We start from the raw sequence: 72089 nt of genomic DNA on the forward strand, positions 1-72089 counted from the left end.
TCCACATATTTATTATCCCTTTAAAAAATGTAAATTTGTGAGGCAAGACTTTCCTTGGGTAAATCCATGCTGGCTGTGTTTCATTAAACAATGTCTTTCTATATGCTCTGTGATTTTGTTCTTTAGAATAGTTTCCACTATTTTTCCTGGCAATGATGTCAGGCTCACTGGTCTACGGTTTCCCCGAATCACTCTAGTCCTAAAGCCCTTTTTTAAATATCTGGGTTATATTGTCCATCCTCCAGTCTTCAGGTACAATGGATGATTTTGATGATAGGTTACAAATTTTTACTAATATTTATTTATTTTATTTACAAAATCTTCATATTCCATACACTTACCAAAACAATTTTCGAGGTGGATTACAACATCAAAATTAAAACAAATATAATTGAAAACATTCTAAACTTCAAAACATATCACACACTTCAAAATCAAAAGAATAAAATATAAAAATAATAGATATGAAATTTCATTTTTCAGTTCTTTCAGAATTCTGGGGTGTATACCATCTGCTCCAGGTGATTTGCTACTCTTTAGTTTGTCAATCTGGCCTACTACATCTTCCAGGTTCACCATGATTTGGTTTAGTACATCCAAATCATCACCCTTGAAAGCTGTCTCTGGAACCAGTATCTCCCCAACATCCTCATTAGCAAACACAGAAGCAAAGTATTCATTTAGTTTTTTCTGCGATGGCCTTATTTCCCTAAGAGCCCCTTTAACTCCCCGATCATCTAATGGTCCAACCGATTCCCTTGCAGGTTTCCTGCTTCATATCTATTTTAAAAAGTTTTTATTATGAGTTTTTGCCTCTATGGCCAACTTAATTTCAAATTCTCTCTTAGCCTATCTTATCAATGTTTTAAATTTAACTTGACAGTGCTTATGCTTTTTCCTATTTTCTTCATTTGGATCCTTCTTCCAATTATTTTTTGTTTAATCTTTTTATTGAGAATAGAAGCAATGAATTAAAGCATAAACCAATGGCATCTACAACAATGTACTCAACAGTAAACAACCTTAATCTGAGCAAGATTTGTTATATCCATGAAGTGGTCAGTTAACTAGGCTTTCTGGAAATTAGAGGCACAATAACTGAACTCTCTGTGAGGGTCTACCGCTTGCATATTTTGCACCCTAAAAGTTTTTCATAATGAACATGGTCCTCTCTGTATATAAAGAAAGAGAAAGAGGAAAATTGCATGCCTAGTCTATCCCATATGGCCCTTATGATGCCAACTTTGCCTGTGAGGAAAATATTTCCTTGTTTTTTATGATTGTGTGTTTATTTATTTATTTATTGTTTATTACCCTATTCTTCATCCTCCCTCCCTATACCTTCCCATCCCCCCTTCCCCCCTCCATCTATTCTCTTACAGTAAAAAGGTATGAATCGACCTGCTGATAGTTGGTACAGGATCTCTGTGGTTCCAGATTTCATAGGGATTAGCATTCCAGACCTCCACAACTATCCAGAGAGCTAGCGTGTCTATAGCGGAGCTTTAATGGATGGTTGAATAAAAATTTCAAAATTATGCCAGACCTCCTTTCCAGCGAGCTGCTTGCTAGCATTTCCTGATTGTGACTGTGTAATGAGATATTCGTGGGAATAAAGATTCAGCATTTTCTTAAACCAGTGTTCTGAGTCTGGTGGTTTATCCTCAACCCAAGTGATTAAAATAACCTTTTTCACCACTAACGCCGCTTTCTGAATAAAACAGTATCAGGGATGGGCTTGCAGACTGCGGTGGCTGTGGGTGTCCAAAGAGCCATGTCCCTGGACCCCTGAGTAATTTCTTATTCCATATCGGAGAGCAGAGGGTGATTACTTCCATCCAGAATTTTTCTGTAATTGGGCACTCCCAAAAGCAGTGAACATAGGAGCCTTCTGCCTGGCGACATTTGAATTAAATAGATGCTCTAGCTGTGGATATATACCCTCTCCATAAAAATTTGTATTGGGTCTCCTGTAAGATCTCATTAGTAGTGAGGTCATTAATTTGGGAGAATGTCTGCAGGAAGTCCTTATACGATAGTTGAAAAGAAGGCCACCTTGCCCATTTAGAGTAAAGCGGTTTGTAGGGTGTCATTCCTCTTGTCCTTTCCCAGTTCTTTGTAAAAGCAAGTAATATTAGGGCCCTTCTTCCCTTTCGTTTGCATGAGGGTTACTAGAGCTGTCACAGAGTCAGCCCCTTGCCAGCTAGAAGAGTGTGAACTCATAAAATGCCTTAATTGTAAATAGGCGTAGATGTCTGTGTTAGGAATCTTGAAGGGCTGGTGGAGGTAATTAAAGCTATGTAACACCCCAGTACCTAGTTGGACCATTTGATACAAGTATTTCAGACCCTTTATCTTCCAGCTCTGAAACACCGAAGCCCCCTTCTCCGGTTCAAAGAAGGGGTTATCCGTGATACTTAATAAGGGAGTGATACCGCACGGTTGGTTAGCCTTATTGCAAAGCTGTCTCCAGACCCTTCTACACGTCTGCACCAGAAGATGAGATCTAATTTGCCTTGGTATGCTTCCCCTATTTGCATGTAGTAAGAAATTTAAGGAGGGAACGCCATACCATTCCTGGAGGTGCAAATACGGTATGTAGTGAGAGTTGCCAAATAGCCAGTCTTGTAAGAAACGCATGTTGCAGGCCATCTTATATCTATATAAATCAGGGCATCCCAAACCCCCCTCTATAAGGGGTTTACACAATATCCGAAGGGGAATCCAAGCTTTTTTATCCCCCCCCCCAAGAACTTGCTAAAGGCTTTATTAAACATTTGAACATCTTTCGCCCCTAGACATAGAGGAAGCATTTGGAGGGTCTAGAGCCATTTCGGCAATATTACCATCTGATACAAGTGGATACGGCCTTTTAACGATAAAGGAAGTGACTGTCAGTGAACAAAAGTCTCGATCGAAGATTTAACTTTAGGCAGGATATTCAATCTATATAGCAAAGCTAAATCCACTGGAATGTGAATTCCTAAGTATTTTAGTACTCCAGGGGCACATTTCAAGGGGAAATGCTTCTGCCACCATGTCTGTACATTCTGGCTGACATCTAGGGCAAATACCCCAAATTGCTCTTGGGTTTCTAACAGGACCTGGAGGGACTGCTAAGGAGTCAGAAGAAAAACCATAACGTTGTCCACAAACACTACCACTTTTAGTCCCATGCCTGTCCTAGCGAAGCCTTGAATTTTGGGGTGGGAGTCAATCTTTCTCAGCAATGGATCTATGGGCAGTAAATACAGTAATGGAGATAGTGGACAACCCTGTCTCATCCCACATTGAAGATCCAACTGTTTAGAACATAGGCTGTTCACTACAATTCAAGATTTGGGCTGGGCATACATTAGTAGGGATGTGAATCGTTTTTTAACGATTAAAATTATCGTCCGATAATTTTAATATCGTCTTAAATCGTTATAGAACACGATACAATAGAAATTCTAACGATTTATCGTTAAAAATCGTTAAATCGTGTTAGTGCGCACTAACTGAAAATGATACAAATTGACACTTTCCAGGTCAGTAAAGGTCAGTTAGGAATGAATATGTGTTCCTATTGGCTGGCTGCCCTCTTATCTATTGATGTTAACCAGGTTCCCACTGAGGTGATGGTTGGGGGGATGGGAAATGGAAATGGAAACTCAGGAACACTAACAGAAAATGATACAAATTATTGACACTATCCAGGTCAGTAAAGGTCAGTTAGGAATGAATATGTATTCCTATTGGCTGGCTGCCCTCTTATCTATTGATGTTACCAAGGTTCCAACTGAGGTGATGGTTGGGGGGATGGGAAATGAAAACTGTTGGTAGTTGACAAAAAAAGTAATGTGATCAGTCAATATGACTAGAACCTGTGCCCTATTCCTGGTACCAGGGGTGTTGTGATCTTCCTGCACTCAGTGCCCTATCCCTGATACCAGTCTGAGACAGCTCCCTCCCTGCATTACTAGTGAGAGGCTGGCTTCACAGACAGGGGGGAGCTGCCTGACCCTCACTCCTGACTTCCCCCATGTCCCAGCTAGTGAATGGTGTGTGGGTGAGGGGGGGAGGATGGTGAAGTCTGAGACAGCTCCCTCCCTGCATTACTAGTGAGAGGCTGGCTTCACAGACATGGGGGAGCTGCCTGACCCTCACTCCTCCGGGGTATTGTGATCTTCCTGCACACAGTGCCCTATCCCTGATACCAGGGGTGTTGTGATCTTCCTGCATGCAGTGCCCTATCCCTATTAATACCAGGAGTGTTGTGATCTTCCTGCACGCAGTGCCCTATCCCTAATACCAGGGGTGTTGTGATCTTCCTGCACACAGTGCCCTATTCCTGATACCAGGAGTGTTGTGATCTTCCTGCACGCAGTGCCCTATTCCTGATACCGGGATGTGTGCAAGAAGATCCCAACACCCCCAGTATCAGGAATAGGGCACTGTGTGCAGGAAGATCACAACACCCCTGGTATTAGGGATAGGGCACTGTGTGCAGGAAGATCACAACACTCCTGGTATTAATAGGGATAGGGCACTGTGTACATGAAGATCACAACACCCCTGGTGCCAGGGATAGAGCACTGTGTGCAGGAAGATCACAACACTCCTGGTATTAATAGGGATAGGGCACTGTGTGCAGGAAGATCACAACACCCCTGGTGCCAGGGTTAGGGCACTGTGTGCAGGAAGATCACAACACCCCTGGTGTCAGGGTTAGGGCACTGAGCGCAGGAAGATCACAACACTCCTGGTATTAATAGGGATAGGGCACTGTGTGCAGGAAGATCACAACACCCCTGGTGCCAGGGTTAGGGCACTGTGTGCAGGAAGATCACAACACCCCTGGTGCCAGGGTTAGGGCACTGTGTGCAGGAAGATCACAACACTCCTGGTATTAATAGGGATAGGGCACTGTGTGCAGGAAGATCACAATACCCCTGGTATCAGGGTTAGGGCACAAGTTCTAGTCACATTGACTGATCACATTACTTGTTTTGTCAAGCTACCAACTGTTTCCATTTCCCATCCCCCATATACTGTCAGTGGGAAGCTTGGTAACATGAATAAATAAGAGGGCAGCCAATAGGAATACATATTCATTCCTAAACTGACCTTAACTGACCTGAAAAGTGTCAAATTGTATCATTTTCAGTTAGTGCGCACTAACTCCCAGTTAGTGCGCACTAATCGGAAAAAACGATTTTTAACGATTTTTTAACTAAAAAATCGTGCCTAACACGATTTTCTTGCCCTGCCACACGATTTCTATCGTTAAGACGATATGGAAAACGATTCACATCTCTATACATTAGTGATAAGTAGTTCATGAACTCCCCTTTAAAGCCAAACTTACCCAGCATGGAGAAGAGGTAGGCCCATGATACCCTGTCAAAAGCTTTTTCCCGAGTCAAACCCCACCACTAGGGCTCGCCTCTTCTCCCGCTGACACAGGTGCATAGCTGTTAATAGCTTAATAATGTACCCTGTTGCTTTTCTCCCTTTGATGAACCCTACTTGGTAGTCGGAAATCAGTTTAGGTAGTATTATACTCAACCTGTCCACCAACACCTTGGCTAGAATTTTCAAATCGCTATTCAGCAGCGAGATGGGCCTATAGGATGTTGGCGCACTGGGGTCTTTCCCTGGCTTTGGCAGTGCAATGATGTGAGCCCCGTTAAACGACTCTGGGAGCGGGTTTTTTTTTCCAGTCCCTCAGTGTAATACTTTGTTAGAGGAACCGCTATTTGGTCTTTTATGATTTTATAGAAATCATAGGAAATCCCGTCAGGGCCAGGAGACTTTCCCCCCACTACGGCACTAATTGTTTGCAGGACCTCATAAGTTTCAATAGGATGATTGAGAATCTCCCTTTGGTTTTGAAAGCGTTGCGGAAGGTGAATGTCCGCAACGAAAGTCTCTTCCTCCCCCCGCTGGCCCTGTGTTTCCTCTTTATAGAGATTTTCATAAAAGGCGCGAAAAACCTTGCACACCTCTTCTGGGTGAGTAGCCCAGTTTCCTTTTTGGGTTTGCATCCTTTTTATAAATGCGTGCATTCCGGATGTGCGCACCAAATTAGCCAGGGGTTTCCTTCTCTTATTGCCAAATCTGAAAAAATTATGGTTAGCCACTTGTAGTGTCCTAAACGCCTGAGCATGCAGCAGCACATTCAACTGGTAAGGATGTGGTAATGGGCCTGTTTAGTCATAGCTATCGGTGCCCCTATCAAGGCAACCTTGGATTGTTTCAATTGAGCTTCTAGTTGCAGGATGACCTTATTTATCTTTTTGGATCTAGCACTTAGATATGCAATGATCTCTCCCCTTAAAACCACCTTTCCTGCCTCCCAAAATAGTTGTGCTGTGTCTGCATGCTGGGTGTTATGCTCTCTGTATTCAGACCATTTGTCCTTTAAAAAGGATTGAAACTATCTGTTTTGAGAAAGTTAGGAAATCTTCAGATTCTGCTTCTGCTATTCATCTGTCTGAATCGCAGCATTACAGAGACCGGAGCGTGATACGAAATCACTGGGCTTTCTATCGCAGCCTTTTTGACCCTTGGAAAGGATGCTCTGGCCACAAGGATATAATCAATCCTAGAAAGAGAGCTATGAGGGTTAGAAAAAAAAAGTAAAGTCTCTCTCCTCTGGGTGTAAAACTCTCCAGATATCAATTAAATCCAAGTGTTCACACATATATTCCACCCCTCTGAGCTGTCTAGACAATGGCACTTTCCCATAGGAGATTTGTCTAAAAGTGGACCATGTGGCCAATTGAAGTCTTCCACTAGAAGTAAATATCCTGACATAATTGACAATAGGATGTTGCGGATGTTCACAAAGAATGCATGTGCGTATTCATTAGGTGCATATATGTTACAAATTGTCACTACTTGTCCCATCCATTTTCCAGTGACTATCACATACCGGCCCTCCTGATCTAAAACTGATTTTTCCAAAATGAAGTCTGCATTCTTGTGAATGAGTATTGCCGCTCCCACTTTGCACCCCACTGCTTTTGAGAATATGCATTTTCCCAACCACTATCTTCTTAGCTTATTGCATTCAAGAAATATAAAGGATACCAAAGGGAGTGGCACAAAGAAGAATATCTGGTACAAATGAGGGAGACTAAGAAAGTAATCAAGACGGCAAAAAGTCAAGCGGAAGAAAGGATTGCCAAAGAGGTAAAGAGAGGTGACAAAACATTTTTCAGATACGTCAGAGAAATGTTATGCTCAGGCTTGTGAACCCTTGGACCAATGGGAGGATGGTATACCTTAGGAAGTGAATCCGTAGGTTCTCCCATTGGGTGGCGAGGCAGAACAGAAGATGCGACCGGCTGACCCTAGGCACTGGGGACTGAGGTGGCTGTGGAGGCAGACGAGGAGTTGTGACGTCGAGGAGGCAACTGAGCCTTCGCCACTGGAAGCCTGTGGTCCCCCTGGGACTTAGGTGGACCTTTGAGAGGTCAAGGAGTCGTGAGGTCAGTGCAAGGGCTAACTGGAGCTTCACCCCTGGAAGCCTGCGGTCCCCCCGGGAGGAGCCCGTAGGGACCCGGGCTGCTGGGACTTAGGTGGGCCCTTGGAGACGATAGTCCAGAAGAAGTCCAAGGTCAAGTGCCAGAGGGTCGTCGTTTACTAGTCTGAGGTCACACACCAAGGGATCGCCGCTTGCCAGTCCAAAGTCACACACCAGGAATCAACGCTTGCCAGTCCGAAGTCACACACCAGGAATCACCGCTTGCCAATCCGAAGTCAGGAACCAGGAACACCAAGACAAGACGGGAACCAGGAACAAGGATCCAAAGCACTAGAAGACTCACCAAAGCAAGCAAGTCAAGGAATGACTCACCGAAGCAAGCAAGTCAAGGAATGAGCAGAGGAAGCCTTCCTTTATACTTCCTCTACTCTGGCTCATTGGAAACAGCTGTAAGTAGTTAAAGGGGCCAGGCCCCTTTAAATCTAGAGAGGTGTGGCCTCGCGCCTAAAGATGGCAGCAGCCATCTTGGATTTCCTCCGCGGAGGAAAGACTGTCTGACGCCGCGAGGGAGGAGCAGAGACGGCTCCCCACCCGGCAGCCATCCCGGGGGCCCACGCCGGAGCGATGGGCACAGACTCAGCAGCTTCCCTAGAAGCTGTCGCAGTGGGTCGCCGCCACAGGTAAGGTAGGGGGCCACGGCTGTGGCCGGCCACGGCCGCGGAACACAACAGTACCCCCCTCTTTAGGGCGCCCCCCTCCGGAGGCCGGGGCTTAGAAGGATGATCTCTGTGGAATTGCTCAAGCAAGCCCCGGTCCAGTATGTTGGCCAACGGCTCCCAGGTGTTTTCTTCGGGGCCGGACCCCTCCCAGGCTAACAGGTACTCCCATTTCTTTCTATGCTTCCATACGTCCAATTTCTCCCGTACCTGATAGGTGAGGTCGTCTTCGGAGGCAATGGGTTGGAAGGCCAAGATAACTGGAAGGCCAAGATAACACAGGGGCTTCAAGAAGGAAATATGGAACGTGTTGTGTATCTTGAGTGAAGGCGGTAAATGGAGCTGATATGATACTGCACCAACCTGTTGAATGATGGAAAATGGTCCAATAAATCGGGGGGCCAATCGCACTGATGACAGCTTCAGGCGGATGAACTGGGTGCTCAGCCATAACTTTTGACCCGGCCTCAGAGGCGGGTATGTTCTTTGTCGCTGATCGGCATACCTTTTTGCCACCTGACTGGCTTTGATCAATGTACGTCGTGTGGAAATCCACAGGCGGTGCAGCTCGTCTGCAGAGAGTTGGGCTACCGGAGACGTGACTGAAATGGGAACTGGCAGCAGCGGGCACGGCTGCTTCCCATAGACTATCTGGAATGGCGAGGATCCAGTAGCCGTGGAAAGATGAGAATTGAGTGCAAATTCTGCCCATGGCAGCAGACTTGCCCAGTCGTCCTGTTTCTCATTTACATAGATACGGAGAAACTGCTTTAAAGTTTGGTTTGTTCTCTCCGCCAGACCGTTGGCCTGCGGGTGGTAAGCAGAAGTATAGTCCAGAGTGACGTCGAACGTCTGGCAGAGGGCCCTCCAGAATCTGGCAGTGAATTGAGGGCCTTGGTCCAAGAGAATACTCCTTGGTAGGCCATGCAGCCTAAAAATGTGCTGGACGAACAGCTGGGCCAACTGTGGTGCGGACGGCAACCCTGGGAGAGGCACAAAGTGTGCTATTTTGCTAAACCGATCAATGACCACCCATATGACAGTGTTCCCACTGGATGACGGCAGATCGACCACGAAGTCCGTCGCAAGATGGGTCCATGGTTCCGAGGGAGCTGGTAAAGGCTGAAGCAAGCCGGGGGTTGCACCTGAAATCCTCTTGTGATGAGCACATGACTGGCAGGACTCTACACAGGACTGGACATCCCTTTGACCTTAGGCCACCAGTAGTATCGGCAAAGGGTCTGTAGTGTCTGGTATTGTCTCGGATGACCGGAGCAACGGGAGTCATGAGCCCATGCCAGGACTCGTTTCCGCAGGTGCGGCGGAACCAGAGTTTTCCCAGGGGGGATGGTCGTGGTGGCAGACAGTAGGACCCGTGATGGCTCGATGATGAACTGAGGGTCATCAGGGTTCTCGGTAGTCTCAAAGACTCATGACAAGGCATCTGCCTTGAGATTCTTCCCGGCAGGTCGATAGCATAGGACAAAGTTGAAACGGGTGAAAAATAAAGCCCAACGTGCCTGTCGAGGGTTGAGTCGCTGCGCCCGATGCAGATACTCAAGGTTTTTATGGTCCATGTAGACCGTAAACTGGTGCTGTGCCCCCTCTAGCCAAGGACGCCATTCTTCTAGAGCCACTTTAATGGCTAGGAGCTCCTTGTCACCAATGGTTTAGTTCCGTTCTGCTGGAGAGAACTGACGAAAGAGGAAGGCACATGGGCATAGTTTGTGGTTCTTTGAAGTCTGTCTCAGAATGGCGCCTATGCCTTCTGAGGATGCGTCCACTTCGAGGACGAATGGCCGTTGCGGGTCCGAATGGCGTAGGCACGGCTGCTGCAGAAACGCCTCCTTAAGTCGGAGGAAGGTGGCCTCTGTGATCTTCCAGGTCAAGTCTGTCATTGGGGCAACGATGGATGCATAGTGGGGAATAAAGGTCCGGTAATAATTGGCGAAACCCAAAAACCGTTGGAGTGCCTTCAATCCAGATGGTTGTGGCCATTCCCGAATGGCTTTTAGTTTCTGGGGGTCCATACGGAATCCCTCACTGGAGACGATGTACCCCAGGAAGGGAAGGGACTCCCACTCAAAAAGGCACTTTTCAAGTTTCACATACAGTCTATTGTCTCTTAGATGTGGTGCTGGCAGTGAGTGGTCAGAGAGTGCGAGAATATCAAAATGTCATCCAGGTACACGAACACACAGCGATACAGGAGATCGCGGAGAATCTCATTCATGGTGTTCTGGAACAGCGCTGGAGCATTACAGAGCCCGAACTGCATCACTAAATACTCATAGTGGCCGTCTCGGGTGTTGAAGGCCGCCTTCCATTCGTCACCCTCTCTGATGCAAATCAGGTTATAGGCCCCTCGGAGGTCCAACTTGGTGAAGACCCTCGCACCTTGTAGACGATCAAAGAGCTCGGAGATGAGGGACAAGGGGTACCGGTCCTTGACCGTTATAGCATTCAGGCCCCTGTAGTCGATGCACGGGTGAAGGGTTCCGTCCTTCTTCCCAACGAAGAAGAACCCAGCCCCCGCTGGGGACGTTGACTTCCAAATGAAGCCCCTCTCCAGGTTCTCTTTGATGTACTCTGTCATGGCCTGCGTCTCCGCAGGAGAGAGGGTTTAGGTGCGCCCCCAAGGCGGCTCGGTGCCAGGGAGGAGGTGAATGGCACAATCAAATGACCGATGGGGCGGAAGTATCTCGGCCTTTTGCTTTGAGAAGACATCCACATACGAGGCATAGGAGGCTGGCAGGCCTTGAAGACCAGTGAGAGCACTGGAGCATGAGATTGGGATCACCGATTGGAGGCAATTGCCATGACAATTTGGCCCCCAGTGTGATAGGTGCAAGGTCTTCCAGTCGAACTGGGGACCGTGTTCCTGGAACTAGGGGAGGCCCAAGATGACCGGATGTATAGAATGCTCCAGGACATGGAAGGCCATCTGTTCACAGTGAAGAAGTCCAACCCTCAACTGAACGAGTTCTGTGATATGTGTCACACGACCCGGGAGGGGTTTACCTTGGATTGATGAGATGACCAATGGAGCTGGAACACGGACCTGTGGAATGTTCAAGTGCTCCACCAAGCTCTTCATAATGAAATTGCCGCTGGCGCCAGAGTCTACCAAGGCCAACGTGTGGAATTCACCAGCCGCAGACGTTAGCGCCACTGGTAGAGTTACTGGAGGTGCAGGTGAGGTTAGGCCCAGGAAGAGACCTCCTTCTGTTACGAGCACGCGCGGGCGCGGTCGTCTCGGGCAGGTGGTGAGCCCTTGGGCCACGGCAGGACCCCAGGAGGAGCCCAAGGCCACACCGTGGGAGGTGAGCTGAGCAGGCATGGTGAGCCAGGCAGGCAGGAACAGAAGCAGGGAGTCCAACCCTCAGCCGGACCTGCATGCCCATGGTAGCCAACACGGGGAAGTTGACTAATGAACGGTCCTCCGACTGTTCCCGGCCCTTTCGGACCTGCCGCAGGGAACGGCAATGGGCAGCAGGCCGGACAGAGGCGAGGGCAGACAGAGTCCTTAAACAGAAGACATCAGACGGGGCAGAAGCAGGCTGAAGCAAGACGGAGACATCAGGACAAGGGCTGAAGCGAGACACAGGAAAGGCCCAGGCGAGCAGGAACTCCGATGCTGGGATACTCACATCCGAAGCCCCCTCGGCTGGCAGAAGCTCAAGAGCCCGTGGGACGAATCCCTCCTGTTGGCCACTCCAGGGCCCAACAGGACAGAAGGCTCAGGAACCAGGTCAAGGCAGAGACAGGTAGACATCCAGACAAGGGCTGAAGCAGACACTGAAGACAAGGCTGGACGGGATCATTGCACTGTCCATCAGGGCGCCCTACTCAGCCCGCCCGTGGGACTGAGTCGCGGACCACCCTGTCCCAGACGCGCCCTACACAGCCTAGGAAGGCTGGTCGCGGACCATGCTGAGAAGGAGGGCGCGGGGAAGACCCAGGCGAACAGGAACTCCGATGCTGGGATACTCACATCCGAAGCCCTTTCGGCTGGCAGGAACAGGAGCAGACAACAGGCACACGACAAGGCAGACATCAGGAAACACATCTAGGCAGGGTCAGAGACAGGCATCAAGGCAGAGACACTGGACATCAGGAACATCAAGCAGAGACAGGACAAGGCGCCATCAAACATGGAGGACTTGGATCGGCTAGGTTACAGGCGACTGTAATGCTCAGATCCAAGGCCAAGACACAGTGAACAGAAAGTCCTTAAATACTGGAGGTAGAAGGCAACTCCCTGGGAGGAGCTTGCCAGGACCGCCCACCGCTGGTCCTATAACTAGGGTAGAGAGCTGCGGGCCAGCCCCTAGGGAAGGGCGTCGCCCAACAGGAAGTCCAAACGCTGAGGCTTGCAAGCCACAGGCATGCCTCAGGAGCAGCTAGGCCTCTCAGGCCCTGGAGCAAGTCCTGGATGATGCGCAGGCGAGGCCCTGGCTTCAGAGTGGCCTCTGGAGGAAGGTAAGAGACCTCCTGCAGCGCAGCAGCAGGGGGGATCGCAACACCTTCAGGTCCTAGGCCCGGGAGTTTCCCGGTCGCACCGGGCATGCGGCTATCTGATGGCCCACTGCGCCACAATAGAAGCAAAGCCCCTCCTTCATTCATCGCCTGCACTCTTGGGTGGAAAGTCTCCCATGGCCCAAATCCATGGGCTCATCAACCGGTGTTCGGGAGGATCCCGAGTCACCCTTGGGAGAGGACGCGCGACGAGGACGTCTCGAAGGCATCAGGGTCTTTGTGATGGTTTGGGCCTCTTGGCGGCGCTCTTGGTGGCGCCTATCAATACGCCCTGCCAGGTCAATAAGAGCATTCAAGGATCTAGGGAATTCCCGGCCCACGAGCTCGTCCTTTATTCTGTAGTTAAGCCCCTGAAGGAAGATGGTACGGAGGCAATTGGGGCCCCAGCTGAGCTCCGAAGAAAGGGTCCGGAAATCAATGGTGAACTCGGCCAATGTCCTTGAACCTTGGCGTAACTGAAGTAGCTTCGGACCGGTGGAAACCTCCTGAGTAGGATCACCGAAGCTCATCCAAAAGAGCTTCCAAAAGTCTCTTATGTTACTGAGAATGGGATTGTCCCATTCCCACAGGGAAGCCCACTCTAGGGCCTTCCCTTCGAGGAGAGCGAGAATAAAGGTGGTCTTGGTAGCGTCATTGGGGAAAAGGGCCGACTGCAGGCGGAAGTGCATGTTGCACGGGTTAATGAAACCCCTGCAGGCCCGGGGATCCCCAGAGAAGCGTGGCGGTGTAGGCAGGCAGATTACTGAATGGCCCCCAGAAGTCACAGGCGGGGACGGCAGAGTGGGGTTCATGGGCCCTAATGCCTTGAAGCATTGGTTCAGGCCCTCCACTGCAGAGACAAGGGCATCCAGGGTCTTTTGCTGGTCCATCAGACTCTGGGCCATTCCCGGAATGGCCTGGCGAGCGGATGCCTCTGCTGAGTTCATGGACTTGGCAATCTGTTATGATCAAGCTTGTGAACCCTTGGACCGATGGGAGGATGGTATACCTTAGGAAGTGAATCCGTAGGTTCTCCAGTTGGGTGGAGAGGCAGAACAGAAGATGTGACCGGCTGACCCTCGGCACTGGGGACTGAGGTGGCTGTGGAGGCAGACGAGGAGTCGTGACGTCGAGGAGGCAACTGAGTCTTCACCATTGGAAGCCCGCGGTCCCCCCGGGAGGAGCCCGTAGGGACCTGGGCCGCTGGGACTTAGTTGGATCTTTGAGAGGTCAAGGAGTCGTGAGGTCAGTGCAAGGGCTAACTGGAGCTTCACCCCTGAAAGCCCGCAGTCCCTCCCGGGAGGAGCCCCTAGGGACCCGGGCCGCTGGGACTTAGGTGGGCCCTTGGAGATGATAGTCCAGAAGAAGTCCAAGGTCAAGTGCCAGAGGGTTGTCGCTTACCAGTCCGAGGTCACACACCAAGGGATCACTGCTTGCCAGTCCGAAGTCACACACCAGAATCACCGCTTGCCAGTCTGAAGTCACACACCAGGAATCACCGCTTGCCAATCCGAAGTCAGGAACCAGGAACACCAAGTCAAGACAGGAACCAGGAACAAGGATCCAAAGCACTAGAAGACTCATCGAAGCAAGCAGACTTAAACAGTGCTACAAGAGATGTTGCCAAGTCAAGGAATGAGCAGAGGAAGCCTCCCTTTATACTTCTTCTACTCTGGCTCATTGAAAACAGCTGTAAGTAGTTAAAGGGGCCAGGCCCCTTTAAATCAATAGAGGAGGCGCGGCCTCGTGCCTAAAGATGGCAGCGGCCATCTTGGATTTCCTCCGTGGAGGAAAGATTGTCTGATGCCGCGAGGGAGGAGCAGGGACGGCTCCCCACCCGGCGGCCATCCCGGGGGGCCCATGCCGGAGTGACGGGCACAGACTCAGCAGCTTTCCTAGAAGCTGCCATGGGTAAGGTAGGGGGCTGCGGAACACAAGAAAGAAGAAAAGTTCAAAGTGATATAGTGAAATTGAAAGGTGAAAAGGATCAATGTGTAGAGAGAAATGAAGAAATGGCAGAAATATTAAACGAATACTTCAGTTCGGTGTTCACTAAAGAGGACCCAGGAGAAGGACCATCACTAGTTAACAAGAAACTGGAGGGGAGTGGAGAAGATGTAACTCCGTTTACAGTGGAGAATATGAGGGAAGAGCTGGGGAAACTGAAAGTGGACAAAGCCATGGGGCCTGATGAGGTTCATCCCTGGATACTAAAGGAGCTCAGAGGTGTGCTGGCGGCTCCACTCTGTGACCTGTTCAATAGATACCTAGCAACAGGAGTGGTGCCGAGTGATTGGAGAAGAGCGGTAGTGGTCCCCCTTCACAAGAGTGGGAGCAGAGAGGAGGCTTGTAACTACAGGCCAGTTAGCCTCACCTCGGTTGTGGGAAAAGTGATGGAGTTGCTGCTGAAAGAAAGAATAGTGAACTATCTACAGTCGGGAGAATTGCTGGACCAGAAGCAGCATGGATTCACCAGGGGAAGATCCTGTCAGACAAATCTGATTGACTTTTTTTTTGGGTGACTAGGAAATTGGATCAAAGAAGAGTGCTCGATGTCATCTACTTGGAGTTCAGCAAGACTTTTGATACGGTCCCGCACAGGAGGCTGGTGAATAAAATGAGAAGCTTAGGAGTGAGTGCCAAGGTGGTGGCCTGGATTGCAAATTGGTTGACAGACAGACGACAATGTGTGATGATAAATGGAACTTACTCTGAAGAGAGAGCGGTGATAAGCGGAGTGCCGCAAGGATCGGTGTTGGGACCGGTCCTGTTCAATATCTATGTGAGCGACTTAGCGGACGAGATAGAAGGTAAGGTTTGTCTGTTTGCGGATGACACTAAGATCTGCAACAGAGTGGACACGCCAGAAGGACTGGAGAGAATGAGATGGGATTTAAGGAAGCTGGAAGAGTGGTCGAAGATATGGCAGCTGAGATTTAATGCCAAGAAGTGCAGAGTCATGCATATGGGATGTGGAAATCCGAAAGAACTGTATTTGAGGGGGGGTGAAGGCTGATGTGCACAGAGCAGGAGAGATACCTTGGGGTGATAGTGTCTAACAATCTAAAGTCGGCGAAAAAAGGTGACAAGGCAATAGCTAAAGCCAGAAGAATGCTGGGCTGCATAGAGAGAGGAATATCGAGTAAGAAAAGGGAAGTGATTATCCCCTTGTACAGGTCCTTGGTGAGGCCTCACCTGGAGTACTGTGCTCAGTTCTGGAGACTGTATCTCCGAAGGGACAGAGACAGGATGGTGGCGGTCCAGAGAAGGGCGACCAAAAAGGTGGAGAGTCTTCATCGAATGACTTATGAGGAGAGATTGAAGAATCTAAATATGTACACCCTGGAGGAAAGGAGGAATAGGGGTGATATGATACAGACATTCAGATACTTGAAAGGTTTTAATGATCCAAAGTTAACGACAAACCTTTTCCGTTGGAAAAAAATTAGCAGAACCAGGGTTCACGATTTGAAGCTCCAAGGAGGAAGACTCAGAACCAATGTCAGGAAGTATTTCTACACGGAGAGGGTGGTGGATGCCTGGAATACCCTTCCGGAGGAAGTGGTGAAGACCAAAACTGTGAAGGACTTCAAAGGGGTGTGGGATAAACACTGTGGATCCATAAAGTCTAGAGGATGTAAATGAAGAGAGGGTGGCTTGCGGGAAAGACAGCTACTACCTTGAGATAATACCCTTATTCAATAAACATATACACGGTTAATGCGACTCCAACATTGCTCTATGCTTCAATGGCAAGAGGAAATGTGGAAAAAAGGATTTGCATTCACAAAAAACAGGGAGTAGCTTGCTTGTTACGGCGGTTTCTACCCCAAACCAAACAAGCCTGATACTTCACTTTCAATGCATATCCATATCCAGTGTAGCCCTCTGCTTCAACGGCAGGGGGGAATGAAGAAAAGATGATTTTATATTCCGACAACAACCAACAAGGACTGAATTATACAGTCTGGGTAAACAAATAAGCATGGGTGTAGCTTGCTTGTTACAATGGTTAATACCCCAAATCAATTAAGCCTGATACTTCACTTTCAATACATATCCAGAGTAGCTAGAATGAAGAAAAGTGGATTTATATTCAGATAACAACCAACAAGGACTGAATTGCACAGGCTGGGTAAACAAATATGTGTGGGAGTAACTTGCTTATTGCGGCGGTTACTGCCCCTAACCAATTAAGCTAGATACTTCACTTAGAAGCAGTTCCAGCACTGCTCTCTACATTAATGGTGGGGGTGAAAGGGAAATAGAACCAAAGGTTACATTAATGGCGGGGGTGGAAGGGAAATAGAACCAAAAGGTTACTAAAGGCCAAGAGTAACAGATAAGTATGAGAGATAAAAAAAATAAAGTGTGAAAGCTTGCTGGGCAGACTGAATGGGCCATTAGGTCTTCTTCTGCTGTCATTTCTATGTTTCTATCCCCTTGTACAGATCCTTGGTGTGGCCTCACCTGGAGTACTGTGCTCAGTTCTGGAGACCGTATCTCTGAAGGTGATACGGTCCCGGGCCGTGCCCCAGGACCTGCACTCACCATGCGACTGGCCCGGCCACAGGAACCCCTTCCCTCCGGCCTCCAAGGCCGAAGACGCAGCCCTCCATGGCATTCTCCTTGCAAGGGAGACGCTGACGCTATCCCCAGATGGCCTCGCCCCCTAGGCGCATGTGCGCGCGTTAGGGCTCCCTCTTAAAGAGGCCAGCGCGGGAAAACCCAGGAGCAGCCCCTGATGACGTCAGACGCTGCCGGGCCATTTAAACCCGACAGCTGCAGCAGTACATCGCCTTGCAACGAGTTCCTCAGTTTGCTGAGTCTCTAGTTGCTGCTGTAGTCCCTGGATTGCCTCTTCTGTCTTCTGGATTCCGACCCGGCTTTGTCTCCTGACTTCTCTTCAGCTTCTGCTCCTGGTTTTGGTATTGATGTCTAACCTGTGGCTTCTGATCCGGCTCCATCCCATGACTCCGACTTTTGCTTTCGTCCCTGGCTTTGGTTTGGATCTCTGACTTCTGTCTTCTGACCTGGCTTCGCTCTCGGACTCCGACTTCGGCTTCTTCCAGCACCTCAGGTATCCGGTACTTGCTGGCCCAGAGGATTCTCCTGTCCCAGTGGCTCGAGCTCTCATGGGCTCCTCTCGGGGGAGCCGCGGGCTTCCAAGTGTGAAGACTTTGCAGCTACCTGGGCCCAGCCGCCCTTCTTCCATCCCTTCGGCCGCAGCCCAGATCCTTGGTCGCATAGGGCCCCACCTAAGTCCAAGAGGTCCGGGTCTCTACGGACTCCTCCTGGGGGGACGTCAAACTTCCAGTGGTGAAGCCGTTCCTGAGTCTCTTCCGTGCCGCCTCCTAGCTATGACGCTCTCCGTGGGTCTCCACAGCATACCATCTACTGTCTCAGCTGGCCCAAGGGTCCACGACCATAACAGAAGGGACAGAGAGGATGGAGGCGGTCCAGAGAAGGGTGACCAAAAATGTGGATGGTCTTCATCGAATGACTTATGAGGAGATATTAAAGAATCTAAATATGTATACCCTGGAGGAAAGGAGGAGCAGAGGTGATATGATATAGACTTTCAGATACTTGAAAGGTTTTAATGATCCAAAGATAATGACAAACCTTTTCTGTTGGAAAAACATCAGCAGAACCAGGGGTCATGATTTAAAACTCCAGGGAGGAAGACTCAGAACCAATGTCAGGAAGTATTTCTTCACGGAGAGGGTGGTGGATGCCTGGAATGCCCTTCCGGAGGAAGTGGTGAAGACCAAAACTGTGAAGGACTTCAAAGGGGTGTGGGATAAACACTGTGGATCCATAAAGTCTAGAGGATGTGAATTAAGAGTGGGTGGCTTGCAGGAATGACGGCTACTACCTGGAGATAATACCCTTATTCAATAAACATACACATGGTTAATGCGACTCCAACATTGCTCTAAGCTTCAACGGCAAGAGGAATTGTGGAAAAAAGGATTTGCATTCACAAAAAAGCGGGGAGTAGCTTGCTTGTTACGGCGGTTACTACCCCAAACCAAATAAGCCTGATACTTCAATTTCAATGCATATCAAGCATACCTCTCTGCTTCAACGGCAGGGGAGAAAGACTGATACTTCACTTTCAATGCATGCGCAAGGCTTTTAAAATTCACCTTTATGTGTATTTTTGGAACAAGTTCCTAGAGTTTCTGAGTGCATTTAAATTAACAATTTATTCAAATGGGTGATTTAAAAATATTTTTGAATAACATAGGGGGTTATTTTCCAAGCTGCGTTATGGGCTTTTTGCATGTGAAAAGCACCATAATGCAATGCTAATTTAGAAAAGGGGTATGGTTTCTGGCCAAGTGGGCTGACTTTGCAAACCTATATTGCACAGTTTTAACACAGCTAATAACTACACCTTTTTCATTTGTGTTAAACTGTGTGATATGGCTTTGATAGCACTTTGTGATATTTTCACTCATAGCATTGTTGAGAGAGAGAGCGAGTGAGAGAGAGAGAACCTAGCTATAAGGTCCTGCTAGCAGGTATTTATACCTCCATATGAGGCCCACCTAGTTACTCGAGGTGAGGTTTAGGTATTAGTGTAGGGGCCACTTTGACATTCAGAGTGAGATGTACGAACAGAACAGTGCACTCTTGTGCACTCTTATGCACTGTTGTTTTGTTAATGTGATAAGAGAAACAAACCACACTACACAAGCAGCTCTCATAAAGAGAAATTTCCCAAATTGCAGTGTTGTAGGTTTTAAAGAGTGACAAACAATAAACCACCAACTAAAGCAGTAAAGCTCTTTCTGCTGTGACTGAAGTGAAAGGCAATTAAGAGACAAAATTACTGTCCTTGCTTGGCAGTTCCAGCCTAAGCAATGAAAAGACAACTTCATGATAGGACCATCTGATGAGACTCTTCAGGTTTACCATTGTGCAAAGATGAAAATGTTGGTATCTCATATGAAAGTGCCGTGGGGTGTTAAAGCCACTTTTGATTGACTCCAGTTGCTCATTTTGAATTGAGTAAACTTCAAGCATGACCATCTCATCTCCCTCCCAGCATTTCCATCTATCTGCAGCTCTATCTGAAACAGAGGAGATGATAGAGTGGGAATTCCTTGCTTTACCAAGTCCTTCCCCACCAGCCTGGATGACAGCAAGCGGCCGAAACCCTGCCCCCATGCTAATGTAATCAGTGTGTGTGTGTGTGTGTGGGTGATGAAGAACCTAAGTGCAACGCCAGAGGGGGCGCACACAAAGACGTATGACAAAGGAACTTCTTTGTGTGCTCCTTCATGTGCGATGAGTGAAGATGAGTGCAATATTATTACTCTGGAGTCTTTTGAACATATAATTGAGTTTGATGAATCTACAAAACATGCAATTTCAGTTGTGACTAATATGGTGATCTCTCTTCTCTACAGATGATAGCCATCCCGTCTTGTTAGTGTTTCTATTGATAATGGGGTTAGGGTATCCACATACTAGTTGCTTAAAATTCTCTATTCTCATGCCAAATCCATTAAGATAAAGATAATCATTTTGCATGATTTATTTTTATCGGACTCTCCTGATCTATTGTGCGTAACGGAATCTTGGCTACTTGACACAGATATTACTATCATTAATCAGATTTGTCTTTCTAACTAAGTTGCCACCTCCCAACCGTGATTAATCAATCGAGGTGGAGGTTTATTGATAGCATATAAATCTCACCTGAGTTTCTCATATGAAAATCTGAGTAGTAATTGTTGCGGTCCCAGTCACTGGACTTGCGACCGGGTCCTTACGTTTTCTCCGCCCTGAGCTCCGTGACAAGGTCCGGCGTTTTCTGGGCCTTCTCAGGCCTCTCTGCAGCAGCATCTCCACGAGGGAGACGCCGCAGAGCTCCACTCCCAAGCTCCGCCGCCCTTAGGCACGTGCGTGTGCGAGGGGGATCCATTTGAAGGTGCAGTGGTGCGAAACCACGGCCTGCCCCCAAGATGACGTCAGATGCCGGCAGGATATTTAAACCCGGCGTCTGACTGAAGACTTTGCCTTGAAACAGGGTTCACTCTACGGAGTTACTAGTTGCCTTCCTCGTTCCTGAGTTCCTGATCCAGCTTCCAAGTTCCTGATCCAGCTTCCGCTCCTGATCCAGCCTCCGCTCCTGCTCCAGCTTCCGTGCTCCTGCTTCAGCCTCCCTGACCTTTGGACTGTCTTCCTGGTTCTTGATTCTGGTACGTCTTCGGTTCTCCCTTGTCTGCTGCCAGTCCTGACCTCGGACCATTCCCCACCTGCTAGGCGTCTGCTCTGGGAGACTGCTCCTAAGTCCCAGTAGCCCGGGTCCTCACGGGCTCCTCCCGGGGGGACCGCAGGCTTCCAGTGGCGAAGCTCCTGCCTGGTCTCCCGGCTCCATGCCGCCTCCCGGCCATCTCATATCTGCGGAGTTCTCTTCTCTTCCATTCTTCATCCGCGCGGCCAGCCCAAGGGTCCACTAACCCCAGCGATAACAGTAACTATTGTCATCTAAAATTCTGAACATATGCCTAGCGTAATTTCCTCCAGGCCTAACAGAAAATAACTTTTCACCTATTTTTTAACAATTGCTGCATTCAAAATCAGATTTAAATAACCTTAGGTGATTTTTTTTTCCAATTCATATTTTATTGATTTTTAACAAAGCATTTATACATCATACTTTGCAGGAAAACAAAAACATGTATATGTAAACAATTTATAAACACAAGAAAAGAAAAAATATCAAATTATAATCATATTATTAATTACATGTTTTCAACAAGGAAATTTAAGAAAGAAGAGCCCGGATTTTAGGGAGTACAGAAGATAACAGTATATCAATTAAACAGGAAAACTGGCTTTATCGCTTTATGGTGGAGCATTATTTTAAGATTGCTATATGTGACCTTGTCCAGGTTAGTTATTAACACTCCTGGCATACAAAAAAGACTTTAATTGTTCTACCATAGTGAAGATGAATTTCTCATCTTTACGGTGCACCCAGCACCTACATGGGTATTTTAATATGAATGTGAACCCTAAAGCTGTTACTTGTGATCTTAAATCTGTAAATTCCTTTCTCCTGATCTGGTTGGGTCTAGATATATCTGGAAAAATTATAACTTTTTGTTCATAGAGTTCTGCATCTTTGCTCTGGAAATAATTCGACTAGCTGTGCAAGGTTAGCCACAAGGTCCCATAATGTTTTCAGGGTGACTACTGACGGTTTAGGGGGTAATTGAAACAACTTACCCCCTTCCCGTGTAGCCAGAATCCCTGATGCCTCCGCAGTTTGTACCTCCAGGATCCTTCGGTCTTCCTCTGCGGGGTTCACCGGAGACAAGATTGGATCAAATTCTTCCAATTCCCTGTGTCCTGTTGCTCCCAACAGGCTAGAGGAACGTCGCGGTTCTAATGCAGAATCGCTTTCTCGGCATCTCCCTCCCATCAGGTAGATGACCTCATCATTCTGTGTAGCTTCCTGGGGGCCGGCCCGTTTTGTAGGAGCCGGCGGAAATCTGCAATCCAGGGTCTTCTGCAGCGGGGAGAATTTCTCCCGTTTTCTCCATCATATGGGCCTTCAGGTAGTATGGGTTCGGGAGGATAAACCTGTATTTTTCCTTTTCTTTTTGCAGGCATCTGTGATATTGTAAGAAACAGTCAGAGGAGCAGCTTCCCTAGCAGCCTCTCATGCCGCCATCTTGGGCCTCCTACCACCTTAGGTGATTTTAATTTACAAATTAACCAACTATATATAGCCTTAGGTTCTGACACATTCCTAGAAATCATGCTTAGGATGGGTAACTGGTCCAACACATAAATGTGGAAACACTCTTGACCTGATGTTCATTAATGCTATATTTATAATAGGGCATTTATTTGATTTGATCTTGAAACCAGTACCATGGTCTGACCATTTTTTTATTGAACGTCTATGGTGATAAAAGACAAAATCAGGATCCCTCTATATGAAGAGAAAACTGCTTACCAAAGAGGAATAATTGACATTGAAGTTTTTAGCAATAGCTTAGAACAGAATTTAGAAGTTTCTCGATATCATGGCAATGATTCAGCAATTCTATTTTGGAATACTACCTTGCAAAACACCCTTGACTTTAATTGCTCCCCTGCAGACTATTAAGATCAAGAATACAAATCCACAGCAGTAGATGACCTCTGAAGTAAGGATTATGAGATGACAAGCTTTGAAAATATGAGCGAAAATGGCACAAGGAAAAACTCTTAGTAACCTACCTTTGAGAATACCAACAGAAAACTGAGGAAACCAAGAACATGTATTACTCTTCCCTTATTTAATTTGCTGGACATAGCCCAAAATCTTATTTAATATTGTAAAAAAGTTAACTAATCTTAAAGCCAATTCCTCTGGACCATTTTTAACTGACTTTCATCCGATTGATGGGAATGCTTTTTTGCAATTTGGTGTGGTGAAATTAGCAAAAATTATACATCTTTTGGAAGCAGTTCCCAATATAACTGTTAGGATTCAGCCTGCTATGCAGCCTCCCTGCCACCAGAGATCCCCACAGAGCTACACCTGCTCTTGCTCTAACCATAGTGTCCATGGGCTCTGGACTCAGAAACCTTGGCCTATTTAGCCCTGCCTCTTGCAATACCTGATGCCTTGTCATTGAGTCTACTTGGCTTCCTTCTTGGCCTTGTACTACCTTTGTCTTGATCTGTGGCCTCCAGGCCTTCCAACTTTGCCTTGCTTAGTCCTATGGACTCTGGGCCTTCCAGCTCTGTCTTACCTAATCCTGTGGCCTCTGGGGCTTCCAGCCTGCCTTGCCTAGTCCTTTGGCCTCTGGGCCTTCTAACTCTGCCTTGCCTAGCCTGCAGCCTCTGGGCCTCTTAATATCTCCCTTCCAGGCCTCTAGGCATCATGTTTAGTTGCCTGAGGCCTTCTGAACTTCTGCCTTTGGGCCTCTGTATTCTTTGCTCTGTTCTGTCTTGTCCTTGTCCTCTCCTTGGCTGGCTTGTCTAATCTTGTCCTACGCTTTATTACCAGTGCTTGCCTTGTCCCAGTCTGCCCAGCCTGTCCAGGCCTTGTCTCCAGTCCTGTCTTGCATCAGCCTCCAGTCCTGCATTGCATCAGCCTCCAGTCCTGCACTGCCTCAGGATCCAATCCTTGTCTCCAGCCGTGTGTCTCCAAGTTCTAGCCTGCATCTCGATTCCAGCCTCAGCCTAAGTCTTGCCGGCTGCCAGAACCCAAGTGTTCATCCCACGGGGGAGGTGGCTGGTACAGTCAGAAGATCCTCTATGCCCTGCATTGAAGTCCTGTGCTGCTCCTGTGGGGGTTCTCTAGCTCTAGCTCTAGCTGGATCCTCAGTTGAGACAACAACAGGCCTTTGGACATCCCCGAACGACAATTGGATTAATTTGATTCTACTTCTGTAATGGAAGTTTCTAATATAAATTCTGCAATGAACAGCTCATCTTATCCACTAAATATTTGTAAAACTGTTACCTTGAAACTAGTTAACAAGAGTATTGCACTATGTTTAGCACATCTAGTAAATGTATCATTAACAGAAAGGCATGTTGCCGTTCCTGATCCACTGAAAAAGGCCTCTGTTCATCCATTTAAAAAAAACAACAAAACCTGGCCTTGATCCAAGTGACCTCATGAATTATAGACTTATTTCCTCCCTTTCTTTAATGACAAAAATGTTAGGACTTTTCAAGTACAGAGGTTTTATTAATTTCTCTAACAGATGCTCTTAGAAGAGGTTTTATTGGGTTTTTCAAATAGTGAACAGGAGCCTGTTACAACAAACTAGATGAGTAAGTAACACACAGTCATATACACAAGATACATTAATTACTAAAAGCAGATATCTATTCACCAAAATTATTCCCCTCCCCCTCTTGTGAATGATCCTGGACAGTATATGGTAGTCCTCAACAACTGTGACCAACATAATATCAGCTATATTAGTAATATTAGTAACTACCAGGACAGTGAGTCTAAAGATTAACATCTCTGAAAGCGAAATCTGGATTGTATGTCTAACGGTATGCTATTTATGAATGCTCTCCAAGTCTTATGGAAAGTTATTGGTGATGCTTGAGAATTTAACATCCATGTTCGATAATCCAAATGAAGTAATTCGATTACTTCCACTAACCAGAATTAAATAGTTGGCACCTCTGTAGTTATCCATGTCAATAATATATATTTCTTTGCAGTGATCAGAGCACCTTTTTAATTTGGCTTTTATTTGATGTTGTATTATATGTATTTTGTTTTTGTATATTGTTTCATTTTAATATAATGTATTGTTAGAAATTGTTCATTGCTTAACACATTATTTTGCTATAGGCAGTATAGAAAATCCTGCAAATATATAAATAAATAAATAATCACAAAGGAAAATTCAAATAACAAACAACTAAGCTCTTCAGATTTGATACCTAAAATAAATAAGGTAGGCAGCCTAGGCAAGCAAACACTGAACATAGTAGATAGGGACTGGAGAACTGCCTCCCAAAATTGCCCATAAGTACACATTCCCATAGACCGTGATACAAGGTAGCATCGTTCTTTGAACATTTTATACAAGAAAAAGTGCATATACCCATCTGATACACTATCCACAAAGCCATACATAATCTCCCCCCCTCCCCTTGATCTAAACATCCCTCTTAGTCTCCACACGTCTTCCAGACCTGTTAGAACGGCTTACAAAGGCTCTCTTTACGGCCCCCCAGCCAAGACTTCTTTAAGGAAACGCGCCCTATCTACAGCTGGCTCCCACATTGGAATGCTCTCCCCCCAGATCTCTGACAAGAACCATGCCCGTTGACCTTCAAAAAAAAGCTATTCAAACGTGGCTATTCAGACAAGCATTTCCCCAGGGCCGGCGGAAGCACTAGGCGAACTAGGCGGTCGCCTAGGGCGCCAGCTTCCCGGGGGTGGCACTGCCAGGGTAAAAAGCTGCATTAAGCCGCCGCCCCCCCGATAAAAATAAAAGAGCCGCTGCCGGCAGCCGCCCCAAAAGACCCATCTGACCTCCCCCAGCGGTTCGCGTGCTCCCGGTCTCTCCCATTGCTCTTTCTTCCCTGCTGCCGTTGCCGCCGGGCTATCAGCACGTTCAAGCCCAGCGGGAACGGCAGTAGTGCAAAGCTGTGGCATCCGCGGCTGCCCTTTTCTTCCTCCCGCCCCCCCCCTGACCCGGAACAGGAAGTGATGCGCGGGAAGGAGAAAGAGCGGTGCCGCATGAAAAAAATAGCAGCGACAGCAGCATCGGCCCCCGAGCAATTGAAGCAGCCGGTAATCGGGAAAGGAGTCAGCAGCAGGAGCCTCCCGCGGCCGATGGGAGTCTTCCTTTTTGGCCTGCGGGGGCTGGAGGAGGAGGCTGCTGCAGCTACCATTTGTGCTGGGGGGGGAGGAAGTGAGTGAGAGAAAGAGAGAGAAGCAGCCAGCCTGCCTGTGTGTGATTGAGAGCCTGTGTGTAAGTGAGAGAATGTGTGTGTGATTGAGAGCCTGTGTGTAAGTGAGAGAATGTATTTGATCGAGAGCATGTGTGTGTGATTGAGAGAAACTGGTCAGAGAGCTGATGTATGTGTATATGTGAGAGACAATGAAAGTGACTGCTCAAGGAGATGACTGATGTGTGAGCATGTGTGAAAGAGAGAAAAAGCATGGAAGTGAGAACTCTGGGTATGTGAGAAAGCATGGGAGTAAGAAGCCTGGTGTTGTGGGGGTGTATGTGAAAGAAAGCATTGGAGTGAGAAGCCTGATTATGTGAGAGAGAGCATGGGAGTGGGAAGCCTGTGTGTGTGTGCATGTATGAGAGAGAGACTGGTTGGTAAGGTGACAGTGTGACTGGTGTGTATGTGAATGTGAGAGAGAGAGAATGTGATTCAGGGAATGAGAAGCCTGTGCACCTGGAGAGCGAGCATGGAAATGAGAGAGAGACTGGTGTATGTGTGTGTGTGTGTGGGTAACAGAGAGAAAGTGATTATGGGAATGAGAAGTCTGTGCATGTGAAGAGAGTGAGCATGGGAGTGAGAACCTGGGTGTGTGTGAGACACAGCATGGGAGGGAGAAGCCTGTATATGTAAGACAGAACAGGTGACTGGTGTGTGTTTGTGTGTATGTGAGAGAGAGAAAGAAAGTGATTATGGGAATGAGAAGCCTGTGCATGTGAAGAGTGAGCATGGGAGTGAGAAAGCTGGGAGTGTGTGAGATACAGCATGGGAGTGAGAAGCCTGTATATCTGAAAGAGAACATGGGAAGCCTGTGTGTGTGTATGCATGAGAGAGATCAGGTGACTGGTGTGTGTGTTTGTGTATGTGTGTGAGAGAAAGAAAGTGATTATGGGAATGAGAAGCCTGTGCATGTGGAGAGAACAAGCATGGGAGTGAGAGACTGGTGAGTGTGTGTGAGAAAGAGAAAGTGATTATGAGAGTGAGAAGCCCATATATGTAAGTAGAACACGGGAGTGGGAAGCCTGTGTGTGTGTATGGCATGAGAGAAACTGTTCAGGAAGGTGACTGGTGTGTTTGTCAAAGACTGTTTGGGAGATGATTGGTGTGTGAGAGACAGAAACTGGTCATGGGGGCATGACTGGTATGGTGTGTGTGTGAGAGACATGGGCCTTAAGGAAGAGGACCATGAGTATAGAGCTTAGCCACTACTGCTGCTTTTGCTGTGTGCTACAGCCTGCATGGAAGAGGAGTAGGAGAGCTGCTGGAGGGGTTAAGTAAAGGTGGCTTTTTAAGTTTATTTTTCTTGATTGACTGCCATTTTAATTATTTAATATTATGTGGTGTCTGCTTTTTTTGTTTGAGCAACAAGTATAGCTTTGGTTTATGTTTATTTTATTTATTTTTATTTATTTATTTATAAAAGTTTCTATACCGTCGATAAGACAAATCATCTCAATGGTTTACATGGCATAAAAATGTCAAATAAGTGTTCTGTTATAAATACAGACTTCGTTATTTTCATTAATACACAATGTAAGTTAATTGTGTGTGGAGGCGGGGGGGCGACATAGCTGACGTTTCGCCTAGGGCGCCTAATACCCTTGCACCGGCCCTGCATTTCCCTAATCGGATGAACGTCTTCTCACTCACGATAGGACTAATTTGGCTATTCAAACAAGCTACTTTCCCTAAAGGACGAACTGTCTCTCTCCCTAATGGATGAAATTTCTCTCTCACATGACAGGACGGGACACTTGCATTAACTCTGATCAGGGCATAATACCTGCTGGCAGGTTATGCCTCTTTACATCTTACATGTTCACAGAATAGTCTTCAACGACTAGTTAATTCCTCTACCCAATCCTTCTCCATTCCGTCCTATCCTATCCTTCCTCCCTCATTTTGTTTCATTAAGTTCAATTCAATGTTTTTGTTCTATTTTGGATCATAAATTAGCAGCTTGTCTTTAAACTCCTGTATTTATCTTCCTGGATCCCCGTTCTATGTAACCCCTGTTCTTTGTAATGCTTTTTATGCAATATCCATTTCATTGTAAACCGATGCGATATGCAATATTGTCATGAACGTCGGTATATAAAAGTTCAAAAGAAATAAAATAAATAAACTTTGAGGTATGAAATTACTATTTTGTAAAGAATGCTCAAATATTGTTCTCTCATAGGAACAGAGACTATAGATTTGAATACAAATAATAGACTGTCATTCAGATCATCTTCAGCAATAATTAGCTTCAAATCTGCTTCCTATAAAGCCCTGCGAAAGCTTTAACAGTTACATATGTACATTCCAACTGCACAAATTTATAGCAAGTGGATAGCTTATATTTACCCCCTTGATATATTTTCAGCAATCTCTGAAAAGCAGCAGAGGTGATATTCTGTGTTGCTTTACAAAGCATAGCATGGATATAGCTTGAAAGTTGTACATCGCAAAATAATTAGATTCTGTAAATCCCATTTGCATTTGACATTGTTCAATAGTATGCATCTTCCTGTTTTGACTATTAATAAAGTACTGTATTGTATCAAAACCTTGTTGGCTCACTATTTTAAATCTGCTACTATTATTCCCTGCTTCTAAGTTGGGATTGATTCTGATTAGTAACTAGGGATGTGAATCGTTTTAGGACGATTAAAATTATCGTCCGATAATTTTAATATCGTCTTAAACCGTTATGGAACACAATACAATAGAGATTCTAACGATTTATCGTTATAAATCGTTAGAATCGTGAGCCGGCACACTAAAACCCCCTAAAACCCACCCCCGACCCTTTAAATTAAATCCCCCACCCTCCCGAACCCCCCCCAAATGAGTTAAATAACCTGTGGGTCCAGCGGCGGTCCGGAACGGCAGCGGTCCGGAACGGGCTCCTGCTCCTGAATCTTGTTGTCTTCAGCCGGCGCCATTTTCCAAAATGGCGCCGAAAAATGGCGGCGGCCATAGACGAACACGATTGGACGGCAGGAGGTCCTTCCGGACCCCCGCTGGACTTTTGGCAAGTCTCGTGGGGGTCAGGAGGCCCCCCACAAGCTGGCCAAAAGTTCCTGGAGGTCCAGCGGGGGTCAGGGAGCGATTTCCCGCCGCGAATCGTTTCCGTACGGAAAATGGCGCCGGCAGGAGATCGACTGCAGGAGGTCGTTCAGCGAGGCGCCGGAACCCTCGCTGAACGACCTCCTGCAGTCGATCTCCTGCCGGCGCCATTTTCCGTACGAAAACGATTCGCGGCGGGAAATCGCTCCCTGACCCCCGCTGGACATCCAGGAACTTTTGGCCAGCTTGTGGGGGGCCTCCTGACCCCCACGAGACTTGCCAAAAGTCCAGCGGGGGTCCGGAAGGACCTCCTGCCGTCCAATCGTGTTCGTCTATGGCCGCCGCCATTTTTCGGCGCCATTTTGGAAAATGGCGCCGGCTGAAGACAACAAGATTCAGGAGCAGGAGCCCGTTCCGGACCGCTGCCGTTCCGGACCGCCGCTGGACCCGCAGGTTATTTAACTCATTTGGGGGGGGTTCGGGAGGGTGGGGGATTTAATTTAAAGGGTCGGGGGTGGGTTTTAGGGGGTTTTAATGTGCCGGTTTTGCGATTTTTAGATTTTTAGATTTTTCACGATTTTTCACGATTTTTCACGATATTTTACCCCCCCAAACGGCAACAATATGATTCCCTCCCCCTCCCAGCCGAAATCGATCGTTAAGACGATCGAGGACACGATTCACATCCCTATTAGTAACTACAGAGATATTTCCCACGGTAAAGACAAATGTTGACAAATGAATTTCCAAACACATCTCATAGTATATGTATCAGTTGATTCACAATAATATGATCGGATATGTCCAGAACAAAACGAAGATCATACAGGGCTGCTGATAGATATTTCATCTGTGTGTTTGAATAATGGTTGCTCACTCATAACCTCATAACCTACATTGTAAAATGTAAAGTTGGGGAATCCCCACCCTTCTTCCTCTTCTTGGACCAAAAGTTTCAAAATAGATAACCTAAGCCTTTTTCGTCTTCCATATAAATTCAGAACATTTTATGGATGATGTTAAGTTCAGCTTTCTGCAACTCTTAAGGAATAAGCCCTCTGGGGATAGGGAAATACTTACAGTACCTGAATGTAATCCACTTTGAAGCGCTGAAAAAAGTGCAAAAAGCGGAATATAAATAAAATAAAATATAATAATTTTGGTAGCAGCATTATTTTAAAAAATGCTATATGCCCTCGAATAAAGAGGGGAAAGGTCATTCAGCTTTGTAATTTAGTCTTAAAAATATATATAATTCGATTAATATTTGAATATCATTTCCTCAGGTCCCTGTGAATAAAGACTTCCAAATACTTAATGTAATGAGGGGCCCATTGAAGAAGAAAATTCAGCCAATGCCCTGCCACCAAGCCCATGATATCTAATGCTTCTGATTTGTCTAAAGTTTAATTTGAATCCTGAAAAACTACCATAATCAGAGAATATATCCAAAATCTCTTCCATATATACTTTTGCATCAGGTATAAACAATAAGATGTCATCAGCAAATAAAAAGACTATAGGCAACTGCTTTCTCTTTACACATTGTATCTGTTGCATATATTTTTCTAAAGTAGCCACCAATAGGGATGTGAATCGTTTTTCAACGATTAAAATTATCGTCCGATAATGTTTATATCGTCTTAAATCGTTATAGAACACGATACAATAGAAATTCTAACGATTTATCGTTAAAAATCGTTAAATCGTGTTAGTGCGCACTAACTCGAGTTAGTGCGCACTAACTCCCCGTTAGTGTGCACTAACTCGATTTAGTGCGCACTAACAGAAAATGATACAAATAAACACTTTCCAGGTCACTGAAGGTCAGTTAGGAATGAATATGTGTTCCTATTGGCTGGCTGCCCTCTTATCTATTGATATTACCAAGGTTACCACTGAGGTGATGGTTGGGGGGATGGGAAATGGAACTGGAAACTAACGAACACCAACAGAAAATGAAACAAAGTGTTCACACTTCCCAGGTCAGTAAAGGTCACTTAGGAATGAATATGTATGTATGTATTCCTATTGGCTGGCTGTGCTCTTATCTATTGATGTTACCAATATGGTTGGGGGGATGTGAAATGGAAACAGTTGGAAGCTTGACAAAAAAAGTAATGTAATGATCAGCACTCACGTGACTAGAACTTGTTTGTTTATTATTTTTGTTAGCAGGCACCTGAAATGCTAGTGCATGTTGAATTTGCCAATCACTGTGCATTTTAGAAAGGTGGTCCTGGCTGGAACTGTACACAGTTCAAATATATGTAATTGATTGTTGGTAAGTGTATTTTTTAAGTAGCCACACTGGCACCAGTATGTTTACTTTTCCTCCTACTTAACTCACTAGCTCAGCTTTGTAAGAAGGGCTTCTCTGCTTGTGTGTTGTTTTTGTTTGGTGTGAGGAGAGCAGAAACATCAGATCTTTATTCAATCTACTACAGTCATCTCTTACAGTGCCCTATCCCTATTAATACCAGGAGTGTTGTGATCTTCCTGCACACAGTCCCCTAACCCTGATACCAGTCTGAGACAGCTCCCTCCCTGCATTACTAGTGAGAGGCTGGCTTCACAGACAGGGGGGAGCTGCCTGACCCTCACTCCTGACTTCCCCCATGTCCCAGCTAGTGAATGGTGTGTGGGTGAGGGGGGGGGGGAGGATGGTGAAGTCTGAGACAGCTCCCTCCCTGCATTACTAGTGAGAGGCTGGCTTCACAGACAGGGGGGAGCTGCCTGACCCTCACTCCTGACTTCCCCCATGTCCCAGCTAGTGAATGGTGTGTGGGGGAGGGGGGGGGGGGAGGATGGTGAAGTCTGAGACAGCTCCCTCCCTGCATTACTAGTGAGAGGCTGGCTTCACAGACAGGGGGGAGCTGCCTGACCCTCACTCCTGACTTCCCCCATGTCCCAGCTAGTGAATGGTGTGTGGGTGAGGGGGGGGGGGAGGATGGTGAAGTCTGAGACAGCTCCCTCCCTGCATTACTAGTGAGAGGCTGGCTTCACAGACAGGGGGGAGCTGCCTGACCCTCACTCCTGACTTCCCCCATGTCCCAGCTAGTGAATGATGTGTGGGTGAGGGGGGGGGGAGGATGGTGAAGTCTGAGACAGCTCCCTCCCTGCATTACTAGTGAGAGGCTGGCTTCACAGACAGGGGGGAGCCGCCTGACCCTCACTCCTGACTTCCCCCATGTCCCAGCTAGTGAATGGTGTGTGGGTGAGGGGGGGGGGGAGGATGGTGAAGTCTGAGACAGCTCCCTCCCTGCATTACTAGTGAGAGGCTGGCTTCACAGACAGGGGGGAGCTGCCTGCCCCTCACTCCTGACTTCCCCCATGTCCCAGCTAGTGAATGATGTGTGGGTGAGGGGGGGGGGGGGAGGATGGTGAAGTCTGAGACAGCTCCCTCCCTGCATTACTAGTGAGAGGCTGGCTTCACAGACAGGGGGGAGCTGCCTGACCCTCACTCCTGACTTCCCCATGTCCCAGCTAGTGAATGGTGTGTGGGTGAGGGGGGGGGGGAGGATGGTGAAGTCTGAGACAGCTCCCTCCCTGCATTACTAGTGAGAGGCTGGCTTCACAGACAGGGGGGAGCTGCCTGACCCTCACTCCTGACTTCCCCCATGTCCCAGCTAGTGAATGGTGTGTGGGTGAGGGGGGGGGGGAGGATGGTGAAGTCTGAGACAGCTCCCTCCCTGCATTACTAGTGAGAGGCTGGCTTCACAGACAGGGGGGAGCTGCCTGACCCTCACTCCTGACTTCCCCCATGTCCCAGCTAGTGAATGGTGTGTGGGTGAGGGGGGGGGGGGGGAGGATGGTGAAGTCTGAGACAGCTCCCTCCCTGCATTACTAGTGAGAGGCTGGCTTCACAGACAGGGGGGAGCTGCCTGACCCTCACTCCTGACTTCCCCCATGTCCCAGCTAGTGAATGGTGTGTGGGTGAGGGGGGGGGGAGGATGGTGAAGTCTGAGACAGCTCCCTCCCTGCATTACTAGTGAGAGGCTGGCTTCACAGACAGGGGGGAGCTGCCTGACCCTCACTCCTGACTTCCCCCATGTCCCAGCTAGTGAATGGTGTGTGGGTGAGGGGGGGGGGGGGGGGGGGAGGATGGTGAAGTCTGAGACAGCTCCCTCCCTGCATTACTAGTGAGAGGCTGGCTTCACAGACAGGGGGGAGCTGCCTGACCCTCACTCCTGACTTCCCCCATGTCCCAGCTAGTGAATGGTGTGTGGGTGGGGGGGGGGGGGGGGAGGATGGTGAAGTCTGAGACAGCTCCCTCCCTGCATTACTAGTGAGAGGCTGACTTCACAGACAGGGGGGAGCTGCCTGACCCTCACTCCTGACTTCCCCCATGTCCCAGCTAGTGAATGGTGTGTGGGTGAGGGGGGGGGGGGGGGGGAGGATGGTGAAGTCTGAGACAGCTCCCTCCCTGCATTACTAGTGAGAGGCTGGCTTTGCAGACAGGGGGGAGCTGCCTGACCCTCACTCCTGACTTCCCCCATGTCCCAGCTAGTGAATGGTGTGTGGGTGAGGGGGGGGGGGAGGATGGTGAAGTCTGAGACAGCTCCCTCCCTGCATTACTAGTGAGAGGCTGGCTTCACAGACAGGGGGGAGCTGCCTGACCCTCACTCCTGACTTCCCCCATGTCCCAGCTAGTGAATGGTGTGTGGGTGAGGGGGGGGGGGAGGATGGTGAAGTCTGAGACAGCTCCCTCCCTGCATTACTAGTGAGAGGCTGGCTTCACAGACAGGGGGGAGCTGCCTGTCCCTCACTCCTGACTTCCCCCATGTCCCAGCTAGTGAATGGTGTGTGGGTGAGGGGGGGGGGGTGGATGGTGAAGTCTGAGACAGCTCCCTCCCTGCATTACTAGTGAGAGGCTGGCTTCACAGACAGGGGGGAACTGCCTGACCCTCACTCCTGACTTCCCCCATGTCCCAGCTAGTGAATGGTGTGTGGGTGAGGGGGGGGGGGAGGATGGTGAAGTCTGAGACAGCTCCCTCCCTGCATTACTAGTGAGAGGCTGGCTTCACAGACAGGGGGGAGCTGCCTGACCCTCACTCCTGACTTCCCCCATGTCCCAGCTAGTGAATGGTGTGTGGGTGAGGGGGGGGGGGGGAGGATGGTGAAGTCTGAGACAGCTCCCTCCCTGCATTACTAGTGAGAGGCTGGCTTCACAGACAGGGGGGAGCTGCCTGTCCCTCACTCCTGACTTCCCCCATGTCCCAGCTAGTGAATGGTGTGTGGGTGAGGGGGGGGGGGGTGGATGGTGAAGTCTGAGACAGCTCCCTCCCTGCATTACTAGTGAGAGGCTGGCTTCACAGATAGGGGGGAGCTGCCTGACCCTCACTCCTGACTTCCCCCATGTCCCAGCTAGTGAATGGTGTGTGGGTAAGGGGGGGGGGGGGAGGATGGTGAAGTCTGAGACAGCTCCCTCCCTGCATTACTAGTGAGAGGCTGGCTTCACAGACAGGGGGGAGCTGCCTGACCCTCACTCCTCCGGGGTATTGTGATCTTCCTGCACACAGTGCCCTATCCCTGATACCAGGGGTGTTGTGATCTTCCTGCATGCAGTGCCCTATCCCTATTAATACCAGGAGTGTTGTGATCTTCCTGCATGCAGTGCCCTATCCCTATTAATACCAGGAGTGTTGTGATCTTCCTGCATGCAGTGCCCTATCCCTGATATCGGGATGTGTGCAAGAAGATCACAACACCCCCGGTATCAGGAATAGGGCACTGTGTGCAGGAAGATCACAACACCCCCAGTATCAGGAATAGGGCACTGTGTGCAGGAAGATCACAACACCCCTGGTATTAGGGAGAGGGCACTGTGTGCAGGAAGATCACAACACTCCTGGTATTAATAGGGATAGGGCACTGTGTGCAGGAAGATCACAATACCCCTGGTATCAGGGTTAGGGCACAAGTTCTAGTCACATTGACTGATCACATTACTTGTTTTGTCAAGCTACCAACTGTTTCCATTTCCCATCCCCCATATACTGTCAGTAGGAAACTTGGTAACATGAATAAATAAGAGGGCAGCCAATAGGAATACATATTCATTCCTAAACTGACCTTAACTGACCTGAAAAGTGTCAAATTGTATCATTTTCAGTTAGTGCGCACTAACTCCCAGTTAGTGCGCACTAACTCCCGTTAGTGCGCACTAACTCGAGTTAGTGTGCACTAATCGGAAAAAACGATTTTTAACGATTTTTTAACTAAAAAATCGTGCCTAAGACGATTTTCTTGCCCTGCCACACGATTTCTATCGTTAAGACGATATGGAAAACGATTCACATCCCTAGCCACCAATAGTTCTAGTGTGAGGATAAATAATAATGGGGAGAGCGGACAAACAGAATTGCACAGAGCCTCCCCCATTTAAAAAATATTTGCCATAGAGTTAGTGAACTTGCATAGTAAACGAATAGCATCATTTATAAAACCTGAAAAGCTAAACATACCCTAAGTTCGATATAGAAAAGACCAAGAGACCCTGTCAAAAACCTTTTCCACACTGAAACCCACAATAGGGGATCCTCCTTAATATAGGCTCTGTCACACAAATCTAGATGAATTGCTATTCAAAGTATGTTTATACTGGACCTCCTTCCCATGGTAAACCCTGCCTGCCCCGCAGATATTAAAAAGAGTAATATTTCTTTTAGTCTATTGGCTAGAATTTCTGCATTCAATGTTCAGAAGGACTTTGGGTCTATAAGATGATGTGAAGAGAGGCTCTCTACTGGAATTAGGCAATAGTGCAATGTTAGCCATTTTCATGGAATCTGGCATGCTCCTTCCTGCCACCATCTTTGAGAATAGAGTTCTAAGAGAGTCTACTATGACTGATTTAATATTTTATAGAAATATGCTGTCAGACCATCTGGACCTGGGGCTTTACAATTTTTAAGCTTGGATATAACATCAGCCAATCAGCTATCTCAGAATTTTATAGGGGGTTATTTAATATGTCCAATTGTTGTATAGATAAGGATGGCAGTGATATTTCTTCCAAATATCTCTCTCTCTCCGCAATATTATCTGGCTCTGCCAAATTTCAGAATTCATAATAAGCTCTAAAAATAGCTCCAATTTCTTCAGATGATGTTGCTATGTGCCATTGTCTAAATTTAAGCCCTGTGATATATGACATACCTAGTTTCCCTTTAACTGGATTTACCAGCTTTTTGCCTGCCCTATTACCAGGCTTTTAAAATCTACCTCTTTATGTTTTCAAGCAAAGAGAGTGGAAGTGGCTCTGAAATGCAGTTTTTCAGTAAGTAGCTTTTGCGCCACCTAGAAGTCTTGTTTGGGGTCAACTGAGTTAGATATATTATACAATAATTCTTTCTAGCCTGTTCTAGTTTCCAAGTTAGATCTATGATCTCTTTGTCTAGATTTTTCTTTTTCCAAATTGTAAAACTAATAAAGCCCCCTCTGAGTACAGCCTTGGCTGTTTCGCACATCAAAATCAGGTGTGATTTGTGTTGAGAATTATTAGTCTCAAATTCTACCCATTTAGACTGTAGATACAGAGCAAATTCTTTACCTTGTGCTAAGCAAGCAGGCATTTTCCATTTAGAAAAAGCTGGACTTGCTTCTTGTGAATCAAGTTCACACATGACTGTGCAATGATCTGAGATGACCAATGGCTCAATCCTAGAATGTTTGCAAATAGAGAAAAAAGTTTCTGAAATAAAAAAGTAGCCAGTATGTGGCTTGGATTCATGTGATCTAGCATAATGAGTCTAGTCTTTAGTGATAGGATTTAAAGTTCTCCATATATCTAAAACCTGAAGAGCATTACAAAGAAATTGTATTCCCTTATTTTTCCCCATAGCTGCCACAGTACACTTGATCTGTCATTTCATTTGAGGATCTTTCACACAATTCATGTCCCCCTCAAGTATGATTGGTACCTTCCCCAAAGACATAATGAGGGCAGTTACTTTTGTGAAGAAGATATGTCATAATGGTTGGTTCCATATAAAGATGCCAAAATTACAGGTGACCCATTCAGTTTTCCCACTGAAAAGATACAGACTTATGTATCATGATTGCTACTCTATGACTCTTTGATGTTCCCTGGGCAGCAAACTCTTACCCCACCCACTTCCTTTTAAATGTCATATGTTTGAAGTTAAGAATATGGGTATCTTGTAAATAACCCAATATTATCCTCAGAGGAGATCTGGATCCAGTCATGGATAGGTTCCATGCTATACCAGTTCTCACCAAACTATTGTTCTCCATGCATTTTATGGCTTCTGGCTCCTTCCAAACAACAGAAAATTCAAAGCTCAGGGATTTAATGGGTTGCTGGTACCTGCTTTTGGTGGAGTCTCAACCGCTATATTCAGCATTAAATCCCTGAGTTTTGCATTTTCTTCAGTATAGAAGTGGTTTTTCAGAGGCATTTGTTTATTTTGGTGTAAACTTTATTTAGCCTCATAATATGTATGAGTCCACAGAGACGACGGCCTGGGACCAAACACTGTCTTCCTTGGAAGTGCGATTACAAGCATTATTAAATAGACCTCCTATTTTTGAGGATAAAGATGGTAGTAAACAGGACCAGTGGAACTCTGTAATGGCTACCCACAAAAGGCTGACTCATATGGAGTTACATGCAGGCACACTTATAGAATATTGCTGAGTACAGAGGATTCTATGAGGTCTTAGGATTCAAAAGAAACCTTGTCTATATGTAGAATATCAGGAATGTGTCCTCATTTGGAATAAGATCCTCAATAAATGTTCATTAGACCTGATGATCCTGATTATAGAAAAAGCACAGACAGTGGCTGTACAATTAAAAGAAGAAATTGACATCACTCTGGATGAAATTCGTAAACATGAAACTGAAGATTAGTATCGCAAATTGTTCACAGAGCTAGAGAATCAAATGGACAAATTCAGAGAAGAACTCAGACAATTTAAATTAACAAAATTTCTTCACGATGAAGCAAATTACAGATGGGGTAACATTTATATTTGGACATTACCCAATTACCAGACATTTAAGAAGAATCGAGACACTTTCGCCAGTTCTTCAGATGATTCCTCGGGGGAGGATTCATCTAGGATTGATGAAGACACTATAGTCATGATAGAAACAAGGGCCTCTACAAATTCCACCCACATCCACTGATCTTTTTTTGGCATGGAGAACCAACCCAGATTTTCCAGATGACAAACAGAGGGAGACTCCACAGGATGACGTCCTTTCACAAGGACAAGACAAGCAAAGAACTGACATAGAGCAATACAATTCTGTAGAATCAGCTATCATTAATTTGACTTTTACCCCTCTTACTCCAGCTGAAGAGTCTTTGTTGAACAAAGGATTGTCTTTCGCATCCACCAATATCTTTTCTTCATTCGAGGGGGAAAAATTTCTGCAAAAGGTTTATCAGACAACTACGATTGAGACTTTTTTTCTCCTCCCATCCAGAATCCACTGACACATCGCTAGTGTCCAGGCCATCCAAGTGGATACTGCTGGGCACCACTGATGCAGTCATTTATACATTTGTGGAGCTAGTTAGGAGACACAGTTTCAACCCTGGACATGCTGCTATGAAGGTAAACAGTAACATGTCTTAGGAAGAATGACTAGCTCTTCAAGGATTACAGGCTGATTGTTCTTGTGTCATCAAACCAGCTGATAAAGGGGGCTCCATATTGATACAAACCTTGGAGGACTATATAAGGGAAGCACAAAGACAACTAAATGACACCTTTTATTTGAAATTATCGTAAGATCCCACAAAACACAAAGCAGCTGTAGATCAGTTAGTAGTGGCAGCACAACAAGCTGGATGGATCACGATGAAAGAAAGGAATTTTTTGATGTCCCACATCCAGTTTGTCCAGTATTTTATCTGGTACCTAAGGTACACAAATCATTAACTGCACCTCCAGGACAACTTATAGCCTCCTCACAAGGCTCTTTATTGGAATCACTTTCACAATTTGTGGATACATTTTTGAGAAAATATTATCCCCAAATTCCTTCTTATGTATGGGATTCCGCACATATGATTACAATTCTACAGCATTATCGCATCCAGGTGGCAAAGTATTTTCAGTCACTATAGATATTAGAGATGTGTATCGTGTGATCGATCGTCTTAACGATCGATTTCGGCTGGGGGGGGGGAGGGAATCGAATCGTCGCGGTTTTGTTTTTGTAAATATCGTGTAAATCGTAAATCGGGGAGGGCGGGAAAACCGGCACACTAAAACATCCCTAAAACCCACCCCGACCCTTTAAAATAAATCCCCCACCCTCCCGAACTCCCCCCAAATGTCTTAAATTACCTGGGGTCCAGTGGGGGGGGGGGGGGGGGGGAGGTCCCGTTGTGATCTTCCACGCTCGGGCTACGGGTGCTTTGATAGAAAATGGCGCCGGTGCTACCTTTGCCCTGTCATATGACAGGGCAAAGGTAGCGCCGGCGCCATTTTGGTTCCTATCCCCAGACGTCACGAGCATAGGAGATCGCTCCTGGACCCCCGCTGGACCCCCAGGGACTTTTGGCCAGGTTGGGGGGGCCTCCTGACCCCCACAAGACTTGCCAAAAGTCCAGCGGGAGTCCGGGAACGACCTCCTGCACTCGAATCGTGTTGCCGTACGGCCGGCGCCATTTTGCAAAATGGCGCCGGCCATATTGATGGACTTTTGGCAAGTCTTGGGGGGGGGGGGTCAGGAGGCCCCCCCAAGCTGGCCAAAAGTTCCTGGGGGTCCAGCGGGGGTCCGGGAGCGATCTCCTACGCTCGTGACGTCAGGGGACAGGAAGCAAAATGGCGCCGGCGCTACCTTTGCCCTGTCATATGACAGGGCAAAGGTAGCGCCGGCGCCATTTCTATCAATGCACCCGTGGCCCGAGAGTGGAAGATCACAATGGGACCCCCCCACTGGACCCCAGGTAATGTAAGACATTTTGGGGGGGTTCAGGAGGGTGGGGGATTTATTTTAAAGGGTCGGGGTGGGTTTTAGGGATGTTTTAGTGTGCCAGTTTTCCCGCCCTCCCCCTTCCCCTCCCCCTTCCCCCGATTTACGATTTTTGACGATAAATCGGGGGAATTCCTATTAAATATCGCCTCTAACGATTGTTGACGATTTAAAATATATCGGACAATATTTTAAATTGTCAAAAAACGATTCACATCCCTAATAGATATAGAGGTCTTATATACCAACATTCCTCAAGAGGAGGCCCTTGAGGTAGTATATTGCACTTTATCTATGGGAGAAGATCATGACAGAATTCCAAGAAACTTCATATTACAATTAGCTGCCATTGCACTACAAAATAATGTTTTTATGTTTCAGGGACAATATTTCCAGCAAATTAAGGGTACAGCCATGGGGGCTACAATGGTCCCCGACTTGGCTAACCTATATGTAGCAGCATTCAAAGAGAAATGGCTACCTATTAGCCCATTTAAAGGGCACATACATCTCTGGAAGTGCTACATTGATGATATTTTTATGATATGGCATGGTACAGAGGTGGAACTCTGTGAGTTTATGGGGTAGTTGAATTCTTGTAATCCACACCTACAATTCACCTTTAATTTCAGTAGAACAAGTGTGGGGATTTTTGGATTTTAAAATCACACTTGCAAATGAGGGCTGTGAATTCACCATTTTTCAGAAGACAACGGATCACAATACACCATTGCATTACTCTAGTTTCTATCCTAGACATCTCAAAGACAATCTACCATTAGGACAATTCCTACATTTGAGACAATTGTGTTCTTCGCTAGTTTCAAGTAAGGGCAGAGGATATGAAAGTATGTTTTTTACAAAGGGGATACCTCCTGCACGTGATACAAAGAGCAAATAAAAGGGCCAGATGGGCTAACAGAGGTCTTCTTCTGCAAGGAACAGCTCCCCCCGAGAATCACAAAATAGTATGTGTTTTACCCTTCCTTGCTCACACATAGTGTTACGATCCCGGTCACTAATCTAGTGACCGGGCTCTTACCTGGCTCCGTGGCGCCGCGAACCGCCGGGTTTCTGGCCTCCAGGGCCGCATGGCAGCGGCGTCTCCTCGTGGAGACGCCGCCGGAGACTCCTCCCCTCGATGGGGGAACGCGCGCGCGCGAACAGCCGCGTTTTGAGGCGTCTGCACCCGGATGTGCAGACACGCCTCCTCTGACGTCAGACGCTGAGCAGGGGATTTAAACCGGGACTTTTGAGCTGTAACTTGCCTTGCAACGAGGTCTCTCTTCGGAGTGCTAGTTGCCGTCGGATCGTCTGCCTGCCTGGTTCCTGATCTCTGCCTGCCTTGTAACGATCCCCCCTGTTGCTGCGCTACAGGTGGTCTCTCACCTTCCTCCGGAGGCCGCTCCGAAGCCAGGGCCTCGCCTGTGTTCCACCCGGGACTTGCTCCAGGGCCTGAGAGGCCTAGCGGTGCCTGTGGCTTGCATGCCAGCGTTTGGACTTCCTGTTGGCGACGCCCTTCTCCTAGGGGCCGGCCCGCAGCTCTCCTCCTTATTTATAGGGCCAGCGGTGGGCGGTCCTGGCAAGCTCCTCCCAGGGAGTTGCCTACAACCTCCAGTATATAAGGACTTGCTTGTTAGTTCCTGTTGGCCTTCGGATTGGGTTACACAGTTGTCTGTGGCCTCTCCTGATCCAGGTCCTCCGTGGTCTGCCGTGTCTAGATGGTACCTTGTCTCGATGTCTGTTTCTGACCTTGTTAGTTCCTGTGTGCCTTCGGATTGGGTTACACAGTTGTCTGTGGCCTCTCCCGATCCAGGTCCTCTGTGGTCTGCCGTGTCTAGATGGTACCTTGTCTCGATGTCTGTTTCTGACCGTGCCTAGATGTCTGTTCCTGTTCCTGCCAGCCGTAAGGGCTTCGGATGTCAGTATCCCAGCATCGGAGTTCCTGTTCGCCTGGAGTTTCCCTGCACCCTCCTTTCCTCAGCGTGGTCCGCGACCAGCCTTCCTGGGCTGTGTAGGGCACGTCTGGGACGGGGTGGTCCGTGACCAGTCTAGCTGTGCTGGCTGAGTAGGGCGCCCTGTTGGACAGTGCCATGTTTCCGTCCTGCCTTGTCTACAATGTCTTGCTTCAGCCCTTGCCCTGATGTCTTCGTGTCTCTGCCTTGACCTACGTCCTCATCTGGTTCCTGAGCCTTCTGTCCTGTTGGGCCCTGGAGTGGCCAACAGGAGGGATTCGTCCCACGGGCTCTTGAGCTTCTGTTCCTGCCAGCCGAAGGGCTTCGGATGTCAGTATCCTAGCATCGGAGTTCCTGCTCGCCTGGATCTTTCCTATGTCTCGCTTCAGCCCTTGCCCTGATGTCTCCAACGTCTTGCTTCAGCCTCTCTTGGATGTCTGCTTCAGCCCTCGTCTCACGTCCTCAGTGTAAGGACTCTGTCTGCCCTCGCCTCTGTCCGGCCTGCTGCCCATTGCCGTTCCCAGCGGCAGGTCCGAAAGGGCCGGGAACAGTCGGAGGACCATTCATTAGTCAACTTCCCCGTGTTGGCTACCATGGGCATGCAGGTCCGGCTGAGGGTCGGACTCCCTGCTTCTGTTCCTGCCTGCCTGGCTCACCATGCCTGCTCAGCTCACCTCCCACGGTGTGGCTTGGGGCTCCTCCTTGAGTCCTGCCGTGGCCCAAGGGCTCACCACCCGCTTACGACGACTGCGCCCGCACGCGCTCGTAACATGCCTGACTCTGGTTTCGTCTGCCTGTCTGGTTCTTGATCTCTGCCTGCCAGACCTCTACTCTGCCTGCTTGCCGCCTGCCTTGACTTCAGTTCGTGACCTCTACTCTGCCTGTTTGCTGCCTGTCCTGATTCCGGTCCGGGTCTTCGGTCATCTTTCTTCTTGGATCCCTCGGTCTTCACCTAAGTCCCAGCGGTCCGGGTCCCTACGGGCTCCTCCTGGGGGGATCTCGGGCTTCCAGGGCGAAGGCTCCTAAGTCCTAGCAACTCGGACCTCTACAGCTTCTCTGGAGGGGTCGCGGGTTTCCAGGTGAAGACTCATCGATACCATCGAGTTCTGCCTCCCGTTCGTCTTCAACGACGGTCGGCCCAAGGATCCACCTCCGGATTGGACAATCGCAACACATAGTGGTTGAAGGCAAGCATCAGAAAATATTGGCCAATACTACAGATACACTCTGTGTTTTGGGATCCTCCTATTTTTGCTCTTAAAAGAGCTAGTAACCTTCGGGACATGGTGGTCCACTCTAATTTGACCACATCTGTCCAAGTTAACAGTCAAGCTGAATCACAGGGCCACTTTAGATGTGGCTGATGTAGTGCATGCTCATTTCTCTTTCAAGGTCAACCTCTTCAATTGATAGGATGTCGTCCATTTCATTTCTGCCAGCATTTATCTTGCACCTCGGAAAATATTGTTTAATGTTTATGCCATCTGTTGCCCCTGCAACTTGGTATACATTGGAAAGACCATGTGTATGCTCAAGGTACGCATACAAGAACATCTTAGTTGTATCAGGACACAAAAGAAGGGAGCACCTTTGGTTGAACATTGGTCAGCAATACCACATCAGTTAGAAGATGTTAAAACCGCAGGTCTTTTACAGATCCCCCGTTCCATCAGAGGGGGTGATCATAACCTTAAACTTCTTCAAATGGAACAGCACTTCAATTTTGATTGGAACACTGTGTCCTCTTCAGGTTTAAACAGAGAAATTGAGTGGTTTGTGTTTTACTGACTGTGGTGAGACTGGAGACTGAACCAATTAATGATCACCATGTTCGGAATATACAATGGTACACTTATCATAAGAAAGATAAGAAATTGCCATACCGAGTCAGACCAAGGGTCCATCAAGCCCAGCATCCTGTTTCCAACTGTGGCCAATCCAGGCTTCAAGTACCTGGCAAGTACCCAAACACTAAGTATATCCCATGCTACTGATGCCAGTAATAGCAGTGACTATTTTCTAAGTCAACTTGATTAAGAGCAGGTAATGGACTTCTCCTCCAAGAACTTATCCAAACCTTGTTAAACTGAGCTACACTAATCATATAAGCAGAGCCAGCCACTTTCCATTCAAAATATATATTTCAAAATACATAAACCATAAAAATACCTTTGAATTAGTGTGCTCTACTGAAGGATGCGAGTAGCCACTAGGATTACATCCAATTCTATGTGGCAAGGCGATGTACCCACGTATTACATAGACTTTGTTCCTGTCATTCATTTCCCACACAGTGAACCTAAGATTTACTAGTCTTCATCCTCCTAAAAAACCCCCCAAAAAACCCAAGATTATTAATTTTGTGATCTCCTTTTATGAACTTTATGTGGTTTTGTCTTAATCATGGCAGCCATTCCTCATTTTTATTCACAAGTAATAAATCCTGACAAAGTGAAAGAAATAGTACACCACAATAGCGCTCAATATGTGAATGACAACATGAAAGAGAACCTATCAAAGATCCTCTTATAGTTGTTTTAAAGATTTGGACAATATAGAGAACTATGGCAAAGAAATAACGTGAGAAACATAGACTTAATAGAAGACTAGAAATGTTATTATTTTTATTTAGACAGCACAATAGCTGCAACTGCCAGATAAGGACGCTGGGATTTAGAATAAATCAATGTTTTTTTTTCATTTTCTTCCATTATACTTGTATGTTGTATATTTCTACAAACAAAGCATATTAATTAGAAGGCTTGTGGGATTGCCTATTTTTTCATGATTAGCTTCACTAAACCCGGTGGTATTGTGGGTGGAGCCAACTCCCTGAAGCAAGCTGGTCCCTAGGCTCTTTAAAATTTAGGCAAGGGTTGATGGATGCCGTCTGACTAATAAGGCTGCATCAAGAAGCAAGTCTCGCCATACAAGTAAGTTCTTGTTTATATATTGCTACCACTCTGTTGAAAATATTTGATTGGTAATGTTGATGTGTTTATTATTGTTCAGCTCTCCGGCTCCTGAAGCAGGCACGGAGCGCCGAAACACTGGCAGTGTTGGGAGGGCACACAGCTTCACTCTGTAAAGAGATACCTACCATTAAGACTTCCCAAGACTGTCCCCTGACAGCATGAAGATAAGTTGGAAGCACTCTTGGAATATTACACAAGATGTTGTTTCATTTAGGAGAGTTGACTTGGAATAGTAAATTACAGTTACCTTTTGATTCAGCACATAATTGTGATTTAGAAAAAAACTGAAGAAATTGAAACTTCAAGCACCATATCACAAACATGTATTTATAAATTTAAAGCAACAAGAGTACCTGCTTTTGTTGGAGTCTCAACTGCTATATAGGTGAGACTCCCCACAGTGATACCAGACACCAGAGTTCATTCAGCAACATATGAAATCCCTGAGTTTTGTATTTTCTTCAGTATAATAGGGATTTTTCAGAGGTGTTTATTTTGTTGTAAACTCGTTCCAAACAACAGTCAGAGACATTGGAGGAATGTCCCAAATGTCTTTTTCCTGCTGTCTGGGCCAGGTCATAACAGCTGATTATGGCTGCATTAATCGTTACATAAGAGTCCCTCATGAAAGGCAGGACTTGCTGGATTTGAAGAGAGGTTTTTATGCCATTGACAACTTTCCTAATGTTCTGGGAGATATTGACTGTACTCACTAGCAATCATCCTACTCCTTGGCAGGAAAGAGATCTATCGCAACAGAAAGCTCTTCCATTCCATCAATGTGCAAGTGGTCTGTGACTCTCAACTGCACATCCTTGATGTGGTCAACAGGTACCTGGGAGCTGTGCATGATTTATTTATACTTAGGTGATCTGGCCTGTTTGAAAATTTTGAAGACGGCCTCTACGGTGATGGTTGGTTTGTAGGTAAGAGTGCTGATTCTTTCTATAGTGCCTCTCTGGCTATATGTTTATAGCAAATGTCACTGACAGGGAGGTCTGTCGGGAATGTGACTGCATTGGTTACATGACAAGTGGTTTGCACAGTTAGGTGTACAAGCCATATGTCAGGGCCAAGCTTTCTCTATCCATGTGTAGAGGCCTGCTAATGTTGCATACCCAAACAATGCACTTGCCATAAAGCTCTGTGTGATCAAGCACTACAGACTTTCAACTTGTTAACTTTAAGCAAATAGCTGTTCAAATCCTCCCTCTTGGAGCTGTTGAAATGTCACTTGTCAACAAAATCATTTTTGTATCCACAGTGCAGGAACTTCCAGGTCAGGAGTGCCCTGTTAGTGCTCTGTCAACTAAGATGTCAGCCACGGTTTGTCTTGACAATCACAGTGGTACACAGGTCACATTGAAGATGGGGGCTATGCAGTTTGGCCCAATCGTAGTCACTATGTCATGTCAGACAAATGTGTATCTCTGGAGGACATACTGCAGAACAGCCAGAGACATACACAATCATACCACGAGATTGATGTCTTTCTGCAATGACATATATGGCAACTGTGATGTATAGCTTCAGTGTTAGAGGAGTGCAAGAAATGGGTAGTGATAAGCTTGGCTGTGAGTGACATGGACACATTGTGTAACATTTGCTGTTTTCCATTCAGGTAATCGTAAGAAAGTGCTATAGTGTACATATAGTGTCACAGTAAAAGGTGGCATGGACTTTGGGTTTAGAAATAGCCTTTTAAGGCTATTGTCAAGCTATAGTTTAGCTTCTAGTATCTAAAAAATAAAATAAATAAATAATAGCATGCTGTGGGTTGGCAGCAATATCACAAAGTCACAGTGGTGTAAGTGATGCAGCCATTCTCTCTTTGCTGCAGGAGATTCGGGATATGGCTGCAGGACCTGGATTCTCACACTGATCGCTATTCCCAACACACCAGTGGAAATAAGATCTTATGTTCTACCTGCTGTGTCAAAGAATACCTTTGGAGTTTTCAAAAGTAGATTTCTCTGTTTGGACAAAATGGGGGAGTTTTAAAGTATACCCAACCCACAATCACTGAGATAATGTTGCTCTGCAGTGTATTCCATAATCTGGCTCTACGGTATTGTATCCCAGTAGACATTGTTCCAGATCTACCTGTTATGATTCTGCTTGTCGGATAGGCCCACAAGCAGCTTCTCACCTCTTCACGGCCAGCCTGCCTCTCCGACGCCGTTCTCTCGCAGCTTGGATGCCGCTGACATCACCACCGTTGCCGCTGCCATCCACAGCGGGCTGCTGCCACCACTCTTTTTCATGGCCTGCAGGCCACCACGGATGTTCCTCCTCCAGGTGGGCCAGATGCCACCGCTGATACCGCTGCCCTCTACATGGCCTGGGAGCTACTGCTGCTTTCCCTCTTCATGGCCTGGAGCCGCTCCTGCTCCTTCCTTGCGCCTAGGCCACTGACGAAGCTTCTTCCTTCCACGGCCTGGAGGCTGCCATCATCCTCTTCCACAGCCAGGAGGACGCTCCAGAGCTCCTCTTCATGCGGCCTGGGAGCCGCCATCAATCTTCGTTCTTCATGGCAGGGAGTCGCCATCGTCAAGGCTTTCTTCCTCCATCGCAGAAGGATGTTGCTCTCAGTGGTCCTGCCTCCTGCTTCCTTAGGCATGTGGCTGTGCCTCTCCTCCAGATTTAAAGGGCCATCAGTAGGCAGCCCTCCTGGCTCCTCCTAGTGATGTCATCAAGATGTTTCCTCTTCAGCCCTACAAAAGGGCTCAGCCTTCAGTTTGTTCCAGCTCTTCGGTCCAGGAGACTCCGATGTCCACCTCCACTTCTTCAAGGCACTCTGTACTTTGTGGGAATTCCCTTGTCTTCATCTGTGGTTCCTGATCCTTCGTCTGCATCTTTGTTCCATGTTCTGGTCTCTCGCTGGATCCCAAGTCCTTGTCTTCAGAATTCTTCATCGTCCGACCTTCCTGATGTCCTCGCCTTCTGATGTCCTGTCTCTCCTGAAGTCCGTTGTCCAGTTGTTCTGCCTCTCGATGCCTCCTCGATGCTTTTGGTTGAGTAACCTGGGGGTCCGTAGTCCAGATGTCCAGATGTTTCAGATGCCTTGCTCTCCAGTTCTCTCGACACCTCCTTGATGCTCTTGACTGAGTGTCCGGGGGGTTGAAGTCCAGATGTCCTGATGTTCCAGATGTCTTCATGTCCAGATGTTCTCGTCTTCATATCCTCTTGACGTCTTCATCTTCAGATCCTTCGCTTTCAAGTGTTCAGACCTTTTGGCTCCTTTTTCAGGGAAGCCTTCTTCTCGGATGTCCTGGTTCCAGATTTACCTCCTAGTGTGCTGCCATCCTCTGTTCAACTTTGTGGTGACTTCTGGTGCATCTTCCATGTCGGGTCTGAAGCCTTTGCTTCTTCAGGTTAGCCTGTGTTGATCACGCTGGGTCTCCGAAGTTCAGTCCAGGTCGGTTGCCGCTACGAGTCTTGGCCAGATTCCTATTCATGCAGAGTTTTAACTCTTCTGTCGTCTTTATACTCATCAAGTGTCTTCATCAATGTTCCTGATGTCCTTCTCTTCAGCTTGCCTCAGCCTTATCAAGTACCTTCATCTGACCCCCATCTTCAAGTATCGTCTGACCATGTCTTCAAGTGTCATCTGACTATGTCTTCAAGTATCGTCTGATCGTGTCTTCAGTCTTCAAGTCTTGTCCAAGTCTTCGAGTTCCTGTCTTGTTCAGTACCATCGCCTGTCCTTGACCTCTGTCCATCCTGACGCATTTGCCATTAGGGATGTGAATCGTTTTAGGACGATTAAAATTATCGTCCGATAATTTTAATATCGTCTTAAACCGTTATGGAACACAATACAATACAGATTCTAACGATTTATCGTTATAAATCGTTAGAATCGTGAGCCGGCACACTAAAACCCCCTAAAACCCACCCCCGACCCTTTAAATTAAATCCCCCACCCTCCCGAACCCCCCCCCCCAAATAACTTAAATAACCTGCGGGTCCAGCGGCGGTCCGGAACGGCAGCGGTCCGGAACGGGCTCCTGCTCTGAATCTTGTCGTCTTCAGCCGGCGCCATTTTCCAAAATGGCGCCGAAAAATGGCGGCGGCCATAGACGAAAAAGATTGGATGGCAGGAGGTCCTTCCGGACCCCCGCTGGACTTTTGGCAAGTCTCGTGGGGGTCAGGAGGCCCCCCACAAGCTGGCCAAAAGTTCCTGGAGGTCCAGCGGGGGTCAGGGAGCGATTTCCCGCCGCGAATCGTTTTCGTACGGAAAATGGCGCCGGCAGGAGATCGACTGCAGGAGGTCGTTCAGCGAGGGTTCCGGCGCCTCGCTGAACGACCTCCTGCAGTCGATCTCCTGCCGGCGCCATTTTCCGTACGAAAACGATTCGCGGCGGGAAATCGCTCCCTGACCCCCGCTGGACCTCCAGGAACTTTTGGCCAGCTTGTGGGGGGCCTCCTGACCCCCACGAGACTTGCCAAAAGTCCAGCGGGGGTCCGGAAGGACCTCCTGCCGTCCAATCTTTTTCGTCTATGGCCGCCGCCATTTTTCGGCGCCATTTTGGAAAATGGCGCCGGCTGAAGACGACAAGATTCAGAGCAGGAGCCCGTTCCGGACCGCTGCCGTTCCGGACCGCCGCTGGACCCGCAGGTTATTTAAGTTATTTGGGGGGGGGTTGGGGGGGGTGGGGGATTTTATTTGAAGGGTTGGGGGTTGGTTTTTAGGGGGTTTTAATGTGCCGGTTTTTCGATTTTTCGATTTTTCACGATTTTTAACGATTTTTAACGATATTTTACCCCCCCAAACGGCAACAATACGATTCCCTCCCCCTCCCAGCCGAAATCGATCGTTAAGACGATCGAGGACACGATTCACATCCCTATTTGCCTTTCCCATACGGCAGGTACGAATGGGCTATCGAGTGGCCAGAGGGCTATCCCAGAGACCAGCATTGCTTTGTTGGGTCTCTTCTGATGCATCAGGTTCGGCGGAGGTCAGAGTCCCTGGTCTTCAGCCTGTCTGCCTGTGCTTGGACACGTCTCACCTGCCTCCACTCTTCTACAGAGCTCTCTGCAGTCACGCCGTGGTCCAAGGGCACACAACTCTCCCTGGAATTGGGATTGCTCCCTAGTGCTCCTGCTACACTACCCGAGGATCTACCATGTTCCCCTGCAGAAGACGAGGAGCCCACATGGACTGTCAGCCACTTTGGTAAAGCATCATACAACACTACTTTGCCTGTTAGTCCTCATCTAGTCCTTCCCCTTCCATAGAAGACAGCCCAGCCAAGGGTTTTGAGCTGGTCTCATCTATATCTTTCTTTTACTCACAGGACTTCTGTCTGGGTCAGTGTGCCATAGAAACCAATTAGGCCAGTTAGGCAACTTCATGATAATGGAGCAATAGGTGCAATAAACCGTAGTAGACAAAGATAGACACTAAATAAACCTAACACCAAAGAGGTGTGGCTGGCTTAATGTATTCATAGTGATTGTCAGTCCAAATGAGTCACATCACGCCATAGCATTTGGGTACCATTGCCAACACAGCATACATAGCTTGCCATAGCTTCTGCCTTCTTGCTTGCCTGGGCTATGCCTTGGACCCTGTCGTACTCCTCACATGTTGGCAGGCAGTCACATAGGTATGATGGAACTCCAGCAGGGCCTAGGACATGGAGCCAAGTGTTCTAGAAGTCTTAGAAACCACAAGTGGCTCATCTGCTTAAAGGCATAGCCTGAAGCTACAGGTTAACAGTTGCAATCATCAATTACAGACTTGATATGTTACATCCAGATTCCCTAGCTGACATTTGTGGGCATCTGAAGATATCCACATGTATATCAGATGTAGAGCATCACATGGGTCTGCAAAGACACAGCATTTAGTTGTTTCTGAGGCAGTGCTGACATAGGAGTGCTTACATAGCAGGTCTTCACTTACATCCTTTTGGGAAGCATATGTCATATATCATGGCAATCCCAAACCTTTCACAGGTCTTCACAAGCTAGCATATCTCATAGGAGTTATAGACAACCATGTACAGCTGGGCCCTTCTACCCCTAGATAAGAAAACAGTGAACTCTCAGGTATAGATGGTGAGTGTTGTGCTCAGAGAAGTGGACCCTTGGTCCGACGATGACTGATTAAGCCACCGTCGGTAGGCGAGGCCGATCCTCGGAGTTGCAGATAGGAATGAAGAGGATCTGGATGCAGGCGCCTCCTGCTGGTCGTGTAATCCAGATGCTGGCGCCTCCAGCAGGTCGAGAAGCAAACCCCGAGGATCTCTTAAAGAAGTTTAGTCCAGTAATCGCGAGCCAGAGATGTCTGCAGCCAGTCCAGGAATCAAGAGCCAGAGATGTCCGCAGCCAGTCCAGGGGTCGAGAGCCAGAGGTGTCCGCAGCCAGTCCAGGGGTCGAGAGCCAGAGGTGTCCGCAGCCAGTCCAGGAATCAAGAGCCAGAGATAGTACGTCGCCAAGCCAGGGATCGAGGAACCAGAAGAAACGTCAGCCGGACCAGGAATCAACACAGGAAGACAACCAGGAACCAGGAACAGAACAAACTCAGGAGCCAAGAAGTCAAGGCAAGGTCTGAGGGCACAGACCTTGCTAAAATAATCCCAGCCAATCAGGATGCAGCAGGAAGAAGCTAACTCACATCCTGTGCGTATCTCTTTAAATCTGAGCCAGAGCCGCCCGCGCGGCCCTAGCAGCTAGTCAGGGGGCGGAGATAAGCCGCGCGGAGAAAACGCCGCGGCCATATTGAAGAGGCTGTGCTGCTGAGGATCCCGTCAGCGCCGATGCTCCGTCCGGCCCCTGGGGACAGCGGTAGGTCCCGGTCACGGCTTGCCGCGGCCGGTATTCATAACAGTACCCCCTCCTTTAGGCCTCCCCCTAGAAGGTCTGGGTTTCTCTGGGTGGTCGGTATGAAAATCCTTGAGAAGATCCTTGTCCAGGATATTAGTAGCAGGTTCCCAGGAGTTCTCCTCCGGCCCAAATCCTTCCCATGCCAGAAGGTACTCCCATCTGCGGCCACGTCTCCGAACATCGAGGACCTCCCAGACTTGATACGTCGCGTCGTCCTCCAGCTGGACGTGTGAAGACACAGGAACCTTCCGAGATGGCCAGTTGAGGAGCAACGGTTTCAACAGGGATACGTGAAAATTGTTGTGGATGCGAAGAGAAGTAGGTAAGCGTAGTTGGTAAGTTACGGGCCCAATTTGTTTAGTCACAGGAAAAGGACCAATATACCGAGGGGCCAACCTCATAGAAGGAACCTTCAAACGAATATTTCTGGTGCTAAGCCACACCTTATCGCCTGGATGAAATTGAGGTGCCGGTCTCCGATGCCTATCCGCAAACTTCTTAGCCGTCTGAGCTGCTTTGCAGAGCATGTGACGAGTGTGTACCCATAAGTGTTTGAACTGTGTGGCGGTGAGCTGAGCCGCCGGAGAGGGCACCGCCAGGGGCAGAGGCACCGGTGTTGTGGGTTGATAGCCAAAAACAACTTGAAAAGGGGAGGATCCAGTGGAGGAGCAGATGTGATAGTTATGTGAAAACTCCGCCCACGGCAACAATGCAGCCCAGTCATCCTGGCCTGCATTAACATACGACCGTAGAAACTGCTTGAGAGAATGATTGGTACGTTCTACCTGTCCATTGGCTTGCGGATGGAAGGCGGTAGTGAAATCCAATGTAATATGAAATTTGGCACAAAGACTCCGCCAATATTGAGCGGTGAATTGGGAACCGCGATTGGAGGTAATATGCAGAGGTAGGCCATGAAGCCGGAATATATGAGACATAAATAGTTGAGCCAAACGAGGAGCAGAGGGGAGGGCAGGCAGGGGTGTAAAATGAGCCATTTCTGAGAAACGATCAATCACCACCCAGATAACCGTGTGTCCTTCAGAAGCAGGTAAATCAACCACAAAGTCGGTGGAGATATGAGTCCAAGGTTTGGTTGGTGCCGGCAGTGGTTGTAGGTGTCCCCACGGCTTCCCCACATGACTTTTATGTTGGGCACAAACGGGACAGGAATCTACGTACGCTTGAATGTCTTTGCACATCCCCGGCCACCAGTAGAATCGTTGAAGGAGGTCCTGTGTTCTCTTACGGCCAGGATGTCCAGCGAATTGGGAATCATGTCCCTATTTCAGTACCCTGTTGCGGAGTCTGCTGGGAACCACGGTTTTCCCCATCGGGACAGAGAAGGTAGCTGCAAGAATAATACGGGCTGGGTCAATGATATTCTGCAGGACCTCCTCTCCATCCTCGCAGATGAAAGAACGGGATAGTGCGTCCGCCTTGATATTATTGCTTGCAGGTCGATACCGGAGTTCAAAATCAAAGCGAGAAAAAAATAATGCCCAGCGAGCTTGTCGCGGTTAAGACGTTGGGCTTGTTGTAGGTAAGTCAGATTCTTATGGTCTGTAAAGATAGTGATTCTGTGCTGGGCCCCCTCCAGCCATTGTTGCCATTCTTCCAATGCGAGTTTAATGGCTAGTAATTCTTTGTCGCCAATAGCATAGTTGCGCTCAGCAGAAGAGAATTTTCTTGAAAAATACGAGCAGGGATGAGACGTACCTTTGGCATCAGTCTGACTTAAAACTGCTCCTACTCCCTCGGTGGATGCATCGACTTCAACTGTAAATGAGCGACTTGGGTCAGGATGGCGAAGACAGGGCTGTCGTAAAAAGGAGTCCTTAAGAGCCTGAAATGCTTCCTCTGCGGCAGTGGGCCAATTAGTGATATTAGTTCCTTTACGTGTGAGTGCAGTGAGTGGTGCAGATAATTAGGAAATGTCCTTAATGAAATGTCAGTAGTAATTGGCAAAACCAAGAAATCTCTGCAAGGCTTTTAACCCCTTCGGTTGAGCCCATTCTTGTATGCTTTTTATTTTTGTAGGGTCCATTTGGAAACCTCGTTTAGAAATAATGTAACCCAGGAACGGCAAAGACTCAGTTTCAAAAATACATTTCTCCAGTTTAGCATACAACTGATGGTCCCTGAATCTTTGTAGTACTTGTAGCACGTGTTGACGATGAGTTAGTAAGTCCTTGGAAAAAATCAAAATGTCATCAAGATATACCACCACGCAAGTATATAACAGGTCTCTAAAGATTTCATTAATAAAATTTTGAAAAACCGCAGGAGCATTAGTTAAACCAAACGGCATTACCAAGTACTCATAATGTCCGTCTCTGGTGTTGAACGCAGTCTTCCATTCATCCCCTTCTTGTATTCGTACCAAATTGTACGCACCACGGAGATCCAGTTTAGAAAAAATTTGAGCTCCTTGCAGCCGGTCAAATAATTCTGCAATGAGAGGCAAGGGATACCGATTCTTGATAGTAATAGCATTGAGGCCTCTATAATCGATGCAAGGGCGTAAAGTCACGTCTTTTTTTTCCACAAAGAAAAATCCAGCCCCCGCAGGCGAGGTGAATCGTCGGATAAATCCTTTTTGCAGGTTGTCCTGAATATATTCAGTCATAGCTCGAGTTTCGGCAGCAGACAGAGGATAGACTCGCCCACGTGGTGGTGTGGAACCAGGCACCAACTTGATTGTGCAGTCGAACGTCCGATGAGGAGGCAAGGTATCGGCCGCTTTCTTAGAGAATACATCTGCAAATTGTTTATATGGTGGGGGCAACGCCCCCAGAGTCTAGGCACAGATATAATTGGAAGCGGAACCGGAGTCCTTCAAACAAGTCCTAGAACATTCAGGACCCCACTGTGTTAGTCGTAAGGAAGCCCAATCAAATTGGGGATTGTGGCGTTGCAACCAAGGTATGCCCAATACCACAGGATGGATGGCTCTCTCCAGGACATAGAACGTGATTTGTTCAGAATGGTCCTGTGCAATAAAACAGTCCAGAGGTTCCGTCTGATGTGTAATCCTGCCGGGTAAAGGTTCCCCGTGAATGGAGGAAATGAGTAGAGGCGTTTGACAAAGTCGGACTGGGATGTGGAGTTCATCCACCAGGTTTTGCAGAATGAAATCTCCTCCGGCTCCAGAATCCACCAGTGCCAAGGTGGTAAATTCTCGTCCGTTCATATGAAGAGTTACTGGTAGAGTGAGTGGGGGTTTTGGAGAGGAAAGGCCCAGGGAAACGCCCCCCAAAGTCCCTAGGCTTTGAAGTTTCCCGGACGAATAGGGCAGTTAGCTAAACGATGTCTGGAACCACCACAGTACAAGCAAAGCCCAGATCTGCGTCGTCTCAAACGTTCCTCCGGAGTCAACGGGCCCCTTCCGAGCTGCATAGGTTCGTCCCTGAGACCCTCACTGGTAGGGGTTTCTCGAGGAGTCGTAGTGGCGGGCGGCGGGGCCTGGGAAAACGTAGGCCGTCTTCTCCAGTTACCACCCTCACGTGCTCTTTCTTGTAGCCTACGGTCGATCCTCGTGGCCAATTCAATGGTGCCATTTAAAGAAGCCGGAAGTTCTCGGGCGGCCAACTCATCTTTGATTTTTGCAGTAAGTCCTTCTAAATAGATGGTCCAAAGAACACTCTACTCCCAATGGAGTTCGTTGGCAAACGTGCGGAAGTCAATATTGTAATCCGTGAGAGACCGTCCTCCTTGACGGAGATGAAGTAGGTCAGAGGCGGCAGCAGCTTGTTTCCCAGGTTCCTCGAAGGTAGTCCGAAACAGCTCAATAAATTGAGAGTAGTTCTGCAACACTGGATCCGATCGTTGCCATAAAGGAGAAGCCCAGGTGAGAGCCTTGCCTTCCAACAGGGACAGAATATAGGTGGTCTTGGTGACATTATCTGGAAAGAAGGGTGATTGTAGTCGGAAATGCATCGTGCATTGGTCCAAAAACCCCAGGCAAAGACGAGGATCTCCGGCGTATCATGGTGGTGCTGGAAGTGGAAGAACTGGACGGAGGCTGCTCGGTGCTGGGCGTGGAACAGGTGATACCAGTGGAGCTGTGGCAGATACACCAGGCTGGTTGGCCACCACCGCATCAAGCCGGGCGTTGAGCCGCTCCATGGAGGTGGCCATGGATTCAAGCATACTCTGTTGCTCCATGATTTTCTGAGCCAGGCTGGGTATGGCTCGTAAAGCTGAAGCCTCCGCCGGGTCCATGGCCTTGACTTACTGTTGTGCTCAGAGAAGTGGACCCTTGGTCCGACGATGACTGATTAGGCCACCGTCGGTAGGCGAGGCCGATCCTCGGAGTTGCAGATAGGAATGAAGAGGATCTGGATGCAGGCACCTCCTGCTGGTCGTGTAATCCAGATGCGGGCGCCTCCAGCAGGTCGAGAAGCAAACCCCGAGGATCTCTTAAAGAAGTTCAGTCCAGTAATCGCGAGCCAGAGATGTCTGCAGCCAGTCCAGGAATCAAGAGCCAGAGATGTCCGCAGCCAGTCCAGGGGTCGAGAGCCAGAGGTGTCCGCAGCAAGTCCAGGGGTCGAGAGCCAGAGATGTCCGCAGCCAGTCCAGGAATCAAGAGCCAGAGATAGTACGTCGCCAAGCCAGGGATCGAGGAACCAGAAGAAACGTCAACCGGACCAGGAATCAACACAGGAAGACAACCAGGAACCAGGAACAGAACAAACTCAGGAGCCAAGAAGTCAAGGCAAGGTCTGAGGGCACAGACCTTGCTAAAATAGTCCCAGCCAATCAGGATGCAGCAGGAAGAAGCTAACTCACATCCTGTGAGTCTCTTTAAATCTGAGCCAGAGCCGTCCGCGCGGCCCTAGCAGCTAGTCAGGGGGCGGAGCTAAGCCGCGCGGAGAAAACGCCGTGGCCATATTGAAGAGGCTGTGCTGCCGAGGATCCCGTCAGCACCAATGCTCCGTCCAGCCCCTGGGGACAGCGGTAGGTCCCGGTTGCGGCTTGCCGCGGCCGGTATTCATAACAGTGAGGGCCTTGGTCATGGGGCTATCATGTTGGTTATGTTAGCTACTCGGGGAGGCTAGACAAGGATGCTGGCCTGACTATCTGAAGGCTGCATTGAGAATAGGATGGTGTCATGCCTTCACATGTTGTTGAAAGCCACCTCTGAAATGTATAGGTTAATTTAGTGATGACAATAATAGCACCCACATGTCACATAACAAAAGGTTCATTAAACACAAGGAAAGCTATTAACCTAGGCTGACATTTCATAGGTAGCCATTGGGAAATATTGAGACATCAGGGCCCAGCAATGCCTTTTGCCTAGTCATGTTGTCCCACTTTATATAGGTACATAGAAAATCTGCAGAGTAGTTTATTTGTTCTGATTGCTAGGAGCAGTTACAGTCCTTATTCTTTCTTTGGCCACCCTTAAAGCACACAGGCTGAGGATTCCAGGGGAGACAAGCTAGCAGAATAATCATTTTCCAAGTTGAGTTGCATCCTTTCAGGTTTGAGGCCCTTGCTTGTCTATATGGCTGCCCTGACTTGTGGCCAACTTGGCTCAGTTATTGTCATATAGGATGGGTGTCCTGTGGTGGTTTAGAATGTTTGAGTTAGTGGATATCAAGACCAAGGCAGGTGTGCTGATAGACTTTCAGTTATCAGCTCTGAGTATAGTATTAAGGTTAGAGAAGTTCTTGTCAGCTGATGACCTCAAAAGCCAACAACAATCCTTTCTGAAGCCTGCCACTGTGTGAAATGTACAGATCAACAGCTCCCAGTGGTATCATGTAGTAGGCATGATGTTGTCTGCATTTTCAGTGTTGTTATGTAGAAAGACAAGCATGTAGGGGCACCTGAGGCCAGGAGGAGCTCATTTCTGTAACAAGGACAATTTAGTGAGCATACATGCTTCCGATAGATAGCTGTTAGGCTGCCAGTTGTAAACAATCTTCTGTGAGGAGTAATTATACTGACTACTTCATTAGCAGGCAGAGACAAGCTTAGCACAGACATCATTTATGGTTGATGACCAACAGGCCAGAAACAGCAAAATGGGTCCTCGCTAGGTAACCAAAGTTTTGGATGTAGTTTATAAACAACAATGTCCTAACTGATGTCTGTGTCTGAGTGTGTATGGGTGAGTGATGTGCTGGGTTAGCCTCTGTCCATATCTGTGTCTGGAAGTGAAGTTGGGCTTGTAGTTATCTTCCTTACCACACAAATGCCTACATCAGAGCAAACACTGCATGTGCACCCAATTAGCACATACTGACTTTGGACCCAAGCAATCCTGTGCTTCTACTTTTTATGATGGATGCTATAGCTATGCTAATGTGTAGGCAGGGAGAAAATGGCCACATAAATTGTTATCAAACATTCCATCTTGGCCTGACACTGTTTATTCATTCAGGAGAGAGGGGGATATGAGAATTGCCAGTATTAGAGCTCAGAGAAACTGTGCCACTTTGCTGGATGAGAAGATATCTGCTTGTACATCTCCATTCTCCTGGCACCTGAGGATCTCCCACCCAGTACCTAGAGTGGGCCTATTTGTTTTGGTTTTGGGAGGTGTGCCTGGTTGGAAGACATTCAGCTCCCAAGGAGACTGTGGTGTTGGGGGGGGGGCAGGGATCTAGATGATGTAAATGTATTTTGGTGATGCAGGGATGAGGGGAAGGGGGAGGGCAAATGGCATCCTTATGCCAGGAACTTTCATGTTCAGATAAATGGGTTGGGAGAGGGGTCTGGGCCAGTGGTTGATGATACCTGTGGGCAGGAGTGGTGGTGGCAGAAGGCCTGCCACAATCCCTATTTTATATTCTCATACTCTAGCCAGAAGTTTACTGACCCACTTATCTGTAGAAGATATCCTGCTAACTAGACAGCACCACTTTAGGCTTATTCTGCCATATGTACATGTTAGCAGGTTAGGCTACAGAGATTCTGCATTATGTTGCTGCATACATTTTGGATGCTTAGTTTAGGTAGCATTTGAATCCTGCTGATTATAGGGAACAGGTGCTGCTGCTAACTGGATATGCATCAGTGATCCACTTCCCAGTCTATTGATTATACACCTCTGTCTACTTGAAGCCAGCAAGAACACTCCTTCGCAGTTGTCACAGAGCTGCTGACACGGTGTTCTTGCAGGCTGCAAATAGATGACATTTTTTTGAAGTGTAAGACCAAAAATGCTTTTTTATTGAGTGCCTTTTAAGTGGAGTGAGGACACAAGTAAGGGGCCCTCACCTAACTTCACAATAGATTTACATGTACACTATGTACTCTCTGGGCATAGAACGTGCAGCTGCACATTTCTTCTCCCTAGAGATGAACAAGACCTAGTGCTTTATGTATTTTTCAAGTAAGCTTCTGACTAAAGACATATGTGATGACAGCATTAGGTGCTAGACCCAGAGAGAAGACCTATTTTTTGGTCAGATATGATAGATCTTCACAGTGGAAGAGGCTAATGGTTTGTTAGAGTTACACTATGATATTAGCATAGCTATACACCAGCAGAATGAAGACATTGCTACAGCACCTTTTGCCAAGCATTTCTACATCTATTCCACCTGACAGCGCATGGAGGTGACCACTAGCTAGATAGTACCCAGCTTAGATATATGCCCATGTACCCAAGAGTTAGCTAAGAGTATGCTCTCTGGAGAAGGCAGCATGAGTCACTTGTGAAGCTCCAAGTAAGGAATTTCCTGTATTTTTCTTGCTGTCTTCCTTGGGAGTATACAATGAGCTTTCAATTTTAGGGCATAGGCCATATGGTCTTGCATGTGAGAAATGTGTCTAGTTGGAATGGTAAATAGAACTCTAGTAAGCAAGGTCATGTGGGTCCCAAACTTTTTATCTAGTGAACCCTTAAGACAAAAATCACACAATGAGAAGACACAACCAGAGAGTGAAGTTTCATAAAGGAACACAAAACAAAAAATTCACAAGTTACAAACCTTATTCAAGTGATCTCTGTGCCCAAGCAGTTTGTACAGCTTAAAAGCAGGAGAAAACTCCCTATGGCGTTGGCATGCATGCCTTATAAAATTCCTGCACTTACGCGCACACATCCTATTTTGCACCATACACGCATATATGTGTGTATGGTGCAAAATAGGATGTTCGGCCCAAAAAGAACTTTTGGCCAGCTTGGGGGGGCCTCCTGACCCCCTCAAGCTGGCCAAAAGTTCTTTTTGGGCCGAACGAGCCGTCCGGCGCGAACGAGCCGGGAATCACGTGACGCCGGCGTCACTCGACGTGCCGCCGACGTCACATGCTTCTCGCCAAGGATTGCAGAAATGGCCCCCCCAAGCTGGCCAAAAGTTCTTTTTGGGCCGAACGAGCCGTCCGGCGCGAACTTGCCGGGAATCACGTGACGCCGCGTCTGAGTGACGCGGCGCCACGTGATTCCCGGCAAGTTCGCGCCGGACAGCTCGTTCGGCCCAAAAAGAACTTTTGGCCAGCTTGAGGGGGTCAGGAGGCCCCCCCAAGCTGGCCAAAAGTTCTTTTTGGGCCGAACGAGCCGTCCGGCGCGAACTCGCCGGGAATCACGTGACGCCGCGTCACTCGACGTGCCACCGACGTCACATGCTTCTCGCCAAGGATTGCAGAAATGACGTCCTCACTCCTCGCTCGATCACCAGGGAGTTGTGGTAAGTCTGGGGGGGGGATTAAGGAGGGTGAGGGGGTTTAAATTTTTTTTTTGCACATATGTACATATACCCAACTCATTGGATTTTTTTTATGTCCATATTGGCCGCAAGTGGGACCCCCTTTCGGACATAAAAAATATGAACATAAAATTTTGCTCTGCACATCCCTAATAAAGACTGTTATGCAGCAGCTGGGAGATAAAATCCATATGAGCCTAGATGCTAAATCGGAGAATGTTGTGGACAGAATGGCACAGTTGCTCTCTACAGATTTAAATATGATCTGAACACCTGGCTATTTGACAGGGCATATACGGAGTGAAAAAGAGACCTTTTATTACCTATTTTATGACCTTTTATTACCTATTTTATGCTTTTAAGCCCTTTATGTGCATTACTAGTATTTAAGTTACTGATACTTTTAGCAATTTTATTCGAATATTTTAGAAAAGTTGTTACTTATTTAAAAATTGTTTGGATTATATTTGCTGTTATTATTTTTATGTCTTGTAAACCGTTATGATGGCATGTATTAGTGACTGTATAGAAAACGTAATAAATAAATAAATAAATAAAATACAGCCAGCGCGACCACGGCCCAGCTGGATAACCTGAGCGAGCGCATGGAGGATATGACGCTTTCACTGACTGGTGCGAGGCAGAGACTCAAGGTGTTGGAATGAGCACATAAATGTATGGCAAGCAAATTATATGACATAGAAAACAGAGGGCGACGCAACAATTTGAAAATTATTAGTATATCGGAGAAAGCAGAGGGTGGAGACCCCATTTGATTTCTTGCTAAGTGGCTGCCTGAGGTGCTAGAACTGCAGTGTAAAAATGGCTGCATGAAAATTGATTGGGCCCATTGGGCCTTCACACCAGAGCTGGCAGGCAATAGCTGTCCTAGGGCCTTCATTCTCCAACTTCATCACTTTGTAGATAAAAACAGGATTTTGGAAGCTAGTTGCCGCAAGGAGATTTTCTGTCAGAGACATTGAGTCTACATTTTCCAGGACTTTTCTATGGAAGAGCAGAGACAATGGCAGGCGTATAGAGAGGTCAAGCAGGAACTGCAGAAATACGGCCTGTCCTATGCTCTTTTGTTTCCCAGTGCATCTGAGACTGCAGCACAATGGCTCAGTTTCTATTTTCACTGATGCGAAAGAGGTGGCACAGTTTCTTCATGGGCTCCCAGACAAAGGAGAAAACAGGGGTCCATCTTGAAGAATAGATCCATCTGATATCCTTTTTTTCTGTGATATTATGGCTGGGTATAAGAGTGAAATGGGATGGATTATGGTAAAATGGGATTGAGGGGGAAAAGAAACATAGTCCGATAATTGTGTTGGGGGAAGGGAAATCAGGTTTTTGAAAGTTCTTTTACGATAGTATGCATGGTGGGATATATTTCTGGAGGGGGTGGGTGGGAGGGGAGATTGGCTGGCTAGTTCTACTTATTTTCCTTGTCATCATATGGATAAGATTCTTGATGGAATGGCCGGGTATGATAGGCCTGCAGCGCCTACAGAAAGGTTTCCTCTGCGAAGGTTCTGAAAAGTTTCCAGATGCCATGCAGCGGGATTTAGATGTGCTGAGTTCCTGTGATGCTGAAGAGGCAGTGACTGGGTTTAAGCCACTTATGCGCCTGTGTGGACAAATACCGATGGATGACTGTGAGCCGTTTTCGCAATGGAGTGCTGTTGCCGTGTCCTTACATGCAGATCAGAATGACTGGCGAATGACTGTACTGGGGGAACGGGGGCTGGATTGGCTTGATATGTGTTTAGGGGGAGGGGCTGCTTTTGGAAGGGTGGGGCATAAGCAATGCAGATTTTGTGCTTACGGCGAAGATTTTGCAATATGTGGGGCTGGGCTGCAGGGGTTCCTCCATCCAGCTGCACAGGGAGGGACTGATTAGCTGGTGGGGTTTAAATAACTACAGCTTTGGCGGTATGGGGTGGGAGATATGGGATAAGCAAAGTTGCCCTATATCAACCTGTCAGCTGTGGGTGTTTTCTGGGGTTTTGCTGTTTAAGAAGCTTTGGAGGGAAGTTGTGTTGTTTAAGTGGTTTTTATGAGAAAACTGGAGAGGCATGATTCTCTGGCCCGACTACTTGCTTTTGCATTGGGTGTTTAGATGGCTGATGTGACAATTAATGTAGTTTCTCCTCAATGTTCGTGGTATGGGTACCCTGGTGAAGTGGAAATGCATCCTGGCCTACCTTAAGTCCCAAATGGCAAAGATTGCTTTTCAGCAAGAGACGCACTTGCTAGAGGCTGAACATAATAAGCTTAATTGGGGCAGGTATATTCTGCTTCCTATAACATTAAAAGCAGGGGAGTCTGCATATTCATTCATAAAGCTTGCCCTTTGGTTGTTCAAAAGGCCCTGACTGACCCTGAAGGAATGTAACCTTAATGGGAAGCAGTTTGTGCTTGTTAATATTTATGGACCTAATGAGGGACAACATGTCTATAATAGACATTTGGTGGGTCGCTTAGGGGGTTTTCAATTGTCCCATATATAATGGGAGGGGACTGGAACAGCTGTTTAGACGCTGTGCTGGATCGTTCCTCACAGGGCAGGCAGTCTAAGGAGAAGACTAATGCAGTGTCTGGGGGTGATCAATCTCTGAAGAGTACAGTACCCTACGGGGCGGGACTATAAGTTTTACTTCTCTAGGTACAACACTTACAGTCGTATAGATTTCTTTTTATGTGATGGGAGGTTGGTCTTGCTTGCGGGGGCTATGGACATTTTAGCCAGTTCCATTTCCAACCACCATTCAATTCTGTTGCCAATGTGATTCTCTCAGGGGTCAGAGAGGAACAAGGGATGGCATTTGAATACGTCCCTCCTGAGTAATAAGCAATTTTGTAATATGGTCATAGATGCAGTTAAAGAATTAAGGGAGGTGCATGAGGGAGTGGAGCAATCCCCAGTAATCTTGTGGGAAACTTTGAAAGCGGTGTTAAGGGGGCATATTATCAGTTTTGCCAGTCACTTGAATAAGATCAGACCGGGAAAGAGATGTCTTTGGAAAGACAGACATCACATTTAGGGGCCGATGCAATAATTGTGTGCTGAAAGCGGGCGCTGAACAGTCAGCACCCGCTTTCTTAAAGTGCCCCCAGGCGCCCCTCTTGGGGGTGCCTTGCAATATTTAAATTAGGGGTCGCGTTATCAAGGAGGTGCTAGGGTCACCTTTAGCGCCTCCTTGATATCAGGAACCCACGAATGTTGGCCATCCGCCGGTTAGGAAAATAGATGCCGAATTTATTGGCATTGGTTTTCCTAAATGGCGGACAGCCAGGGGTTCAGAAAATGGACGCTTTTTTTTTTTTTGGTTTTTGAAAGTTTTCTTCCTCCTACTTAATATCACAATGATGTTAAGTAGGAGGCTGTACAAAAAAGCAGTTTTTTTCTGCTTTTCTGAACTACTTTTAGGAGCGCTCAGCAATTAACACCTGCTCCGGGCAGGCATTAATTGCTGAGTGCAAAAATGTGCATCCTAAGACGCACATTTTTTTTGTATGTGACGTGAATAGCTAATAGCCTCATTCACATGCATTTGCATATGATGAGCACTATTAGTTTCATTCTGCATTGGACGCACGTTGTGGAGACGCTAATCCCCTTATTGCATAAGGGTTTTACCTAGCACCTATAAGAGATTACCTATCGCCTATGCAACCCGCATCCAACTGCAGGTTATACAGTGTGCTCAGCTGAGCGCACTGTATTGCATCGGCTCCATAGAGCGTAGGCATAAGGAGACGTGTTCACCTAGAACAGTGATGGCTAACCTATGACACGCGTGTCAGAGGTGACACGCCGAGACTTTTTGCTGACACGCGCAGCGTTACGTGGACTATCGGGAATTTTTTTTAATCGGCTGTGCCGAGCCTTTTTTTTTTTTTATTGGCTGCGCCGACCCTTTAAAACTAGTTTTTTAGTATCCCCCCACCCTCCGGACCCCTCCACCCCCCCAATGCCCCCGGGCGCAGCGACAGGCAGATAGGCAGGGCCACAGCCCGAAGAAAAAGATCACGTTTAAACGCGCTGATGCTCCTCCTCCTTCCTGCCTGTGCGGCCCCGGAAGTAAACGTTGCTGGAGCCACGTGAGCTGGAAGGAGGTGAAGCATCGGCGCGTGCAGAAGAGGAGCAGCGCTTGCGTTTACGGGCAGCCGCGAATCCCAAGTCGCAGCGGCCCGAGAAGAGGAAGAGGCCATCCTGCGATGACCCGTGAAGAGGAGGCCCAGAGGTGAGAGTGAGGCTGAGGGTCTGTAGAGTGTATGTGTGTGTGTGTGTGTGTATGATATGAGTTGAGAGATTGTGTGCGTGTATGAGATGAGTTGAGAGATTGTGTGTGAGAGTGAGGACCTGAATATTTGCAGAGGCGGCATGTGCTTGAGCAAGACAGCATGTGGGAGTGAGAGCCTGTGCTTGAGCAAGACAGCATGTGGGAGTGAGAGAGAGCCTGTGTGTGTGAGAGTCAGACAGCATGTGCCAGTGAGAGACTGTGTGTATGAATGATTGTATGAGAGAGAGCATGTGACAGTGAGAGCCTGTGTGAGAGAGAGAGAAATGCATGTGAGAATGAGAACCTGACTGTGTTTGAGGGAAGAAGATGGAGAGAAAAGAAATAGAAAAAAAGACAATATAAAAGGAAATGGCAAAAAAAATAAGAAAGGGAAGGTGGGAAAAAAAAGTCTGTGACCAACCGATTAGAAAACTAACATCAGACAGCAAAGGTAAAAAACAAAATAAATTACTTTTTAGTGATTGGCACATGTAATCTTTGGGAATGTGCAAGAATAGCACTTTCTCTATGCGGATCTCACAATGTACGAGATCAGCATGGAGGACCTGGAAGCCCATGGGGCCTGCACAGAGGAGGCAGCAGAATGGGCTTCAGTGTCAGTAGCAGCAATCGGCATCTCCCCAATACTCATGCGGCAGCAATGACAGTGGCAGCAGAGGAATGAGAGAGGCTCTGAGGTTGCTGGAAAAAGAGGGGGGGGGGTCTGCCTTTAGTGTGTGCATGTGTATGAATGGGACTCTGCCTGGGGGTGTATGTGTGTGAATGCATGGGTGCCTGCCTGAGGGTGTGTCTGTGTATGAGAATGAATGGGTGTCTTTCTGGGGTTTATATGTGTGAGAATAGGTGCCTGCCTATGTGTGGTGTATGTGTGTGTGTGTGAGAATGAATTGGTGCCTGTCTGGGGGATGGAGCGGGAGTGGTGTGAAAATGAATGGGAGCCTGCCTGGGTGTGTGTGTTTGTGTGGGAGCCAGTGAGTGTGAGAGCATTAGTGTGTATGAGAAAATCCAGGGGAGTAAGAGTTTGGGGGGGGGGGGGGTGTGTGTGGAGGGGGAGAGAGTGTTTTAATTGAAGATTTAGCCAATGAAATTCAGCAACAAAAAAGTCACTAAGCAGGTAAGGTAAAGAATTATTTGTTTTTGCTTTATTAATAAATACAGAACAAATATTAAAATTATAACTTTTTGTTATCAATATTAGAGCTACAAATATCACAAAATTATGGATTTTTCTAGAAGTGACACACCACCCGAGTTATGCTCGTTTTTTTAAATGAATTTTGACACACTGTGCGCAAAAGGTTGGCCATCACTGACCTAGAATCTATCGTCAGCTCCAGAAATGCATTTTAGAGTCTCTGCAAATTGCTGGGATTGAGAAATTGTTTACATTTTCTAGACAAAAAATGTAAGAACATTGTAACAAAACAAGGGCACTGCTTGTGAGGGCTTTAAGAAAAAAAGCCCAGCAGTCATGCAGAGAGAAGAATGGAATTGTTACTCGTCACTTATCAGAGATCAATTGAGTGTTCAAAGAATTTTATTCTGACCTATATAGTGCCACTTTAGGGAGCAATACGGAGGAGATTTTAGCTTATTTGCAGGATATCTATCTCCCTGGGCTTTCAGAACTCCAACAAGAGCACTTTGGGGCTCCTATTAGTGCAGAGGAAATAAGGACATCTGTGAGTGAGTTGCCCTGTGGAAAGTGTCCCGGACCAGATAGGTTTGCCCTTGAGTTTAATAAAATGTCTCTTAGGAGTTGATTGTTCCATTATGTGCCTTATTTAACCATATGCAGCTTGCTCCCATAGTGCTCATACATAAGAAGGGGAAAGATAGATTGGACCCTGGATCATATCACCCCATCTCATTATTAAATGCTGATATAAAGATTCTGGCCAAGGTCCTACAGATTAGGTTGGAAAATGTGATGGGGGACGTAATAAAACCAGACCAGATGGGGCTCATTAAAGATTGGTTGTCAACTGCTAATACTCGCAGGCTGTTCTATATATTGTCATTGGCTAAAAGAGATAACATTAAGGGATTGGTGATCTCTCTGGATGCAGAAAAAACATTCAATAGGGTATAATGCCCTTTACTTTTTTCTCTCCTGGACAGGTTTGGGATTCCAGAGCATTTTTGTGCTTGGATAAGATATGGATATTTGATGATTATGCCCCTGGTTCAATTCCCGGTTTTATCCATCATTGATGAATATACTGATGTTATTTCTGCTAAATACCAGAAACCTTGAATGCCAGACTTGCAAGAGGAATGCCAGGCTCTGCAGGAAGAGTCATAAACAACTAGATAACAGAAGAACTAGTGAGACACAGGATGATGGAGGTGACTTGTGGAGGGTACGCAACAGGCAATCTGTATTAAGGAATGCAAGGGAAAAGATAAGGGAGAGACTAAGCAAGAGAAGGCAATAAGATTTGTGGTATGTAAACATGCAAGCAGAAACCAGCTGGTTTGCTGTGTTTGCCTTTTAACCTATATAAAGTAGAACAGAAATGAAGTAAGTTAGATAGAGACATTTTTTTGTTCCTGCGCGAGAGCTTTGCTAGCTATAACCATTATGTAAGTATTTATACTCATTTTTGTCACTTAACTATATATCCAGTTTCATTTTTTGTTCATATGTTGTGTATGCTGTGAATGAGATAATATAATGATATAAAATAATCCTGTGAATGATATCCAATAAAGAGTAGTAGAGTAAATTAGTTTCTGAGTTGTTCTTGTAAACACCCAAAGGTCGAGCACACAATTTAAAACATCTTGGTGGAGATGCCGGGGAGACTCGACATGTGTTTACAGTAGTAAATCTGATTGTTGCTTGTGCAGAGTAGAAGATTCACTCCTTTGGTGATTCCCCAGGGCCCGGATTGATCAGCTGAGGCTCGGGAGTAATCAGTTTGGAGCCAATGTGTGAATCTTGTTGAAAGGTGCACCTAAGGGTTTAGATTCACGTTCTCGGCAGAGGTACGGACCGAGTCCTGTGTGAATGGTGAATTGAGCAAAGGCGCCGAGGGTTTTAACACTGCTGCAATTGTTGTTTGTTCTGTGGGTACCCAGGGTTAATATACTGCTGAAAAGATTGCTGTGATATTTTTCTTGTACTTATTGTGTGGTTTGCTATTAGCGTGTATATATTTTTTGTGTCTGTTTTGTATTTGCTACTATACCCAGTTATTAGTGCGTAGAAAAAATAGACGGGATTCTGCTATGGCAGAACGGATCTCAGAAAACCGAATAGGACAGTCTAGCACATTGCATACCTTATATGTTGATAGTGCTGATGCATGCACAGCTGTCCAACATGTTATTAATTTATTTCCACACAATAAAGATCTGATATATAAGATTAATGAAAAATGGCTGAAATATTCATTGAAAGACCCCTTTCTCTCCTGGTTGAGGGAAGGGTCATTGGAAGTAAGCCAGTTGGTTCCATTACTTAAATTCTTAAACGACACAAAAAAGAAAGACAGTCTAAAAAAACATTTACATGTATGGAACTTGTTCTCCGTCACTGGAGATCTCTACCATGCTGATGTGGAAATAAAAGCACAAAATAAAATTATTACTGAGATGAAAAGTGACCATAAGCCGGGTGGTCAGACAATAATTGGGGGGCCCCCTCCATATGCAACTGAGTGTGTGGTATTTAAAAAGCCAAATGTGGAAAAGCATCCCCCCAAACAACCAAAAGCTATACCTGAACCCCTGATCCCAGTCCCTGCGGGGTATGGACCCTTGCGGGGAGCGCTCGAAGGGGCAGAAGGGAATACCCTTTACCCTAGTCTAGAGGGATTGAAACAAAGGATTAGACACCTTGAAAGTGGTGGAGGGTGTGGTGAGGCCGAGGCGGTCCCTGCAAGAAATGATTTCGCTATTAAAGGGGTAGTGCAATTATCTGAAGTGTCGGCTGACAGTGAATATTGTAAGTTCAATCGTTCTGTAGACTTACCAAGTAAGGAAGTTTTAGACAGACAGGGCGAAGGAGTGGTGACACAATGGATATTTGAGAGGTTGGCTGAGGATAAGGAAGAACGCTTCGGTGTCCCATGGTGGGACACAGTAGTGAAGGCGTTGACAGAAGCGGGGATGGAGATGATTCCTTGCCCTGAGCAAGGTCCACAGTCTGAGGGAGAACTTGATGAGGTGTTCACTCTGATAGTATTACATTGTGAAAAAACGAAGGATTATGATTATATGATAGAGGGCTGTAAGGTTTGGCGAAAATATTTTAAAGCTTATAATAAAAAGCCCAGTTCTAACACTAGGAGTCACCTGTTTGGTGTTCCCGAGCTCACAAGCAAACAGTTCCCTGTATTCCTAAGATCTGACGCTCATAATCAGCCAGTGGTGACATACAAACCATATACTCCTACTGATGTTAGTGCAATTGTTCAGAAGCTGCCCAGTAAACATAAAGGAGCCCGGTTGTGGCTAGAGGCACTTGATACAAATACAGCTGGAACACAGCTGGCAATAGGGGATTTCAAAGCCTTATGTGCAGCTTGTGGAATCGGTTTACAACAACTTGCGGTTATAAGCTCTTTACCTAGATTAACGACACATACTGCTGATGGTCTTCCTTTCCACGGGCAAGACAGAATTGACCTAGTGCATGCTTTAAATGTCCTTTATCCCACAGTAATTGATTTTACTGCTATTACTGCATTTAAATGGGATGTGTCCAAAGATTTCTCTGGGCACTTAACTAGATGTATGGATATATATAAGGCACAGACTGGGCAGGATGCTGATATACAGCCAAATATTCCAGTGTTCCTGCATTTGTTTTATGCTACTTTACCAACTAACATGCAAAATAATTTAAATAATGTGGTAGCATTGTCAACTAAACCATGGCCAGAGGTCCGGGCCACACTCTTACATTTTTCCTCAGTACATATAAAAATGGTTGGGGCTTCTAATAAAGAGCAATTAAAAATGTCTAATAAGTTAATGACATTACAAATCGCAGATTTAGAAAAGAAAAATTCCACACCTCAGGTTAAAGACCACTTACGACCTACAGATATTCAGGATTGTTATATTATGCAGGGTCCACCACAGTTTATGCCTGCCGGAACATATCGGGGAGGATACCCCTCATATATTCCCCGAGGCAGAGGGATGAGAAGGGGACGTGGGGGTGGTAGAGGTTTTGTTCAAGGAACCATGAATAGGCCTTCCCCGGATAGAAGGGCTTATGTGCGATGCTGGACCTGTCAGTCCCTTGGCCATTATGCAAGCGAATGCAGACCGCCTGGAGCTCAGGGGCACATACCACAATCAGCACAAGCATTACCACCACCACCACCGCCGGTTGTTCCAGATCAGTTGCAATCTGGCCAACACTCGCAATACCCTGTGTGGGGGCCTTCTGATACATATTGACAAAATGCAGGGAACGAAGGGATCGTACACGGAGACACTGTGTTTTTACAGACCTCAGAACCATTTATTCAGTTGTTAGTAGGTCCCCACCAGACCCCGATGCAGTTTTTAATTGATACGGGCGCCACTTCATCTGTTATCTGTGTAAAGCCAAATGCTGTTAAAAGATCTCTGGAAACCAATACTACTATCGGCTTCGATGGGAAGCCTAGTGAGACACATTTAACTGAATTAACCCCAGTGGTTATTAAAACCACGCAAGGTAAAAGGGAGGCATCCGTGAAATTCTTGATTGCTGAACATTGTCCTGTTAATTTATTAGGGCGAGATTTACTGACCCAATTTGGATTAACTTTAACGTTTAAAATTCCTGCGGTTAAAAGCCTTCTTTCATTAGTTACAACTGTAGGAAACGGAGAAGAAAGTGAAATCCTGAATGAATGGAAATGGGATCAGTTACCCTTAGATTTATGGAGCACAGAAGAGGCTCCTTATGGTAGAGCAAAATCAGCTCAGGCCTACCAAATTAATATGATGTCAGGTAAACAGGGGCCATTTGTGAGTCCTTACCCAGTTAAAGAAAAATTAATGAAATCTACTTTGAAACATATTGCACAACTTTTAACCCATGGTATTCTTGAGGAATCACAATCACCCTATAATACCCCTTTGTTCCCTGTACCAAAAGGAGAAAATGATGTCAGAATTGTTCATGATTTACGTGCTTTGAATGATGTTGTGATTCCACAATATCCAGTTTGCGCTAACCCTCTGACGTTATTACAAACTCAGCCTATATATAAGTTTAATTCTGTCATTGATTTATCTAATGCATTCTTTGCAATTCCATTACATGCGGCTTCCCGTGATTTAACATCCTTTGTATTAGGCACTAAGGCATATCGATGGACTCGAATGCCACAAGGGTTCACGGATAGCCCGACTGTTTTCTCAAAACAGTTAAACAAGGATCTAGAACAGTTTAGGAATAAATTACCAAATTCTGTATCCCTGTTCACCTATGTTGATGATATATTGCTTTCAGCTGATAATAAAGCAGAATGTTGGGAATGGACATATAAACTGTTACAAGTATTGGGTGAAGCTGGATACAAGTGTAATCGAAAGAAATGTATATTAGCTAAAACTCAAGTTAATTTCCTGGGACAAATAATATCCTCAACTACTAAATATATAACAAAAGATTTGCTGTTAGAGTTGCAGAAACAAGAGTTACCCCACAATTTAAAACAATTAAGAGGTTTGTTGGGAACATTTAACTATTGTAGACAATGGATACCGGGATATTCTGCGCGCATTTCACCTCTACTGAGGCACCTACAGGTACCGGCTGGTACCAGCTCTAATGCGCAGGTGATTTTGACTGAAAATGATGAAATGATTATACGAGAATTATTACAGGCATTGTTACAAGCTGAACCTCTAGGTACGGTAGACCCCCGATTGAATGTACATATTTGGGTCCGAGATATGGGACATACATGGGCTGCTTTTGTAAATCAGGAAGATACCCCGAAACGAGCAGTAGCATTTCTATCTGGTTCTTTTAGCCCAGTGGAAATGGCTCTCCCTGAGATCCCAAAGTTACTAACAGCCATTGTTGCAGCAGTTGGGAAATGGCGGGCTGTCATGCCATACAGCGCGTTAATATTACACTGCGCTCATTCCATACATTATTTGTTATCAACTAGTCAAGCGGCATTGACAGCATCTAGATTTGGTAAATATCAAGCAGT

Source organism: Rhinatrema bivittatum, chromosome 7 (assembly GCF_901001135.1).
Source record: "Rhinatrema bivittatum chromosome 7, aRhiBiv1.1, whole genome shotgun sequence".
NCBI lineage: Eukaryota > Metazoa > Chordata > Amphibia > Gymnophiona > Rhinatrematidae > Rhinatrema > Rhinatrema bivittatum.